The sequence below is a fragment of the Pseudonaja textilis genome, unplaced genomic scaffold (genome assembly GCF_049901715.1).
Source record: "Pseudonaja textilis isolate UNSWEBS1 unplaced genomic scaffold, rPseTex1.2 PTEXSCF56, whole genome shotgun sequence".
NCBI classification, from domain to species: Eukaryota; Metazoa; Chordata; class Lepidosauria; order Squamata; family Elapidae; genus Pseudonaja; species Pseudonaja textilis.
The window spans coordinates 1-67,515 of NW_028262949.1; the positions used below are offsets into that span (position 1 = coordinate 1).

General features: G+C 44.6%; 5 protein-coding genes and 1 long non-coding RNA gene across 12 annotated transcripts in view; 5 read left to right on the forward strand and 1 right to left on the reverse strand.

Moving 5' to 3' along the window:
- Positions 1–987: 987 nt before the first annotated feature.
- On the reverse strand, positions 988–17,489 carry LOC113453273 (uncharacterized). Of its 3 annotated transcripts, XM_087919214.1 has the most exons (5): positions 17,404–17,489; positions 13,218–13,347; positions 2,216–3,974; positions 1,628–2,047; positions 988–1,461 (listed from the first exon to the last, which is right to left on the reverse strand). In XM_087919214.1, the coding sequence occupies exons 1-5, from the start codon at positions 17,458–17,460 to the stop codon at positions 1,380–1,382; spliced, it is 2,448 nt and encodes an 815-aa protein (XP_087775340.1). In that variant the 5' UTR covers positions 17,461–17,489; the 3' UTR covers positions 988–1,379. The 3 variants fall into 3 exon arrangements, with proteins under 3 accessions (XP_087775340.1, XP_087775338.1, XP_087775339.1); XM_087919212.1 differs by having other exon boundaries at positions 1,628–3,974; XM_087919213.1 differs by having other exon boundaries at positions 988–3,974.
- A 5,695-nt stretch (positions 17,490–23,184) lies between these two features.
- LOC148123610 (zinc finger protein 69 homolog B-like) lies at positions 23,185–33,410 on the forward strand. Of its 5 annotated transcripts, XM_087919220.1 has the most exons (4): positions 27,952–28,361; positions 28,814–28,881; positions 30,972–31,101; positions 33,151–33,410. In XM_087919220.1, the coding sequence occupies exons 1-4, from the start codon at positions 28,163–28,165 to the stop codon at positions 33,192–33,194; spliced, it is 441 nt and encodes a 146-aa protein (XP_087775346.1). In that variant the 5' UTR covers positions 27,952–28,162; the 3' UTR covers positions 33,195–33,410. The 5 variants fall into 5 exon arrangements, 3 of the variants coding, with proteins under 3 accessions (XP_087775345.1, XP_087775346.1, XP_087775347.1); XM_087919219.1 differs by lacking the exons at positions 27,952–28,361; positions 28,814–28,881; positions 30,972–31,101; positions 33,151–33,410 and adding exons at positions 23,185–23,260; positions 23,608–24,260; positions 28,617–28,726; XM_087919221.1 differs by lacking the exon at positions 28,814–28,881 and having other exon boundaries at positions 27,958–28,361; positions 33,151–33,336.
- On the forward strand, positions 24,422–26,482 carry LOC113454171 (uncharacterized). The gene has a single exon (XM_087919215.1). The coding sequence runs from the start codon at positions 24,602–24,604 to the stop codon at positions 26,333–26,335; it is 1,734 nt and encodes a 577-aa protein (XP_087775341.1). The 5' UTR covers positions 24,422–24,601; the 3' UTR covers positions 26,336–26,482.
- Positions 33,411–39,729: 6,319 nt separating the features above from the next.
- On the forward strand, positions 39,730–42,198 carry LOC148123611 (uncharacterized). Its single transcript, XM_087919211.1, has 3 exons — positions 39,730–39,795; positions 40,999–41,389; positions 41,630–42,198. The coding sequence occupies exons 1-3, from the start codon at positions 39,730–39,732 to the stop codon at positions 42,196–42,198; spliced, it is 1,026 nt and encodes a 341-aa protein (XP_087775337.1).
- A 3,118-nt stretch (positions 42,199–45,316) lies between these two features.
- LOC148123612 (uncharacterized) lies at positions 45,317–52,642 on the forward strand. The gene is made up of 4 exons (XR_015740634.1): positions 45,317–45,424; positions 45,686–45,948; positions 48,051–48,180; positions 50,206–52,642. It is a non-coding gene; the product is annotated as an uncharacterized LOC148123612 (long non-coding RNA).
- A 4,573-nt stretch (positions 52,643–57,215) lies between these two features.
- LOC113452226 (H-2 class II histocompatibility antigen, E-S beta chain-like) overlaps positions 57,216–67,515 on the forward strand; it is a 23,151-nt gene continuing 12,851 nt past the window's right edge. The window contains exon 1 of the mRNA XM_087919217.1: positions 57,216–57,374. Within this exon, the coding sequence (XP_087775343.1) occupies positions 57,290–57,374 (85 nt within the window). The 5' untranslated portion in view covers positions 57,216–57,289. The remainder of the gene's footprint in view (positions 57,375–67,515) is intronic.

Here is a 67,515-nt window from a genome sequence, read left to right on the forward strand (position 1 = left end):
GGCAGTGGAAACCTAAGCGGACACCTAGTGCACCCCTCCATGCACATACAGGAAAGTGAAGCTGAGAATCGTGAAGAGAGCAAAGAAAATGGGCCCCCTTTGAGCTGCAGCCCCCCAAGACTGAAGGGATCCCCCCTCCCACTTTCAGTTTCGTTCTCTGTCCCCGAACGCCCTCCTCCCACTTCAGGTGAAGTCATAAAGGACTCTGCCCGGACACCGATGACGCTTCAACAAGGAGAATTCCCATTGGTGGTTCAGCTTGTTCTGGCTCTGCCCAGCTCATAAATGCAAGAAAAACCCTTCCTTCCCCCCGACACACATTCCTCCTCTGACACACACACACAAACGTGTTTATTCTGTGGGCACTTCCTGCTGTGAGAAGAGCTGCTGCACTAGATGACAAGGGAGGGAAGTCGGGGGTCACCCACAGACACCCCCCAAACGCTAAACCAGGGAGAGGCACCGCTTCGCTTCGTGGGGGGGCGGAGAAAAAGGAGATTCCCCACCCTTGAAACCCGCGTCTCCCTTGCTCGGAACGTCTGAACAAAGCGGCTCCTTCCGGTCTCCCGCCGCTCCAACCCTCCCCCCCTTTCCTTCCTTCTGGGGGTCAGAAGGACCTCCCCTTTTCCTCGCAAGGCAGCCTCGAACGGAGATCCCAGAGTAAAGTTTGGGCCGTTTCTCCGCTTCCCGCTCCTTTCCTCGGAGAATTTAGATGAGGTTGAACGAGATGACCTCTAGGGTCCCTCACAACTCTGTTAATCTGTAATCTTGCAACCATCTCAAGCCGTCTAAGAATCTATATACTTTTTTTTCAGATTGCTGGGGACAATAAGCTGACTTCGTAAATTGCTCAGAGAGTGTGGTAAAGCCCTGTGGAGTGGTATATAAGTCCAAGTGGAATTGCTACTGCTATATGCAGCAGTTTCTCCCGAGCGTGGATCCTTTTAGGAGAAATAAGATGACCATTCTGAGCAAAACACTTTCCACATTCCATGCATTTTATTTTATTTGAGTATATGTTTTGTTCATAAACATTTTGAATACAGTGTATTGTCAGGGCATGTCATTTACGAAAATGCAAAAGAAAAAACAAATAACATATATACCAGCAACAATAATGATAGTGTAACAAAATAATTTTAACTCACTTCTTGTATTTTAGCTTATTTATACTTTTTATGTTAATTATATCAAATATTTCTAATTGTCAAGCATCTTTGTATTTAATTAATTAATAACAATAATATTCCTTCACCTAATTTGAATGGGAAATAACATTTCATCTATGAGCAAAGGTCCTTCCAAATTTGATACATTTATATGGCTTCTTTCCTGTGGATCATCTTATGGGAAATAAGTTTATATCTATGAGCAAAGGACTATCCAGATTCTGTGCATTTAAATGGTTTCTCTCCTGTGTGGATCTTTTTGTGCCTTTTAAAATTACTGTCCTGAGCAAAGGTCTTTCTACACTCCAGGCATTTATATGGCTTCTACCCTGTGTGGATCATCTTATGGGAAGTAAGATAAGCTATTCGAGCAAAGGACTTTCCACATTCCATGCATTTAAATGGTTTCTCCCATGTGGATCTTGTTGTGGCTTCTAAGTCCACTGCTCCAAGGAAAGGTCTTTCCACACTCCATGCATTTATACGGTTTCTCCCCTGTGTGGAGCTTTTTATGGTCTCTTAGTCCACTGCCATGGGTAAATGTCTTTCCACACTCCAAGCATTTAAACGGCTTCTCCCCTGTGTGGATCATCTTATGGGAAGTAAGTTTATATCTATGAGCAAAGGTCTTTCCACACTCCATGCATTTAAATGGTTTCTCCCCTGTGTGGATCATCTTGTGGGAAGTAAGTTTATATCTATCAGCAAAGGTCTTTCCACACTCCATGCATTTATATGGTTTCTCCCCTGTGTGGATCATCTTATGGGAAGTAAGTTTATATCTATGAGCAAAGGACTTTCCACACTCCATGCATTTAAATGGTTTCTCTCCTGTGTGGATCTTTTTGTGGCTTTTAAGATTACTGTTCCGAGCAAAGGTCTTTCCACACTCCATGCATTTAAATGGCTTCTCCCCTGTGTGGATCATCTTATGGGAAATAAGATGACCGCTTTGAGCAAAGGTCTTTCCACACTCCATGCATTTATACGGCTTCTCCCCTGTGTGGATGATCTTATGGGAAGTAAGATGACTTCTTTGAGCAAAGGTCTTTCCACACTCCATGCATTTATATGGTTTCTCTCCTGAGTGGATCCTTTCATGGGAAATAAACTGATCTCTTCGAGCAAAGGTTTTTCCACACTCCATGCATTTAAATGGTTTCTCCCCTGTGTGGATCATCTTATGGGCAGTAAGTTTATGTCTATGAGCAAAGGACTTTCCACATTCCATGCATTTAAATAGCTTCTCTCCTGTGTGGAGCTTTTTGTGTCTTCTAAGTCCACTGCTATAAGTAAACGTCTTTCCACACTCCATGCATTTAAATGGTTTCTCCCCTGTGTGGATCATCTTATGGACAGTAAGTTTATGTCTATGAGCAAAGGACTTTCCACACTCCATGCATTTATACGGTTTCTCCCCTGTATGGATCATCTTATGGGAAGTAAGATGACATCTTTGAGCAAACGTCTTTCCACACTCCATGCATTTAAATGGTTTCTCCCCTGTGTGGATCATCTTATGGGCAGTAAGTTTATGTCTATGAGCAAAGGACTTTCCACACTCCATGCATTTAAATGGTTTCTCTCCTGAGTGGATCTTTTTGTGCCTTTTAAGATTCTTGTCGTGAGCAAAGGTCTTTCCACACGCCATGCATTTATACAGTTTCTCCCCTGTGTGGATCATCTTATGGGAAGAAAGTGTATGTCTATGAGCAAAGGACTTTCCACACTCCATGCATTTATACGGCTTCTCCCCTGTATGGATCATCTTATGGGAAGTAAGATGACATCTTCGAGCAAAGGTCTTTCCACACTCCATGCATTTAAATGGTTTCTCCCCTGTGTGGATCATCTTATGGACAGTAAGTTTATGTCTATGAACAAAGGACTTTCCACACTCCATGCATTTAAATGGTTTCTCTCCTGAGTGGATCTTTTTGTGTTTTTTAAGAATACTGTTCCGAGCAAAGGTCTTTCCACATTCCATGCATTTAAATGGTTTCTCCCCTGTGTGGATCTTGTTGTGGCTTCTAAGTCCACTACCATGAGTAAATGTCTTTCCACACTCCATGCATTTATACGGTTTCTCCCCTGTGTGGATCTTTTTGTGGCTTCTAAGATTACTGTTCCGAGCAAAGGTCTTTCCACACTCCATGCATTTATACGGCTTCTCCCCTGTATGGATCTTTTTGTGCTTTTTAAGATCATTGCCATGAGTAAATCTCTTTCCACACTCCATGCATTTATACGGTTTCTCCCCTGTGTGGATCTTTTTGTGGCTTCTAAGACTACTGCTCCAAGCAAAGGTCTTTCCACACTCCATGCATTTATACATCTTCTCCCCTGTGTGGATCCTTTCATGGAAAGTAAATTCCCTGCTTGTTCTAAAACATTTTCCACATTCCAAACATTTATAAGACTTCTCTTTTGTGTCAATCACTTTTTGAGATTTAAGGAAGTTATTTCCAAGAGAAAGAACAAATTTCCCATTGTAATTTTGTCCGTTGTTTCTTCTTATAGCATCTTCTCCTTTGTTTTGGGTTAAATAGTGTTCATTTAATTGTACTTCAGCTTTGATTAGCTTCACACTTTTTCCAGTATATTTTTTCCTTGTTTTCTCTTGTTGTGCAATAAAGTCTTGCATCGGAGCATCAGTGGAAGATGAGCTTTCCTGATTCCAATTCTTTGACTGGTTTCTCTCATGGCTTTCTAATTCCATTCGAATTCCTAACTTCTCAGTTCCATCTTTAGCACTGATCACTTGGAACAGTTCACAGTAATCTTGATTTTCCTGTCCATTATTACCTACAAGGAAATGAAAATGATACCAAGGTTAGAGAAAAAGATCAAAGTGTAGAAAGTCAAGTGAATTTCCTTCTGAATTTCTCCAAAATTCCATTACGTTGTATGTTTGCAAGCTTACAGTGGTGTGATATAGACATGATGATTTCTATATTCACGAGTCATGAAAGCTTTGAAAATATCTAAAAAACATCTCCTTTCTTATATTTATCTCTATACATGCAAATCTCACTCAGAGTCAGTTTTGAGTCAAGGAATAATCAGGGGAAACTTCCAAGGAGGAATTAGGAGAAAACATCAGTTTTATTAGGGTGGCTTAATTTCAGCAGAGACCTGTGAGAAATGAAACAATTTTGAAACAAGCTCCTTCCCCGATGTACCGTGGAGCAGCTGCTCCATGGCGTCTGTCTGGTGGGCAGGACCCCCACTCGGCCTATTCCTCAATCCCAGCGATGAGACTTTGGAGATAAATCCTTTGCTGGAACATCACATTGGCTTGTAAATGCTTTGTGCTGAAACTGGAAAGGTTGAGATGCTCCAAGAATGGCTATTTCATTGCCCCAAAGTCTCATCGGCTCGCAAGGGCTCTTTGGCCATATCTGGTACAGGCGTCGTTTCTCAGAGAATGGAGGCAAAAGTTACTTTAGTACGAGATCACATAAGATCAATAGTGCTGAGAAAGCAAGAACTGAGACTCCTTTTCAAGGACATTGAAGTTGTGATACCCCTCCTTACCAGCTTTACTGTATCTTTTTTAAAAAAATCTTTATTCTTGCAATAACTATTTGGGTTTTTGGCCTGGTTGGAGGGTTTTGGGTTTTTTTTTTTTTTTGAAGTCCAATCTTCACGTTTGCTTTTTATTTTAAAGGGAAAGCCTTAAAAGCCTTTTCTCCTTTTCTCTTTCTGGCATTTTTTGTTTTTTCATCCACCTTTTTGGTTCATTTTTATGCACTTTTTTCTATTTGAGACCTTTCAATTGGATTAAGGTGTTGAAGAACCTGAAGAATTTTTTCCCTTCTTTTGTTCTTTTTGAGTCTTTTTCTTTACTTAACTACTGATTGGATTAAGGTTTACAAGAACTTGAAGAAACTTTGTCTCCCCCCCCCTTTTTTATTACTATTGGGCTTTTATCTCTCTACCATTTTTACTTTTTACCTTGGATTATAATTGGCTACTTCACAATTGGATTAAGGTTTAGAAGAACCTGAAGATTTTGAATCATTTAAAATGAGTAGGAAATTTACAGCTTCCTCAACTTCTACTTCTGCCCTCCCCCACCATCTGGAAGACAACGTTCAATACAATGTTAAAACAAGTAAAAGAACAAGAAAAAGTGACTCTGCAGATGATTATGCAAGGAATCCAAGATATTAAAGCAAGATCAGAGACTATTGAAAAGAGAATAGAGAACATCGAACAAAGAACAGGGACAACCGATGAAAAAGTGAAGAACATCCAACAAATGATGTCGAAGTATGACGAGAGATTCCAAAAAATTGAAGAAGATAAACAAAGAGCTAGGAAGATTAGAGACATTGACAACAGATTAACTGTGGTTGAACAAGATAAAAGTGGTATGCTGAGATGGGAGATGGACAGATCAGAATTTTATCTTAGATTCCAAAACATGGAGGAAGAAAGATGACAAAATCTAGCTGAAATAATGATAGAAATATTGGCTGAAGCTTTGGAAATAACTGAAGAGAAGATGATGGATGGAATAGATGAGGTTTATCGAGTCTTTACAAGATATGTGATGAGAAATAGCTTACCAAGAGAAGTTCATATTAGATTTACAAAGAAAGCCATTAAAACGCAAATATTGCAAGTGGCAAGAGAGAAAACGTTGAAATACAAAGGCAAGGAGATTGTGCTCTTAAAACAAATACCCAGAAGAGTGAGAGAGATGAGAAGAGAATATCAATTCCTGACTAAAATGCTACTTAAAAAAGAGGTGAATTATAGATGGCTGATCCCAGAAGGGTTAATGTTCACATGGCAAGAACAGAGACACATAGAATTGACTCAATTGAGAAAGCGGAATTATTTTATACAGAATTTTTTGGAAGAAAAGAGGAAGAGACAGAAAAAAAGATCTCACTAATTGAATTTCAAGAGGACTGTCAAATGGGAACTGAAAAAGAAGAAGGCGCAGCAGGTGGAAAGGTCGAAGCCAAAGAACGTGAATCAAGATCTACGAGAGCTGCTAAACCCAACTATAAAACATAACCATGGAAGAGAAAAAATTGATTACAATTAATATAAATGGACTCAATTCAGCCGTTAAAAGAAGGAAAACTTTTCATAAATTAGAGAAATTAAAATTTGATATAATTTGTCTATAAGAAGTACATATTAAAAAACAATATGAACAATTGTTGGTACAGCCAAAATTAGGGAAAATATTTACTTCCTTGACCCAATGTAAGAAAAGAGGAGTGGTTTTATATATTAAAGAGACCACTACAGCAAAATTGATCTATACTGATGAAGATGGAAGAGTATTAATGGTGGAAATAAGGGACAATAATATGAAAACATTCCTGATTGCAATCTATGGTCCGAATGACAAACAAGAAGAATTTTACCAAAAATTACACATGAAAATAATTGAACTGGACTATGCCAATATAGTTATGATGGGAAATTTCAATGGAATTGTAGACAATAAACTGGACTAAACAGCAACAACAATAAAGCAAAACAGAAAGACTCTCCCAAAATCCTTTTTTAAAATGGTTGATGAATTAAATTTAAAAGATACATGGAGAGAAAGAAATGCTAAAACTAAACAATACACCTTCTATTCAAATAGACATTTATCATGGTCCAGAATAGATATGATATGGATGTCAACAGAACTAATATCTAATATTCAAGAAATAAATATTGAAACAAGTACTTGGGCAGACCACAATCCAATGACAATTAAATGGAAAGGACAAAAAAGGAGATCGAGATGGACGTTAAACAATACTATTTTAAAGGAAAAAGACTTTACACAGCAGATGGAGAAAGAATTGGCCTTTTTCTTTAGAGAAAATAAAAAAGAAGATACATCAATTCAGAATGTATGGCATTGAAGGCATTTGATAGAGGCTTGATAATAGATTATACAAGGAAAAGGAATACTAGGAAAAGACAAGCCACTAAGGCTCTAGAGGATGAGCATAAAAGACTTGAAAAAGAGCTACAGAAAATGTCACAGAAAAAGAACATTAAGCTAAAAATGGATATAATTGAATACAAAATGGGTCAAATAGAGAAAGAAGAATTAGCACAGAAAATTAGAGGTGCTAAACAGAACTACTTAGAAGATGCAAACAAACCAGGTAGATGGTTAGCATATAAATTGAGAAAGGAGAAAGAATCAAGGAAAATATTGCAGTTAATAGATGATCAAGGCCAAGTTTGCCATGGCAGTAAAGAGAAGAAGGAAATCATTCAAGATTTTTATGGGAAATTATATAAGCAAGAGAATATTGATGAGGAAAGAGTTAAGGAGTATTTACAGAATGCTAATTTACCTAAGATACCTGAAGAGACTGAAAAAATGTTAGAGAGCAATATAACTATGATGGAGTTAACTGAAGCACTTAAGAAGCAAAATAATGGAAAGGCACCAGGCCCAGGTGGACTCCGGGCAGAATTTTATAAAACATTACAAGAATTATTGAATCTTCCATTGCTAGAAGTTATGAATGAAGTTATGTTAAAGAAGAAGATACCCGAATCATGGTCAGAAGCCTATATCACACTTATTCCAAAAGAGGAGGCTGATCCATTGCAAATTAAGAACTATAGACCTATTTCTCTACTAAATGCAGATTACAAAATTTTTGCTTCAATATTGGCAGAAAGACTTAAAAAATATTTAAATAACTTTATTCATTCTGATCAAAATGGATTCCTGCCAAAGAGACAAATTAAATATAATATGAGAGTAATTTTGGATACCTTGGAATACTATGAGGCACATCCTGAAAAACAAATGGCTTTGATATTTCTAGATGCACAAAAGGCATTTGATAATGTGAATTGGCGATTCATGTTATTATTGTTGGAACAGAAGGGTTTTGCCAGAAAATTTATTCAAGCAATAGAAGCTATATACTACAAGCAAACGGCAAAGGTAATGATAGAGGGAGAACTGACAGACTCTATTAACATAAGAAAAGGAACAAGACAAGGGTGCCCACTATCACCTTTGCTGTTTGCATTAACTTTGGAAGTGTTAAACAGAAATATTAGAGATGAAAAGAGTATAAAAGGAATGAAAATTAAAAAGGAAGAATTTAAACTGCAAGCCTTTGCGGATGATTTGGTTTTTATCTTAGAAGACCCTTTAGAAACAGCACCAAAATTATTGGTAAAGATAGAGGGATATGGCAAGGTGGCTGGTTTGAAAATAAACAAAGATAAGACAAAGATTTTGACAAAGAATATGTTATCAAGACAAAAGGAAGCATTGGCAGATCTACTGAAAATTCAGGTCACAAATAAGATCAAGCATTTGGGGATACATTTGACAGCAAGATGTAATACATTAAAAGAGAATAATTATATTAAACTTAAACAGCAGATAGCGCTAGACTTGGCGAAATGGGAAAATTTACAACTGTCACTAATAGGGAGAATCTCAACAATCAAGATGAATATATTACCCAGAATTTTATATTTGTTTCAAACAATTCCAATTAGGCTTGGAAAAGACTGTTTTGAAGATTTAAATAAAATTGTCTTGAAATATATATGGCAAGGTAAGAAAGCAAGAATAAAGTTAAAACTTTTGCAAGATGCTAGAATTAGGGGAGGATTTGGTTTGCCTAATTGGGAGTTGTACTACCAAGCTACAAATTTGATGTGGGTCAAGGAATGGATAACATTAAGAAAAACTAGATTGTTGACATTAGAAGGACATGATTTGTTGTTGGGGTGGCATGCTTTTTTATGGTACAAGGGAACTAAAATACAGGGGTATTTTAGAAGACATCATATACGGGAATCTTTGTGGTCAAATTGGGAGATGATTAAAAGACAATGTTATTTGAAAATTCCAGTCTGGTTATCGACTATTGAAGCATTTTCCTATCCTATAATATACAAGAAGGAACAAACAGTTAGATATGGGGAAATACTGAATGAAAAGGGTGAACTTAAATCTATGCAAAAACTAGAGAAACAAGGTATAAAGATGAATTGGTTTTCATATGCGCAAATACATGCAAGGTATAAAGATTTTAAAACAGAAGATTTCTATGATAAATTGACTGATCTAGATAAGATTTTGACAGGTACTGATGAAAAGGTGATTAAAAAATTGTATGGATATTTATTAGAAACTAAATTAGAAGAACAAGAAGTTAAAGAAACAACACTTGCGGTTTGTCGGCTTCGGTGACAGCAGAGATTCGCTTTCTCTGCGATCCCTGCTGTGCTAGCCGCCTTGGTGCCTCCGATCCTGACGGATTTGGAGGCTAAGGCTGCCCTGTTGGAGCAGCTGAAGAAAGGGGGGATCCGGACAGGGGTTGAGGGGTATCGCAACCCCCCCCCAGCCGGCAATAACCCCCTTCTCTCAAGACGGTGGAGCGGCAGTCTTTATGGCCGCCATAAAGAAGCCGGCAACTGGATAAAGAATGTGCAGGAGGAAGAAGGAGTTTTAAAACAAAGGTTTTTCTTGGTCGAACTGGGACCTTAAGGACATATCTAACACCTGGGAAAGTATTGGCTTGGACGCTACAATGTTCCCGATTGATGTTTTCAGCTGCGAAGAAAAGTGACGAAAAGGGGAAGTTACTCTCCCTCCCTTATGGAATTAACAAATGGACAAGGGAAACCAGCCTTTTAATAGAAGGTAAAACCTAAACTCCTTTGTTATAAGTGGGAAGGAAGAGGCTTGGAAAAAAAAAATTTACTCTAAGACTTTGCTGGAGGAGATGCCGTGAAGATAAAGAGAATAGAAATTAATTCTAAAAAAGATTTAAAGCACAGACTGGACGTTTTTTCTTTCCCTAATTTGACTTCACCCCTAGAAGAAAAATTGTAAAAAGAAGTTTGTACTCTACCTGGACTGTTTGATGATTGCGGGATTTTGGGACTTTTGGGAACTGTTTTAAGTTTGGAAATAACTGATTGGCTTAATAATAAGAAGAGGATACAGAAAAAGAAGAAGAAACAGTTCAAAATGGCTCTATCTCTTGATGAACTAAAAAAACAATATTTAAAAATAAGGAAAGAAGGCAAAGATGTTATGGGAGAAGCCCTTTGTTTCCTAGATATGGCGCTTGTCATGTGTCAGCAAATTAAACAACAGCTGGAAGAAGCCGAGGAAGAAGCCATTTTTAATGAACTAAATGGTGTGACTAAGAAAGAAATGAGAAAGAGAGGAGCGAAAAGGAAGGACTTAAGAAATAAAAAAATATTTATGAAAGAGAAAAAGAAGATGCAAAAACAACAGACTGCTAGAAAGCAAAAGGAAAGAGGAATGCAACAGAAAGGGGAAACCAAGAAGGCAGAGGTTTGGAGAGGAGGGGGTAAAAAGTTTAGGCGGGCTAAGAAGGAAAGGGAAAAGGGGGAAAAAAGTTACAAAGGTGTAAAACAAGATGGAGAAATTTTTTTTTAGGGATAATGGGTAATGTATGGTTTTTTTTTAAAAAAAAAGGATTCTGCAAAGTACACATGAGTATTGTAATAGTGGTATTTGTATTATAAGTAGATAATCAGAACTTTTTAAGATCTAATAAAAGACTAAAATATTAAGGTATAACTTTAAAATGTTTAATAATGAATGATATTAAGTTTTAATAAAATACTAAAGGGAATGTTTAAAATATTAGTTTAAATATAGAGTTTAATGGATTAATGTGTTGACTGTTATGGATTTATTATTGTAGTATTGGTTTTTGAAATAGTAGAATGTACTAAGCAGAATCTGATTGGGATTTAGGTGTTATTTTAAATTTTAATTTAGGGGAATGATAGAAAGGCATCATACTCCGATTAGTGATTCCAGGGGAAACTATTCTTTTTTAAATTGGAAATGAGACAGATGTAAATAGAGAAATGGACAAAAGATATAAAAATATTTTTCTTTAAAGCAAGATTAAATATATAAAACAGAATTAAGATGAGGCAAAAGTGGAGAGTTATATAATAGATATAGAATGGTAAATAAGATAGGTAATGGTATATAAGAGCATGAATTCAATTGAAGTCCATACAAAAAGAGGTATTCTGGGGCCAAGTTACTTTCTAAAAGAAAGTTTTATGTTTTTATATTTATGTCTTGTGTGTGTGTGTTCAATTAAGAATTAAATAATAAAATCTCGGAGGAAGACTAGATGAGAATAATAATAAACAAGCCAGAGGAAAATATAAATGTGATGATTGAATAGCAGATAAATTAGAAAGGAAATATGATTGAATAATGATTAAAGAGAAACAATGTGGAATTTGGTAAAGGGAATTTACGTGTTTATATGGAAATGGGATAAATTATAAGTATGTGATATAAAACAATATGTTACCTGCCTTGTAAAGATTTACAGTGGAAAGAGGTTTTATGTTTTTAACGTTTAATGATGTTTTGTTTTGTTTGTTTGTAAAATCAATAAAACTTGTTTATTTAAAAAAAGAAGTTAAAGAAACTATGATTGCTTGGGGGAAGAACTTTGGATATGGGATTGATTTAGAGAAATGGCAAAAATTGTGGTCTCAAAATTATAAAATGACAATGTCAACAGCTTATAAAGAAAATTTGTATAAGTTGTTTTACAGGTGGCATTTCCCCCGACAAGAATAGCAAGAATGTTCAAGAATAAATCCGAAAAATGTTGGAAATGTCATCAGACACCTGGCTCATATTACCATATGTGGTGGACTTGTGCGGACGCTAGAAAATACTGGACTAAAATCCACATGTGGTTGGAAAATAATGACAAAAAAACATATAGATCTGAAACCAGAGATATTTTTATTGGGAATTCTACCTGATACATATAGCAAAGATTTGAAATACTTGATTGTAAATGTATTAACAGAGGCTAGGATTGTATTTGCTAAAAACTGGAAAAATGACAGAATACCATCGCAGGAGGAAATCATTAAGAAAATATTGGAATGTGCTAAAATGAGTAGACTGACATTTGAAATTAGAGAACAAGAGGATAAACAATTTCATAAAATTTGGGACCTTTTCTATCAATGGTTAGATAATAAAATACAGTAATGAAATATGTAGATTTTTAGAAAATAATAAATATATAAAGATGTACTTCTTTTTTATTATATCTACAAAATGCTTTTAGGATAGATTTGGGAGGATAATGTGAATTGTTATAAAATAAACTAAGTAAACTATGGTTATCTCGTAAAATATGAATGAATAAAACTATAGTCAAATGATTGATTAATGATACTAGGGTATTCAATTTTTGATTGATGATATGAGCTATTATGCAATGTAACTGTAACTGAAGATTACAAAATGGATGCACAAAATAATTTGTAAACCAACCGGCAGACTGCTTATATACTTATGGAAGAAAGTTTAATGTTTTTATGTTTTGTTTGTTTATGTTTCTTTTTAAAAACCAATACAACTTACCAAAAGAAAAAAGATCAATAGTGCAAGATCTCAGGCTACTAATCTGGTGTGATCTCGCACGGCAGTACTTTAGGCCTGTGTTCTTTTAAGAACTGAGGACTTCATGAGATCCAGGTAAAAAGTCTTTGAAAACAAAGAGGGGACTGGGTCTCAAATACTGGAGGAGGGCTGGTCATAACTTGGACAATCGCTAAGTGAACTGTCATAACTTGGGGATTACTTGTATCCTAGGATGCTCTGAGTCACACTGCATGAGGCCTTTGTTTTTGAATTGGATTGGGAGAATGTTCTTCCATGGGCTGACCGTGAAAGTTCTGTTCTCACACAATTTAGGGAAGTTCCATAAGACAAATGACAACACACTCCTTTCACACGACCTCCAGAGGACACATAAAAGCACACCTCGTTCTTTTCAGCCTCCACAGAGAAGTTCAAATAGAAATGGAAAAATACAGATAAGAAATGGCAGAGAAAGAATCCAAGCAAAGAGACATTGACTCTTTCCTTCCATGGAGCACAATAAAGCCAGATCCTTTCCTTCTCCCTCCCAGGAGACAATATCTGATTATTGGTTTTTTAATAAAAAACTAACTATAATCTCTCTTCTTGAACTCTTTGGTTAGGGACTAGAAAACTCTTACCCAGAGAGACCACGTTCCTATGGTTTTCAAGCATGACTTCTGAATGCAGCGCTTTCTGGTCAGGATCCAGCTGAGACCATTCCTCCTCAGAGAAATACACAGCCACCTCCTCGAAGGACACAAGACCCTCCTGGACATGGAAAAAAGAACACAACAGGAGGATTCGCAAGATCTGTTCATCTTCATCATTGATTTAGACAAGAGGATAGAAGGGGAACTCATCAAATTTGCAGACAAGACCAAGTTGACAGGAATACCAACACTGTCTAGAAGATAACCTCGAGATACAGAAGGATCGACAGATTGGGCCTGAGAAATATAAGGTTCTATATTTAGGAAAGAAAAAAACAAATGCACTTGCATAGGATAGGTGATACCTGGCTACACAATAGTCAGTGCAACATGGATCTTGGAGTCCTAGTGGACAACCACTGAAACATGAGTCAGCAATGTTTCAGTTGCCCCCCCAAAACCCAACACAATCATAGGCTGCATTAAGAGGGATAGAATCAAGATGACATGAAGTGTCAGCCTTCAAGATTTTCTCCCTTTACTTTGCATCTTTCAGCTGTCATAAGTAATGAGGAGGAGGAGGGGGGATTTGGTTTTGGGAAGTGAGCTGGAGGTGTTACAAAACAGAACTGTATTAGCTGGGGGGATAGATTCTTGCTTAGGCTTCCATCTTATGCTATGCGCAGCTGCAACTCTTTATCAAAATATGTCAAGGTCAACAGAGGCCTCATCACCACCTGGAGATGACCACATGATGATATAAACAACTTTTAATTGGATGGGAACGTTGCCATTACTTTGTATATGTGATTTACGCGCCCATTTTCTCAGATTCAGAATTCTTTTGTTGCTACCGCTTGATTTTCAGTAAAGATATATTTTATCTGATTAATGGAGTCTAAGTATTTCTTTCTTGGATTTTGAATGGAGCACCAGCTGACATGAAGTGTTAGTACAGTGTTTCTCACAAAATAAGGCCGGGCCTTTTTTTTTTTTTTTTGACCCCCCCAAAAGCAGCTAGGCCATCTTTTCGGGGGTGACTTAATACCCCCCTTGCCTCCTTGGGTGGGCGAGCGGCGACAGCTTGGACGATGACCTCGGCGTAGGTGGGCACTTTGTATCGGGAGACCTTCCGCCATCATTGCTTTCCCTTCTCCCTTGCTGCCGCAGCATTAGAGCAACGCCGCGGTGTTTGGGGCAGCCACGTATGGCCAGTCAGGGCACCTCCCTGCACCCAGAGCCCTGCGGAGACACTTGGCTTCAGGCGCTCCTGTCGCCACCTTCCCTTTGCCTTCGAAGGTAAAGCCAATTATTTTAAAAACAACACCCTACTACAACAAAGCCTCCCCCTGCCCGAGAGGGCAGCCCAACCCCATGTGGAGAGGCGAATCTCCTGGGGCTGCAGTGCAGGATTGGCCCACCTCGGGAGAAGTGCCCAGCCACCATACCTGCCTGGCGCCGGGCAGAGCGCGAAGAGCTTCACCTGGGGCGCCCAGCGCAGCTGACAGGCGGGCCCTCCTTCCCGGCAGCAGAGCTCTCACCAAGGCAGCAAGTGCCTTCCCGCTGGACTGTCCGCTCATCCTGCCAGGGCCACGCCAGAGCCATGCGGGCTGGGCAGAGCCAGGAAAGTGAGCCGCGGGTGCACGCCCGCCTGCCAAGAAAAAGAGCCGGGCCGACCTGAGCTTGGCTTCCTTCCCAAGTCCCTCCAGCGCAAACCCGAAGGTGCCACCGGGAGAGGCTGCCCGAGGCAGTGATAGCACCCACCCGTCCGTGGACAGGGAGGCGAGGTGATGGCAGCGCTGCTTCCCTGGCCGGTGAAGAGAGCCCCAACCCCCGTCCTTTCCACTCCTCGCCCAACCCGCCCCCGTCCTCACGCATCTCCAAATGCGCCGGCAGCTCCAAACACTGCAGTGGAACGGGCATCAGGCAGAGGCGCTCACTCGACGGACCTCAGCTCAGAGGACGCGGCACAGGCCGTCGCCTTGCCTCCCTGTCCACGGATGGGTGGGCGCTATCACTACCTCGGGAAGGCGGTGAACAGGAGCGCCTGAAGCCAAGTGTCTCCGCAGGGCTCCGGTTGCAGGGAGGAGCCCTGGCTGGCTGCGCATGGGTGCGCCAAACACCACGGCGTTGCTCTAAACGCTGAGGCAACAAGGAAGAAGGGAAAGCAACGGTGGCGGAAGGTCTCCCGATATGAAGTGCCCCACCAACGCAGGCAGCACCATATCCGGACAGGCAACAAAAGTACTTCCTAATGGCAAGCTCTCCCACTGTCATTCCCCCCCCCCCATTTCGCATGTTTAATATGGGCCTTAATTTGGGGGGAGGGGCTTAATTTGATTTTATGCCAATAAAACATGGTGGGGCTTCCTATTGGTGGAGGCCAAATTGTTGGAGAAACACGGTACCACTTGATAATGCCTTGGTAAGGCCACACTTGGAATATTACATCCTGTTTTGGTTGTCAGGTGTAAAAGAGATCTTGAGACTCTAGAAAGAGTGCAGAGAAGAGCAAGAAAAATTATTAGTTGAACCAGAGGCTAAAACACATAAAGAACGGTTGCTGGAATTCGGTATGTCTAGTTTCATGCAAAGAAGGACTAGGGGAGACATGATAGCAGAGTTCCAAGAAGCAATGGATGGAAACTATTCAAGGAGAGAACCAACCTGCAACTAAAGAAATATTTCCAGACAGTGAGAACAATTAATCAGTGGAATGACTTCCCTCCAGGAATTGTGGGTGCTCCAACACTGGAGGTGTTTATGAAGAAACTGGACAGCCATTTATCTGAAATGTTATAGAGCTTCCTGTCTGAGCAGGCGGTTGACTAAGACTTCTAAGATCCCTACCAACTCTGTTATTCTATTCCATTGTTCCCAAAGCAAAGATGTGCACTAAATTAAATGGCTGTGGGTCACACAAGTCCTAGTTTTAGGTGAGAAAATAGGGAAATCTGAAAATTGCTTTCACTGAAGAAATATTTGAGGAAGTTTTATCAAATTGATTGATTCTGCAAAACCTTCAGTGCTTTTCAGTAAAATAATTTTGATACCATCGACCAAGGGATTCTCCTGGGGTGGCTTCAGGGGATGGGAATGGGAGGCTTTGTGCTATCCTGGTTCACTTCCTTCCTCTGTGGCTGCTCTCAGTCACTGTTGATAGGAGGGGAGAGATCCAGCCCTCACCCACTACTTTATGGGGTTCCGCAGGGTTTGGTATTCTCTCTGCTCCTGTTCAACATTTATATGAAGCCGCTGGATGAGATCATCCGTCACCATGGACTGAGGTATCACCAATATGCTGATGATACTCAGCAGTATTTCTCGGGCCGTGGTAAGTTAAGGGATGCCATGTCCTCCCTTTTGCAGTGCCTGGAGGCTGTTAGGGGCTGGATGGGGAGCAACTGGTTGAAACTAAACACTTGCAAGACCAAGTGACTCTGGGTTTGGGGTTCGTTGGCTCAGGTAGAATTGTCACCTTTAGTCTTGGATGGGGTGACACTACCCTAAACAGACCCTGTATGTAATCTAGGGGTTTTCTTGGACTCACAACTCCTGCTCAAAGAGCAGGTGGTGGAAGTGGTCAGGAGGGCCCCTGCACAACTTCAGGTTGCGTGCCAGTTACGTCCTTTCCTGGACCAACGGTCTTTCCTCAGAGTCACTCATGCCCTAGTCACTTCCTGTCTTGACGATTGCAATGCGCTCCACATGGGGCTGCCCTTGAAGAGCATCTGGAGGTACCAGTTTGTGCAAAATGCAGCAGCCCGTATGCTTTTGTGCAGACCCTGGTTTTTAAGGTTTTTAAAAATGGTAATGTGGCAATCTATTTATTTATTTTTCATCAGCGTTGCACAATTGCGAGTCAAAGAATTACAAAAAAAAAAAAAAAAAAAAAATGGGTCTCTAGCAGTTCCTGCCACTGTTTATTCCTATTTTTTAAAAACTGCTTCTAGCAAACTACAAGACGGAGGAGAACCTAGCAGAAGAAGATAACCAGAGAAAGCTATGCTGGCCGACAGCAACTTGAACATGCTATTCTGCTTTCCATGTAGTGGAAGAACACAAAAATAATCCAGGCCAAGCAAGGGGGGAAAACAGAAGAACAGAGCACTCTGCACACCTGCTTCATTTCCTAAAGGGAGAATAGAAATTTAATATCTTTTCCCTTTCTTACTTGATTTGGAGGTTCAACTGCTGTTTGCTCTCCGTCATAAAAACCAGAAGGTTTCATTCTTTGTTTCCCTGTAAGGAATAATGCATAATTAACAAAATAAAAGGAGGTATTCTAAAGGGGAGAAGAGAGAGGGAAGACAAATGGGTAATCAGAGGATTTTCAATTACCTCCTGAAGTGTCCTGACTTGGATCTTCCCAAGGGATCTTCCTGAAAAATAGCGCCTGAGGGGCATTTGGTGGGTTCTTTTTTCCCTCAGGATCTTTGATCTCCACAGAGTAGCACTTCATATAGGAGGAAGGAAAAAAGAAGCAAAATTAACATGACATAAAGTGGATTCTTATATTCGGAACACAACCTCAAAGTCCCCAATATCCATCAATGTGGCTGAGTGAGAAAACAATGGAATAATATTCTACAACAACTAGAGAATTGCCACATATTATGAATGTGGGAGAAGTTTGGAAAGGAGGAGTGAAGCATTCAAGTTACTCTCTATATTTATTCCCTTCCAAGCTCCCTGAAGTCTCCCACCTGCCTCTGGAGCTGCTCTTTCTGCTCCTCCGCCTGGCTCAGGAGGAAGCCTTCCGCCAGGGCCACTGCCTGGGAGCTGCTCTCTGCTCCACACTCCTGCACCCAACCCTCCATCTCTGGGGACAGGAGAGCCAGGAACCGCTCCAGAACCACCAGGTCCAGCATCTGGGCTTTGCTGTGCTTTCCTGGCCTCAGCCATCGCCTGCACAAGTCATGGAGTCGGCTGCAAAGTCCTCGGGGACCCTCAGCCTCCCGGTATCGGATGGAGGTCCAGGGTGGAACTTCTGAAGGCAGGATGATTCCCTCCTGCAGGACCTTCTGCCCGGTTGTGGTCCAGCTCTCCCCACAGCTGCCAGGCTGAAGAGTCATGAGGCCTTTTCCGCTCCCCTCCTTGGCCAAAGTGGGTGTGTCCATCCTTCCTCTCTCCGGCAGAGCAACTCCAAAGGGCTCCAGGGATTCTGGGGGGGATCTCCGGGGGCCTCTTCCTTCACGGGACCATTTCTGGGACCGCAGGACGGATCCTTGCTGGTCCTTCCTTCCTTCCTTCCCCCTCCGAGGAAATTCTGGATTGCAAAGGCTGCCGAGGGCTTTGAGGTTCCAGATCTGGGAGTGAGAGAAAAACCAATGCCCAGGATTAGACAGGGGGATTCAGCCCCTGGACCCCGTTACCCAACCTGCCCGCAGCCCCAAGCGGCATGTCCCAGCACAGGGCCCAGACCCCCCCAAGCAGGGCTGGGAAGGAGGCAGCTGGAGAGGGCCCCATGCTTCTCTCCCCCTTCAGAGACAGGATAGTGCCCTCGGGGAGCCCGGTGCGAAACCTGCCTCCTCCTCACCCGGCTTCTCTCCTCTCCAGCTGGGCCTCTGCCAGGCTCCCCCTCCCCTGGGCAGAAGGCGGCTGGGGAGCCCCCTCCCTCACCCATGGCTCGTCTGGATGTCCCCTCACCAGACTCTCCCGCATCCTCACCGCCTCCCTTTGGGTCTCCAGGTGTTCAGGAGAGCGAGTGCGGTGTCCTAGAGAATGAAGGCTCAGTGGTGTCACTTCCTTTCCCACCTCCTCTGAGAAGACAGCCTTGACATTCGGCCTCCAGTGGCCCAATGGGGAAGCGCCTGGAGTTCCCTTCCCTTGGCAGAGGGCGCCCCCCCTGGTGAACTTGGGGCAAAGGGCCAGAGGGTAAAATGGGCGGGAAAAGGGAGCGCATGGGAGGGAGAAGGGAAGGGGAGGGGATGATAGCTTGGAAGTAGGAGGAAAGGCCCCTCTCTATGGCTCCCTGTCAAGGAATTAGGAGGCGGCTCTTTCTCTGCCTTCCTCTCCTTTCTGTCCGGGAACTGTTGGTGGAGACAGAGGGAAAAAGCCTCTCGGGTGGATCTGAACTCACCTCCCTCAGGAACCGCCTCCCTGAGGGCTGCGCAGAGAGTGGAGGCCTTGCAAGGCTCCGGAGTCCCCTCAGAAATGGCCGGGCTGTGGGAAGACAAGGACCGGGAGCCTCGGTTGGACGCCCAGCTCATGTCCCTCCTTCCACCGCCTCCCTCCCGCTCCCTCCGCACAGCCGCCCTGCTTGGGCTCTCCCTCCCTCGGCCTCCCAGAGGAAGGGCAGGGACCCCGGCCTTTGAAGAGGAGCCCCCGGAGAGGCTCCATGGGGGAAGGAGGGAGGGAGGCCAGGAGGCTCCAGCGCGGAGGAGGGGAAGGGGGCGAGGAAGCCGAGGGAGGAGGAGGAGGAGATTCTGGGCCTTTTGCCTCAGGGAGACTCGCAGGGCTGTGACTCCCAGGACGGAGCCACCACTTCTCTGTGCCCACCGCCCGAGGTAGGAGGAGCCCTTGGGCCGCCATGGAGAAACGGGGAGTCCGACTGCCTCCCTGGATGTCCCTCCAGGCTGGATCCCCTCGGAGGTTTCGCCGGATGGTCTCTTTTTCCCTCCCAGGGGGACCGACTGGGGCCCCTTTCTCGAAACCGCTGGGAGGCGGAGAGGACTATATATGTGTGTGTGTGTGTATATATAATATATATTTAAATATATTATATAAGAAGATTTTAATAAAGTTTTCAATTTTAACTTCTAAGCTGCCCAGAGCCCCCTTGTAGGGGAGACATCATAGAACAGAACGACGGAAAGGACCATGGAGGTCATCTAGTCCAACCTCCTCCTAAGACAGGAATCTCTTCAGACCATTTCAGCCAAGATGGGCTCCATGAAAAATGTAACATACATAAAGACAAGTATCTTATGCGTCCATCACTCTCTCTTCTTTTGGGAGGTGAGATGGGGAAGGGGAACAATGGGGACATCCAAACAGATCCTTCTGGGGTCTCCCATCCCCTCCCGTCCCTCAACCCCCATTTTCTCTGGTTACCCTCAACTTTTCCCCTCTCCCTAATCTTCGGCCCTTCTAGGATTTGGGGCTCCCTATTCTCCCCCCCAAAACAGCTCCCCAAAGACCACCTCAAAGGGAGGGTCTCCAGCCCTTCACAATAGGGGTAGATCTGGGGGGGGCAATTGAAGGGGGAAACTCAGAAGTCCCCCCATTCATCAGTTCCCCTGCCCCGGTGGCTCCCCCTCCCAGGTCCTGATCGGAGATTATGGGGAGGGGGAGTCCTCTCTCCTCCCAAAAATCAGAAGGGACCGAGGCTAAAATCCTGCCTGACTGTCAAGGCCTGGGTGGGGGGAGGTAGTTTGTGAAGCTGTAAAAATTCTATTTTTCTTCTACTTTTGGTGGCGTTTGTGGCTTCAGGAGTGAACCTGCCTCAGTTTCCCTCTTTCGCTTTCCACCTCCTTCCTCTTTCCAGGCAACCAGCTTTGGGGGCTCTGGATCTGGGTCTAAGGCGGAAGGTCCCACCTCAGTCACCGGTGTGAGGAGTGATGGGGGTCCGACTGCCTCTTATCTCATTCGGCCACCTTCCCATGACTCCCCCTCCCCTCCACGGTCACAGGGAAAGCAGCGGTCTGTCTTCCTCCCCCTGGGCGAAATGAGGTGAGGGAAGGAGCAGAGACCACACAGGGATCGAGGCTTCTGAGGCTCCTGTCCCTCTGGCCCTTGACCCCATTCCCGGGTCTCTCAGCCCTTTTTCCCCCAGGAGCCTTGACGGCCCCTCCCAGCTCCCCCCTCCTTACCAAAGGTCTGGATTGTGGGGAGGGGGAGAATGTTTTCCTGGAACGTCCAGAAAGAGCAGGAGGACCAATGAGAATCCTCCCTTCTGAAGCGTTATCGTTCTCCGGGAGGAGTCTCCACCCGATGGAGGAGATCGTTCCAAGCACAGAGAGAAGCAGAGAAAGGGGAGGGGGATATTTCCCATGCAAGCCCTGGAGGGGAGTGTGGGCTTCCTTTTGCCCTCCCTCACACAATCCGTTGTGGAATGGGCTGCAGTGGATGAGAAGGGGAGGCGCAGCCTCACAGCCAACACACACAAACACACCCGGTGCGAGTGCCCCTCCCCAATCACGTGGGGACCACACTGCCCTCCCAGCCCACCTCCCCCAGAATCTTCTGCCATTGGCTCCCTTCCTGGCAAAGGGGCTGACCTAGGGCTGGTTTCATCCCCAGCGCTGTGGGGTTTTCTGATCCACCGCAATTGGAAGGTCGGTTCAAGAAGGGCTGTTGTTGATCTAATGGCGGGAAAGGAAGAGGGAGGCCTATCTCCAAAACTCCAGAAGGCAAGGAAACTGACCAAAGAAAGATTCCCTTCCTGACCGGGAGAGTTTGGGGACCTGAACGGACCTCAAGTCCACCCCTCCATGCACACAGAGGAAAGTCTAGCTGAGAATCGTGAACAGAGGAAAGAAAGGGGAGGGTCCCCTCAGGCCTGCCCTTAACCCCCCTTGAGCTGCAGCTCCCCCCAAGACTGAAAGGGTCCCCCTCCCATTTTCGCTCCCTGCGCCGAACTCTCCCTCCTCCTTCAGCTGAAGTCACAAAGGACTCTGCCCGGAGACCGCTGACGCTCAAGCAGGGAGAATTCCCCATTGGTGCTGCCGCTCGTTCTGGCCCCTTCCATCTCCAAAGTCAAACAAAAACGCTACCCCCCCACCCCAGACGTTTTCCCTCTGACATACGCAAATACCTGTTCATTAAATGTGAAGATTGTGCCGTGGGAAGAGCTGCCGCGCTGGATGATAAGGGGGGAAGGGGCAGCCCCGCAGCCGGTGAGGAGAAGTTGGGGGTCACCCACAGACACACCCTCAAATCCAAAGGGAAGCCCCGGAAACCCCTCAGCTAAATCAGGGAAAGGCGCCGCTTTGCTTCGGAGAAGAAAAAGGCGATTCGCTTCCTTGAAAGGCGCGTCAGGAACACCCTGAGGTAAATCTCCAGCAGCCCAGAGAAGAAAAAGGCGCGGAAAAAGGGAAACACCCCCTTTCCACCCGCAGCAACCAATCAGAGTGCAGATCCCCTCCGGCGGGAGCCCGCCCCTCACTCGGCCACAATGGGGTGTCTCCAGCCATTAAATGGGATGTTTTCACATTTAAAATGCTCAAAAGAAAAAGACCCCAAATGACTTCGCTTTTGTCCATTAGATTGAATTGTTAGGCTGGCATGGTTTTTTTTTTTTTAATCTTGCACTGGGCTAAAAAGAAGTCAACATCATTTTCCCCCTTTTGTACCTCAGAATTTCTTTTCCCCTCTTTCTCCTTCCCTTAATTTCCTATTTCTATTGTGTTTTGCATAATAAAGAAATAAGGTCTTGAGACTCTAGAAAGAGTGCAGAGAAGAGCAACTAAGATGGAAGCTAAAAGATATTTTAAAAAACGGTTGCTGGAATTGGGTGTTTCTGGTCTGAGGAAAAGAAGGAAGAGGGGAGACATGGGTGTATCTTCCAATATCTCAGGCATTTCTGCAAGGAAAATTTATCTCCTCTAAATAAAGATAGAAGCGGACCTAATGAAAGAGGCGGAGGTGGAGTTGCACTTTCTAGATAAGAAATAACCAAAACCTCTAAAACGCTTCAGAAGAAAGACGAAAACCTCCTTCAAGACATTTGGGTTCACATAAAAGGGGAAAAACAAGCAGAGACGTTGAAGCCTTTGTCTGACAGGGAGCCATGGAGAGGGCCTTTCCCCCTACTCCCAAGCCCACCATCCCTTCCCCCTCCCACGCGCTCCTCTTTCTCGTCCTTTCTACCATCCTGGCACTTTGCTCCAGATCCACTAGGGGGCTCCCTCCGCCGAGGGAAGGGAACTCCAAGAGCTTCCCCATTGGGCCACTGGAGGGCAGAGGCGGCAGAGAAGGAAGTGACATCACGGAGCCTTACCTCTCTAGGACGTAGCTCTCTTTCTCCTTAACCCCTAGAGCCCATTAGGAGAGGCTGCGGGAGAGTCTGGAGGCGGGACATTCCTCGGGTGAATGGTGGGGGGCGCTCTTCGCGGGTCCCATGCTCCCCAGCCGTCCTCTCCTTACGAGGGGATGGCGGGCCTGGCGCAGGCCCAGCAGGAGAGGAGAATAGCCGGCCGATGAGGAGGAGGAAGAGGAGGCAGGATTCGCACCGGACGATCCTGTCTCCGGAAAGGAAGAGAAACGGGGTGGGGGTGCCGGCCTCTCCAGCTGCCTCCTTCCCGGCCCTGCTCGGGGGACCCTGAACCCTGTGCTGGGAGGAGCCGCTTGAGGCTGCGGGCAGATTGGGGGAAGGGGATCCAGGGGCTGAATTCTCCTTTCTGATCCTGGGCGTCGGTTTTGCTCTCCCTCCCAGATTCGGAACCTCGAAGCCCTCGGAAGCCTTTGCAAGCCAGGATTTTCTCTGCGGGGGAAGGAAGGAAAGAAGAAAAAAAAAGATTTCCTAGACAGGGAAAGGAAGGAAGAAAGGACTGGGAGGGATCCGTCTTGTGGCCCCAGAAATGGTCCCGTGAAGGAAGAGGCCCCTGGAGACACACAAACACACCCCGAGTCTCTGGAGCCCTTTGGAGTTGCTCTGCTGGAGAGAGGAACGATGGAGACACCCCCTCTTTTGGCCAAGGAAGAGAGCAGAAAAGGACCCGCGGCTCTTCAGCCTGGGAGCTGTGGGGAGAGCTGGACCAGAAACAGGCAGAAGGTCCTGCAGGGGGGAACCCTCCTCCCTTCAGAAGTTCAGCCCTGGACTTCCATCCGATGCTGGGAGGCTCAGGGTCCCCGAGGACTTTGCAGCCGACTCCATAACTTGTGCAGGCGATGGCTGAGACCAGGAAAGCACAGCAAAGCCCAGATGCTGGACCTGGTGGTTCTGGAGCGGCTCCTGGCTCTCCTGCCCCCAGAGATGGAGGGCTGGGTGCGGGAGTGTGGAGCAGAGACCAGCTCCCAGGCGGTGGCCCTGGCGGAAGGCTTCCTCCTGAGCCAGGCAGAGGAGCAGAGGAACAGCTCCAGTGGCAGGTGGGAAACTTTAGGGAGTTTGGAGGGGAATAAATAGAGTGCTTGAATGCTTCACTCTCCTTCCCAAACTTCTCCCACGTTCATAATACGTGGTAATTCTCCAGTTCTGGTAGGACATCACACCACTGTAGGCATGCAAAAACATACAACCTAATGGAATTTCTGAGAAATTCAGAAGGAAATTTACTTGACTTTCTACACTTTAATCTTTTTCTCTAACCTTGTTATCATTTTCATTTCCCTTTTGCTTTGAAGGTAATAATGGGCAGGAAAATCAAGATTCCTGTGAACTGTTCCAAGTGATCAATGCTAAAGATGGAACGGAGAAGTTTGGAATTCGAATGGAATTTGAAAGCCACGAGAGAAACCAGTCAAAGAATTGGAATCAGGAAGGCTCATCTTCCAGTGATGCTCCGATGCAAGACTTTCTTGCCCAAGAAGGGAAAATAAGGAAAAAATATACTGGAAAAAGTATGAAGCTAATCAAAGCGGAAGTACAAGTAAATGAACACTATTTAACCCAAAACAAAAGAGAAGATGCTATAAGAAGACACAACAGACAAAATTACAATGGGACATTCATTCTTCCTCTTGGGAATAACTTTCTTATATCTCAAAAAGCGATTGACACAAAAGAGAAGCCTTATAAATGTTTGGAATGTGGAAAATATTTTACAACAAGCATTCAACTTACTATCCATAAAAGGATCCACACAAAGAAGAAACCATATAAATGCATGGAGTGTGGAATGACGTTTACTGATGGCAGTGGACTTACTATCCATAAAAGGGTCCACAGAGGAGAGAAACCATTTAAATGCACGGAGTGTGGAAAGACCTTTGCTCGAAGAGCTTATCTTATTTCCCATAAGATGATCCACACAGGGGAGAAGCCGTTTAAATGCATGGAGTGTGGAAAAACCTATGCTCAAAGGGGTAATCTTGCTTCCCATAAGATGACCCACTCAGAGGAGAAGCCTTTTAAATGCTTAGAGTGTGGAAAGACCTTTGCTCGAAGAGCTTATCTTATTTCCCATAAGATTATCCACACAGGCGAGAAGCCATTTAAATGCTTGGAATGTGGAAAGACATTTACCCATGGCAGTGGACTTAGAGACCATAAAAAGCTCCACACAGGAGAGGAACCATATAAATGCATGGAGTGTGGAAAGAGATTTTCTCGTCGCAGTGGACTTAGAAGCCACAGAAAGCTCCACACAGGGGAGAAGCCATATAAATGCATGGAGTGTGGAAAGACCTTTGCTCATAGCACTACACTTACTTCCCATAACATGATCCACACAGGGGAGAAACCATTTAAATGCATGGAGTGTGGAAAAACCTTTGCTCGAAGAGATCAGTTTATTTCCCATGAAAGGATCCACTCAGGAGAGAAACCATATAAATGCATGGAGTGTGGAAAGACCTTTGCTCAAAGAGGTAATCTTATTTCCCATAAAAGGATCCACACGGGGGAGAAGCCATTTAAATGCTTGGAGTGTGGAAAGACCTTTGCTTGGAGCAGGAGCCTTAGAATCCATAAAATGATCCACACAGGGAAGAAACCATATAAATGCATGGAGTGTGGAAAGACCTTTGCTCGAATAGCTTATCTTATTTCCCATAAGATGATCCACACAGGGGAGAAGCCGTATAAATGCATGGAGTGTGGAAAGACCTTTGCTCGAAGAGCTTATCTTATTTCCCATAAGAGGATCCACACAGGGGAGAAGCCATTTAAATGCTTGGAATGTGGAAAGACATTTACCCATGGCAGTGGACTTACAGACCATAAAAAGCTCCACACAGGAGAGGAACCATTTAAATGCATGGAGTGTGGAAAGACCTTTGTTCATAGTAGTGGCCTTAGAAGCCACAAAAAGCTCCACTCAGGAGAGAAACCATATAAATGCATGGAGTGTGAAAAGACGTTTACGCGTGGCAGTGATCTTAAAAGGCATAAAAAGATCCACGCAGGAGAGAAACCATTTAAATGTACGGACTATGGAAATTCCTTTGATCGTAGATATACACTTATTTCCCATACGATGATCCACATGAAAGAAGCCATATAAATGTACGGAATGTGGAAAGACATTTGCTCATAGATAAAATGTTATTTCCCATTAGAAATTAGGTGAAGGAATATTATTGTTATGTAGGAATTAAATACAAAGAGGGTTAAAAATTAGAAACATGTTGTAAAGGCAGAATTAATCTGGTTGGATCCCGAAGGAAGAATTCTGGTTATACAAGTTTGGATAAACCACATCACATTTTTACTTGTAGCAATCTATGCCCCAAATGATGACCAGAGGAATATAAGAGGAATATAAACTACAGGCGTTTGCAGACGATATGGTTTTTTTCCTAGAGGAACCCATGGAAAAAGGACATAACCTAATAAAAACTAGAACAATATGGCTCAGTAGCAGGATTAAAGATTAACAGAAACAAGACGAAATTCCTGACTAAAAATCTAACAGAGAACCAGAGGAAAGAATTAGAAAAAACCATGGGGATACAGGCAACAAAAAAGGTCAAATATTTAGGCATATGGTTAACACCACATAGTAAATCGCTCAAAGAGAATAATTATGATAAACTGTTATAGCAAATTAAGAAAGATCTAGAATCTTGGAATAAGTTGCAGCTTTCTCTACTGGGCAGGATTGCCACGATCAAAATGAACATCTTACCAAAACTCCTTTACTTATTCCAGACAATCCCAATAAAATTACGAAAAAATTTTTTTGAAGATATAAATAAGGTAACTCTTAAATTTATTTGGCAAGGGAAAAAAGCTAGAATCAGTATTAAGGCCTTACAAGATGCAAAAAGTAGAGGTGGGCTAGCGCTTCCAATCTGGGAATTATATTATTGGGCAGCCAACTTATGGTTAAAAGACTGGGTCAATTTACTGAATAAAAGAACTTTAGTCTTGGAAGGGCACGACCTTCAGAGAGGATGGCACGCATTTCTATGGGATGTGGGAAAACTAAACAGTCGTATTTTCATAGACATCTTATTAGAGATTCACTATTAACTAATTGGAAAAAAATATGCAAAAAACATTATTTAAAAATTCTGATTTGGCTTTCAACAATGGAGGCAATGGTTCATCCCAACAATTTGGATATAACAAAAATGACTAAATATAAAGATTTATTAGACCCTTTAGGAAAATTAAGAACTCGACAGGACTTACAGGAACAGGGATTTAAAATTGACCAGTGGTTATATATACAAATCCATAGCAGATACAAACAAGATATCAATCCAAATATCAAAGTCCAGTATTAAAAACAGTTCAGCAACAGACTTACATCAAACCCCCAAATAACGATGATCAGTAACAGTCAATAAGGAGCAGCAACATTCTCAGCAACAGGACAGGAACAACCCAGGTTTCTGGCTCCATCTTATGGCCATTTGAGGAACCACGCCCAATTACAATTTTAGCATTTCCTTAAAGAGACAGTATTAAAATGTCTATCCTGGTTTATATATTTTTCCAACCCAACTGTTAGGTGACTTACATTCCTAACATGGAGGAAGGAAGGAAGAGAGCGGGAGAACCGACAGGGATCCATCCTGCAACCCCAGAAATTGTACCGGAAAGGATGAAGCCCCTCGAGAGCCCCCTGGAGCCCTTTGGAGCTGCTCTGCCAGAGAGGAAGGATGGAGACACACACACACCTTTTGGACAAGCAGGGGAGCAGAAAAGGCCTCACGACTCTTCAGCCTGGGAGCTGTGGGGAGAGCTGGACCAGAAACAGGCAGAAGGTCCTGCAGGAGGGAACCATCCTCCCTTCAGAAGTTCCGCCCTGGACCTCCATCAGATACCAGGAGGCTGAGGGTCCCCAAGGACTTTGCAGCTGACTCCATGACTTGTGCAGGTGATGGCTGAGCCCAGGAAAGCACAGCAAAGCCCAGATGCTGGACCTGGTGGTTCTGGAGCGGCTCCTGGCTCTCCTGCCCCCAGAGATGGAGGGCTGGGTACGGGAGTGTGGAGCAGAGACCAGCTCCCAGGCGGTGGCCCTGGCGGAAGGCTTCCTCCTGAGCCAGGCGGAGGAGCAGAAGGAGCAACTCCAGCAGCAGGTGGGAGACTTTAGGGAGCTCGTTAAGGGAATAACTAGAGAGAGTGTTTGAATGCTTCACCCCTCCTTCCCAAACTTCTCCCACGTTCATAATATGTGGCGGTTCTCCAATTCTTGTAGGACATCGTTCCATTGTTTTCTCACTCAGCCACACTGATGGATATTGGAGGCTTTGAGGTTGTGTTCTGAATACAAGAATCTACTTTGTGTCGTGTGAGGTACATTATTTCTGCTTCTTTCTTCCTCCTATTTGAAGGGCTGTACTGTGGAGATCAGAGATCCTGAGGGAAAGAAGGACCCACCAAATCCCCCTCCGGAGCTATTTTTCAGGGGGATCCCCTGGGAAGATCCTCTGATTCCCCATCCGTCTTCCCTTTGCTCTGTCTTCTCTCCTATAGAATACCTCTTCCTATTTTGTTAATTATTCATTTGGAAATGATTTATTCCTTTCAGAGATACAAAGAATGAAGCTTTCTGGTTTTTATGGCGGAGATCAAACAGCAGTTGAACCTTCAGATCAAGTAAGAAAGGGAAAACATATTAGATTTGTATTCTCCCTTCAGGAAGTGATGCGGGTGTACAGAGGGCTTCCCCCCGCCCCCGTTTTGCCTGGATTATTTTTGGGTTCTTCCACAACATGCAGAGCAGAATAGCAGGTTCAAGTTGCTGTCAGCCAGCATTGCTTCCTCTGGTTATCTTGTTCTGCTAAGTTCTCCTCCAACTTTCAATTTACAAGAACCAATTTTTAAAGGTCCTTCAAGAAATCGGAATAAATGTATCACAGTGGTAGGAACTGCTAGAGACCCTTTTTTGGGGGTGGTGGTAATTCTTTGACTCAGAATTGTGCAAGGCTAATGAAAAAAGAAAAACTCACATTGCCACATTACCATTTCTAAAAAGCCTTATATATAACCCGTAGTTCAAAAATAAATAAATTGTATTAGAAAGCAAAGCAGACTATTAAAATCCAAAGGGAGTGGCCGTGTTGAGAATGTAATTATGATACTTTTCGCTACAAAATAATTTCCAATCAATGGTGGTATTTGACCGGTTCTGCCCGATTCTGGAGAACCAGTAGCGACAATGAGCAGTGAAGACCAAACCGTTTCACTTCGCTGCTCTGTGGTTGGCCCACCTAGCCACCCCGGCTCCCATACTCATTTTTATGGCCAGAATTCAAAGCGCAGCTGCTTTGCGCAGCACAGAATAGTCCTGCACGGCAGCTGCAGCTATCACCATCGTGCAGGCTTGCAGGAGGGAAGTTAGAACGCCTCTGCACCTGCGCAAAGTGCATTTTTGGCATGTGCATGCATGCAAAGTGTGTGCATGCATGCAAAGTGCGGCCACCAAGCCACGCCCACCAAACTGGTGGCAACTTTATTTGAATACCACCACTGTTTCCAATCCTCTGATTTGCTCCGCAGTTAGGAGATCAAACATTCCTGTTTGGCAAAGGCTGAGAAATGACTTTCCCAGTGAATTTTCTCTTCTTTCTTTTTTTCCTTTCAGCCAATGGTTCAGACTACTAGATGAATCAATGAGAGACAGAGCAATAGATCAGTTGATCCAGAAGTGGGATTACTTTACTGAATGGCATTGATCGTTTTGCAGAATCAATGAACTTGATAAAACTTCCCCAAATATTTCTTCAGTGAAAGCAATTTTCAGATTTGCCATTTTCTCACCTAAAATTAGGACTTGTTTGACACGCAGCCATTTAACAGTGCATATCCCTGCTTTGGGAATTTGGGAACAATGTAACAGAATAACATTAGGGATCTTGGAGGTCTTCTAGTCCAGCCCCTTGCTCAGACAGAAAGCCCTGTAACATTTCAGATAAATGGCTGTCCAGTTTCTTCATAAACACCTCCAGTGTTGGAGCAACCACAATTTTTGGAGGCAAGTCATTCCACTGATTAATTGTTCTCAATGTCTGGAAATTTCTCTTTACTTGTAGGTTGGTTCTCTCCTTGAAGAGTTTCCATCCATTGCTTCTTGGAACACTGCTATCATGTCTCCCCTAGTCCTTCTTTTCATGAAACTAGAGATACCCAATTCCAGCAACCGTTCTTTATACGCTTTACCCTCCAGTCCACTAATAACTTTTATTGCTCTTCTATGCACACTTTCCAGAGTCTCAAGATCTTTTTTACATCTGGCAACCAAAATGAGGCAATGTTCCAAGTGTGGTCTTACCAAGGCCTTATAAAATGTTACTAACACTTCATGTCATCTTGATGCTATTCCTCTTAATGCATCCTATGATTCTGTTGGGGTTTTTTGGGGGGCATCTGTAGCATAGTGCTGACTCAGGTTTAAGTGGTTGTCTACTAGGTCTACTAGCCAGGTATCACCTATTCTATGCCATTGCATTTGGTTTTTCTTTCCTAAATGTAGAACATTTCTCATTGTTTATTTCGTTTTATTAGATGGGGTGCAATCTGTCGATCCTTCTATATCTCGAGCTTATCTTCTGGTGTGTTGGCATTCCTGTCAACTTGGTCTTGTCTGCAAATTTGATGAGTTCCCCTTCTACCCTCTTGTCTAAATCAATGATGAACATTAAAAGATCTTGTGAATCCTCCTGTTCTCTTCTTTTTTCCGTGTCCAGGAGGGTCTGGTGTCCTTCGAGGAGGTGGCTGTGTATTTCTCTGAGGAGGAATGGTCTCAGCTGGATCCTGACCAGAAAGCGCTGCATTCGGAAGTCATGCTTGAAAACCATAGGAACGTGGTCTCTCTGGGTAAGAGTTTCCTAGTCCCCAATCAAGAAGAGAGATTATAGTTAGTCTTTTTTTGTTGTTGTTAAAATGTCTCTTTGCTTAGATGCTTTCTGTGCCATTTCTTATCTGTATTTTTCTATTTCTATTTGAACTTATCTGTGGAGGCTGAAAAGAATGAGTTGTATTTTTATGTGTTCTCTGGAGGTCCTGTGAGAGGATTGTGTTGTCATTTGTCCTCTGAAATCTCCCCAAATTGTGTGAGAACAGAACTTTCATGCTCAGCCCATGGAAGATCACTCTCCCAAGCCAGTTCAAGAACAAAGGCCTCATGCAATATGACTCAGAGCATCCTAGGGGACAGGTAATCCTCAAGTTACTACAGTTCACTTACCAACTGTTCCAAGTTACAACCATTTCTCCCCTAAGTATTGAGACCCAGTCCCGAAATTATGAGTGTTGCAGCACCACAGTTGTCATTCATACTTTCGAATGACAGCAGAGGTGCCACAATATTCGCTCTACCTATTCCCCCAGCCCATCTCACAGAGACTTACCATATTTTTCTATACTATACTTTTACTATAAAATGCATTTTCTCCTCCAAGAAAGCGGGTGGAAGGGTCTGTTCATCTTATAGAGGGAATATGAGCCTGTTTTTGGCCTCCCAAACCCTCAGTACATCCCATTATTGCCCGCCTTGGCATCCAGAAGTACACTACAGGGCAAAAACAGGTCCACTTTTGGTCTCCAGAGGCCTCAGTGTGTCCCATTTTTGCCCTTCCCGGCATCAGGGAGGCTGAGAAGGGGACACACAGAGAGTTTGAGAAGCCAGATATGGGCCTGTTTTTGGCATGGAGAGTGCTTCTGGATGCCGGGGAGGGCAAAAATGAGATACGCGGAGGCCAAAAACTTCTATTTTCTTGTTTTGCTTCTCTAAAGCTAGGTGTGTCTTATAGGCTGAAAAATATGGTACCTTGCGACAATGTAATGAGCCATCAGTTCCCTTACCTACTTCAGTGCATTTTCAGAAAGAAGAGTAGTGAGAGATACACGTGATCAGTAGTGGGAAATCTAGCACTATTGATCTCACGTGATCTCGCACTTCAGTGCTTTAGGCCTCTGTTCACTGCTAAACAAGGCCTACAGCAGATCCAGGGCAAAAGAGAGGAAAGGCCTCTTTGTTTTCAAAGACTTTTGCCCTGGATCTGGTGCAGTCCTCAGTTCTTAAAAGAACATAGGCCTAAAATACTGCAATGGCCCAATAAATCTTAAGTTTTCTCCTAATTCCTCCGTGGATGTTTCCCCTGATTATTATGAAATTCAATGGTAAAAAAATAAGGTTCTACATTTATGCCCCCCAAAATGCACAGGTACATTATATGTGGTACCTTGCTCAACAGTAGTAACTGTAAGAGGGATCTTGGAGTCCTAATGGACAACCTTTTAATTATGAGCCAGCCATGTGCAGCAGCTGCCAAAAAAGTCGACACATTTCTACGTTGCATAAAAAGAGGGATAGAATCAAGATCACGTGAAGCGTTAATATCTCTTGATAGTGCCTTAGTAAGGCCACACTTGGAACACTGCATCCAGTTTTGGTTGCCACGATTGTAAAAAAGATGTTGAGACTCTAGAAAGAGAAGATCAACAAAGATGATTAAGGGACTAGAGACTAAAACCTATAGGGAATGGTTGCTGGAATTGGGTATGTCTAGTTTAATGAAAAGAAGGACTGGGGAGACATGATAACAGTTTTCCATTATCTCTGGGGCTGCCACAAAGAAGAGGGAATCAAGCAATTCTGTTCCTTAACTCAAAACTGATTCTGAGTGAGAATTGCATATACTGTATATACATAATTGTAAAGAAAGAGATGTTTTCTAGATATTTTCAAAGCTTTCATGACTCATGAATATAGAAACCATAATGTCGATATCACACCACTGTGGGCATGCAAACATACAGCCCAAAGGAATTTCAGAGAAATTCAGAAGGAAATTCACTTGACTTTCTACACTTTGATCTTTTCTCTAACCTTGTTATCATTTTCATTTCCCTTTTGCTTTGAAGGTAATAATGGGCAGGAAAATCAAGATTCCTGTGAACTGTTCTAAGTGATCAATGCTAAAGATGGAACGGAGAAGTTTGGAATTCGAATGGAATTTGAAAGCCACTAGAGAAACCAGTCAAAGAATTGGAATCAGGAAAGCTCATCTTCCAGTGATGCTCTGATGCAAGACTTTCTTGCCCAAGAAGGAAAATAAGGAAAAATATACTGGAAAATGTTTGAACCTATTCAAAAGTAAAGTACAAGTAAATGAACACTATTTAACCCAAAACAAAAAGAAGATGCTATAAGAAAACAAAATGGACAAAGTTCCAATGGGAGATTAATTCTTTCTCTTGGGAATAACTTCCTTACATCTAAAAAATGATTGACACAAAGAGAAGCCTTATAAATGTTTGGAATGTGGAAAATGTTTTAGAAGAATCATGGAACTTACTTTCCATGAAAGGATCACACAGGGGAGAAGCCATATAAATGCATGGAGTGTGGAAAGACGTTTACTCAGAGGAGTGAACTTAGAAACCACAAAAGCTCCACACAGGAGAGAAGCTGTATAAATGCATGGAATGTGGAAAGACTTTTGCTTGGAGCAGTGGTCTTAGAAGCCACAAAAATATCCACACAGGAGAAAGATCTTTGCTTATTTCGCATAAGATGATCCACATGGGAGAAGCCATATAAATGCATGGAATGTGGAAGAGTTTTTGATGGGTTTCAAAGACCAATCATTGTGCAGGGTGCCAAGATATCTGACTGCCTGGGCAGTGATTATTCTTTTATACCATTTTTATAAGCAAGGAAGAGTGGCATAGATACAGCATTTGGATTGGAGAATAGATTCCACATGGGTGAAACCCCCAACCACATTGGTTCAACCTCCCAACCAATCCTTAATATTAGTGGTGATGTTAATAAAATGAGAGCATCTATAAGTCTGGAAAGTCCGGGATTTTCCAACCCAAGATAGAGAAGGAGATCATGCAAAGAGGCCCCTGTGTTAGACACTGCAGTTTGCTGCTAGCATCTAGCACCTTCTATAGGATCGGAGCTGCTACATTTCACTCTTTTTTATTTTGTTTAGACAATGAATATTCATAAGAGAGGTTGGTAAGGGACTTATAATAATCAGTAGAAGAGCACACTTTGCAGTTGTTCATACAGGGCATATACTTGACCCTGAGGCAATATAGGAGAGGTTTTAGGGTGAAAAGCTGTGATACATATGTTGCAAAGAAAAGAGAAACATTGAACAAAGCAGCACCCACTAATAAAGTACAAATAATGACTACATAGTGTAAAAATTTTCCCATTAAGCCTCTGGGCAATCAAGCCCAAAAGCTTTCCCACCAAGATCCTAAATTATCCATTTTTCAAATCTGAGGCCAAATTGTGTAAAATATTAAGCTGGTGCTGGATGGTTCATGACCCATCAAACAAATTAAAACAATATAGATTTTGTAGAATAACCTTGCATCTCATGGCTGATTGTTGAGATAGATGAAGAAGTAACATTGTTTTTGCTAAATTACATACAACAAAGTTAATATTAAGGTGAGTGCGAGCAGCAATTGCTGGCACACCCATATAGACAAAGCACTACATATTCTGCTTTATTAAGTAAGATTGTTTCAGAGTAACGGAGGTGCAATCTAGCGTGATCTCCGTTACATTGAGACCAATTCAAGTGATGAATTTGTTGTTTTGAAAGTAAAACAGAAATCAAGCCAGCTGAAGCACTGCATTGTGCTTCCACTAAAATTAATAGGAATATAATTTCAAAAGTTTCTTGAACACATGTAAAAACACATCCTTGCCACTGGTAGCCAAACATGAGCAAAGTGAAAAGAAGTGTCTTCCAAAGCTGAGCAGTTCAGAGTAGTTAAACTTTTTCAGAGACCCTTTCCCTCCTTTTTGCCATTTATTTGTGGAGACAGGCCTTAAAATGACTTCGATGAGCATTGATGAACTTGTTATTCCAGGCTGTACAAAATTGCAAAAAAAGCAGAGAATATCAATGTTGTAAAAAGAGGGCATTGCCCTGAGTGGTGCATATCCATTTGTCAAAGTTGATGAAAGGAAACAATCTGTTTGTTTGATCAAATGGAATATGAAAACAAAAAGCAGGTTAAACATCTTCGGTCTTGTAGTGGCTATTGCAAAGTTAAAAAGTAAGGCCATAAGATTAGGGGACAATCCTGGGTGCACATATAAATACTGGAAGGTAAAAGAAGTTAACACACATAATGCAAGAGAGATTAAATCAAAAGCTGTTGAGAAAAAGTGTTGAAAGTTGAGCTAGCAGAAGTATCATCATGACGATCCTTGTAAGGACAGGAAAGGAAGAAGTCATTAGCAAACAAGCCAAGGATCTTTTACAATAAACAATACACAGTTTAGACAGGCCAAAGGACATTGAAGAGATAAATTATTCTGAAAATAAAATTAAAACTTAGATTTACACATCTCTACCATTTACACTTTACTGTATTTATCAAAAATTAGAAGAAAAGTTATTTGCAAAGTCCATTGTATACCTTTTTGATTTTACTTTGTTGGGCTGGTAATAGTTATGCATTTTCACGCTCTTGTTGTAAACCCTCCTGATTGGGGTCAAATTTAGTAATAATTTCTGCTTTAATCAAATATGGATTAAGAGCATACAGAATGCATCTAATTTGAATTTTGATTCTTTGTTGAAATTGGAACCGAGCCATCTTCAAAGAAAATTGTTCTAGTAAACTGCCAACCTGGGAACTGAACCACCCTTAAAGATAATGTTCCAGGCAAATTGCCAAGCTCAGCCTAGCTGATTCAAAGCCCTTGTATTTCTCCAGCAATGACTACATGTTTGCATGTAACTCATAAAAATTACTTTCCAGCCCTGCCTTACCCAAAGCAGAGAAAGAAAAGAAAAAAATCATCTGCAAATTCTGATAAGTTCCCCTTCGATTCCCTCACTCTAAGTTGTTAATGAAGGATATTGAAGAGTACTGGGCCCAAGACGGAAACCTTGTGGCAACCCTGCGCACTGCTTACTTCCTCCAAATAAGACCCAATATGGGCAGACCACTATGAGCAATACGTTTGCCCACAAAGTCAGTTGCAGTCCATCTTAGTGGTGGTGCTATCTATTCCACGTTTTCTTTTCTTCTTTTTCTCTTAGCTTAATAAGAAGTACGCTGTGGTCTACTTTATGGAATGCCTTGCTGAAATCTAAATATGTTATGTCCATGTTTTGCTGATCTACTAATTTAGTCACTGTGTTGAAGAAATGAAATGAGACGCCTGGTGTCATCAATTTCCACCTCATGTTCTCAGTTGGTCAGTTTCTTTTTCCCACAAGAAGGAAAATTACTTTAGCTCAAACAACCACTATCTCCACTCCTCCCACTCTTAGGAATGTGGCAAGCCTGACCCCCACCCCAGCAAAGAGAAAGAAAAAAGGAATATGATAGTGTTGTGATTCCATTGGAATCTGTTCTGTTGACAGATGTGAGTTTCGAGCAAAGAGGATCTGGCAGGAACGGAGCCTGCATTGCTGAGGATTCTGAGGGGAGCTAGATGAAGTGGACTTAGCTATGAGACGAACTCGATTTATTGAGGTGACCTCCTCGAATCTCCTCTCTGATTATACAGCAGCCGGAAACAAATAATCAGGAAAATGTGTGAGAGGTCACATGGAGAGAGCCGGTTGAGGGATCCTGGCTTGACATGAGAATAGACAGAGATTGAGATATCAACTTTCAATTGGGAAAGAAGCACTGCTTCAAGATTAATGAGACTAACATGCCTCTTTAGGGATAAAGAAAATGATTATTTTGAGAAATTTCCAGAAGCAAAGGTTCGTTAGAATGAGTCTTGGGAAGATTCTCTCAGGGCATTGTGATTTATAGTACTTGAGGTTTGCCACAACAGATAACGGAATACTGCTGAGGACTGGAAAACTTCGTGCAGTTATCTTGTTGGGTTGTTTCTGGTTGGCTTATTTTTGGAACTTCAGACTAGGATTGCTCACACCTGTGGTTACAGGTGAGGCATAACAGGATAGGGCTAAATAAAATGGCTACATATGTCAATTGGGCTTGATAGATCAGTCTCTCATTTGAAAAGAAACCCCCAATGACATAGAATACACAAAGATTGAAAGTAGGTTAACACAATAATACAATACAGCGATGAATCCTCCACCGCAGGATTCATGGTGGATGCGTGTGATTTTTCTCATGGAATTTTTTCCACCAGTTCACACTATCCAGCTATTTACCCAAGGTTGTGAAATAGATAGCTTCCAATAAATTAGATATTGTACCTCTGAAACTAAGAGTCCCAAGATTTTCTTAACCTCATAATGTCTAAGTGCCTTAATGAGCAAGGCTTCGGAGCTGCACTCCTCTGCTGACCTCAGTGAGGAAGTAAAGGGCTTTTAACAAACTACTACAACTACTTCAGAAAACCAGTTCAAAGAGGAGAATTTGGGTTCTTAGAGTGACATTTGTCCAACCTCCATCAGTTTGTTTTCTGCCTCCAAGGTCTCCTCGGGGTCGGAAAGGGCCCTTCAGGCCACTTCCAGTGGGTCAGAGGAACAAGGGCCCTGACTTGAGACCTCAGCCATGGGGCAGAGGAGAGGTCCCTGAGCTGCCCTGTGAGAATCCAGGTTTGTTGCCTGCTGGATCCTGGCTAGTTCCTCGTCCGCCCTGAGGAGCCCAAACTCAGGCTGGGGGAAGCAGGTCCAAAGCGCCCTTTGGCTGATGGGGGACAGGAAGAAGGTTGCTCTCTCTCTCTCTCTCTGTGTGTGTGTGTGTGTGTGAAGGGATGGGAGGCAGAAAGAACTCTTGAAGGAAAATCACAGCAATATTTGGGGGGAAGGGAAGCATGAAAGGAGCCTGGTTCTGCCTCTGGGCCAGGCGAGAGCTGACACCCGACAGAGGCTGCTCGATCTGGGCTGACTTTTGTGTGAGACCAACCGATAGACAGTCCAGACACAACTGTGGGCAGATGTGACTTGCCACCCTTCAGCTGCAGGGGGGGACCTGCCTGGCCTGGCTGAGGCAGATGGGCCAGGGGAGTTTGACCTCCACCCCCCCAGTTGCCTGCTGGATCCTGGCCAGTTCCTCAGTGCTGCTCAGAGGAGCCCAGTAGTGGAACCCAAGGGCCTCTGTAGCTGTTGGGGGTTGGAGGAAGAAACTAGGGATGGGAGTGGCAGAGAGAACTCAGAGAAAATCACAATATTTGGCAGAAGGGAAGCAGGAAAGCAGCCCAGAGGTTCTGCTTGGGTCAGGCTGGACGCCCCACAGAGGCTGCCTGGATTTGGGCCTGACTGTGTGACCAGCTGTGTCCAGATACACAACTGGGGGGCAGATGTGGACTCTGCCGCCTCCTTCAGCTGCAGGGGAGATCTGGCTCTGATCTGCTGAGGCTGGTGCTGGGCCAGGGGAGGAGTCTGACCCCTCCAGCCCCCCATCCCTGGAAAGGATCCAGGCCACTTCTGGACCCCCAAAGCTTTTCAAACAATCTGGAATTTAGGATCAGTTTAACCTGCCTTTGCTTAACTCACCGGAACACTAATCTCTCCCAAAGACTGGAAAAAAATGTTTTCAATTGATTTAGTGAAACATGAGTACAAGAAACAGAATCTCTGGATTTTGGATAGTTTGGGGAGGGGGAGAGATTTCCAGACTGTAATGGTTAAAAGGCTGTGAGGGTTTATGGGATTACTGAAGTCCCCAGAATTTGTAATAAAAGTCCAGCTCTCCCCACAGCTAACAGGCTGAAGAGGCGCCTTTTCCACTACCTTCCTTGGTCAAAGGGGGTGTCTCCATCCTTCGTCTCTCTGGTAGAGCAACTCCAAAGGGCTCCATGGACTCTGGGGGGTCTCCAGGGGCCTCTTCCTTCTTGGGACCATTTCTGGGGCCGCAGGATGGATCCCCGCCAGTCCTTCCACTCTCTTTCTTCATTCCTTCCTTCTTTTCCCTGCAGAGGAAATCCTGGCTTGCAAAGGCTGCCAAGGGCTCCGAGTTTCCAGATCGGGGTGGGAGAGAATAACCGACGCCCAGGATCAGAAAGGTTGATTCAGCTCCTGGACCCCCTTCTCCCAACCTGCCCGCAGGGCCCAGCCCCCTCCCAGCAGAGACAGGATGGGGCCCTGGGGAGTCCGACTTCTCTCCTGCTGAGCCTCCGCCAGGCCGATCCTCCCCTTTCTCCCACTTCGCATGGAGAAGGTGGCTGGGGAGCATGGGTTCCACTTCTTCCCCTCTTACTTTCCCGCCATTCAGATCAACAACAGCCCTTCTTGAACCAAAAATCGACCATCCATTTGCGGTGGGTCAGAAAGCCCCACAGTGCCGGGGGCGAAACCGGCCCTCCAGCAACCCTTTTGCTGGGAGGGCAGTGACCCCACATGATTGGGGGAGGGGCACTCCCACATGTGTATGTGTTGACCCAGGATTGGGTGGGGGAGGGGAAAAGGAAGCCCTCATTCCCCTCCAGGGCTTGCATGGGAAATATCCCCCTCCCCCTTTCTCTGCTTCTCTCTGTGCTCGAAACGAACTCCTCCATCGGGTGGAGACTCTGCCCGGAGACCGATGACGCTGCAGAAGGGAGGATTCTCATTGGTCCGCCTGGTCTTTCTGGACACTCCCAATTCCGAAGTTAGAGGAAAACTTTCCCCCACACCCCACAATCCAGACCCCCAGTAAGGAGGGGGCTGGGCGGGGAGGAGAGGGGCTGGGAGGGGCCGTCAAGGCTCCTGGGGGAAAAAGGGGGCTGAGAGACCCCCATAATGGGGAAAGGGGTCGAGGGCAAGAGGGGCAGGAGCCTCAAGACTCCATCTCCCCGTGGTCTCCGCTCCCTCCCCTCATTTCGCCGAGAAGACGGATAGCTGTCTTCCCTTCCTTGTATTTCCCTTCTTTGTGACCGTGGAGGGGAGGGGGCCTTGGGAAGGGTGCTGAACTGAGATGAGATGCAATCGTCCTCCCCCACCGGTGACTGGGTGGGAGTGGGACCTTCCGGGCCCCGCATTAAACCCGGATCCGGAGCCCCCAAAGTCGGTTGCCTGGAAAGAGGAAGGAGGTGGAAAGCGAAAGAGGGAAACAGGATTGTTCAGAACTGAATCCACAAACGCCACCAAAAGTAGAAGAAAAATAGAATTTTTGCAGCTTCAGAAACTTCCGTTTTCCCCCCTGAGGCTGTGAAGGTCAGCCAGGATTTGAGGATCGATCCCTTCTGGGGGGGGGAGGCTAAATTTGGGGAGGAGACCAGGACTCCCCCTCCCCATAATCCCCCGTGCCCCATCAGCACCTGAGAGGGGGAGCCACAGGGGGGAACTGATTGAGGGGAGTCCTGAGTTGCCCTCAATTGCTCCCCCAGATCTACCCCTCTTGTGAACGGGGAGGAGACCCTTTGAGGTAGTCTTTGTGGGGTTGTTTTTTGGGGGGGAGAAAGCCCCGATTCTACCCCAAATCCTATAAGGGCTGAAGATTAGGGGGGGGGGCGAGAAATTGGGGATAACCAGAGAAAATGGGGGTTGAGGGGTAAGAGGGGCTGTGTGACCCCAGAAGGATCCGTATGGATGTCCCCATTGTTGCCTGTCCCCATATCGCCCCCCAAAAGGAAGAGAGAGAGACGGAAGCATAAGATATTTGTCTTGATGTCTGCTACTTTTTTATGAGGCCCATCTGATCTGAAACGGTCTGAAGGATTCCTGCCTGAGGGGGATGGACCAGATGACCTCCAACCTCCCTTCCCTTCTTCTGTTCTATATCTCCCCTACAAGGGGAGTCTGGGCGGCTTACAGGTTAGGATTGGAAACGAAATATATTGAAATCTCCTGATATATTTAAGTGTATATATAGTCTCTCCACCCCCCTCCCTCCCTCCCTCCTTCCCCCTCCCATGCGCTCTTCTTTCCCGCCCTTTCTACCTTCCGGGCCTTTTACCCCAGATCCACCAGGGGGCGCCCTCCGCCAAGGGAAGGGAACTCCAGGCGCTTCCCCATTGGGCCACTGGAGGGCGAACGTCACGGCGGCCTTTCCACGCCACTCAGCTTTGCCTCTCTAGGATGCCGCACTCGCTCTCCTCAAACCCTGGGGTGCAGCAGGAGTCGGAGAGACTTGGGGAGAGTCGGGGGGCGGGGGGAATCCAGAGGTGCCACGGGTGAGGGGGGCTCTTCCTGCATCCCATGCTCCCCAGCCACCCTCCATGCGAAGTGGGGGAGGGGAGGGGTGCCTGGCGGAGGCCCAGCAGGTAAGGAAGAAAGCAGGCCAGGAGGAGAAGGCAGGATTCGCACCGGCCTCTCTGAGGACCCCGTCCTATTTCCGGAGGGGAGAGAGGGGGAGCCTCTGCAGCTGCTTCCTTCCCAGCCCTACTGGGACGGGCGTGGCCCTACCTGGGAGGAGCTGCTTGGGGCTACGGGCAGGGGGGAAGGGGTCCAGGGGCTGAATCCCCCTTTCTGATCCTGGGTCTCCGTTTTTCTCTCCCTCCCAGATCCGGAACCTCGGAGCCCTCGGCAGCCTTTGCAAGGCAGGATTTCCTCTGCGGGGAAAGGAAGGAAGCGGAAGGACCGGCAGGGATCTGTCCTGCAGCTCCAGAAATGCTCCCATGAAGGAAGAGGCCCCTGGAGACCCCCAGAGTCCCTGGAGCCCTTTGGAGCTGCTCTGCCGGAGAGAGGAAGGATGGAGACAACCCCTTTGGCCAAGGACGGGAGCGGAAAAGGCCCCATGGTACTTCAGCCTGGGAGCTGTAGGGAGAGCTGGACCAGAACCAGGCAGAAGGTCCTGCAGGAGGGAACCCTCCTCCCTTCAGAAGTTCAGCCCTGGACCTCCATCCGATACCGGGAGGCTGAGGGTCCCCGAGGACTTTGCAGCCGACTCCATGACTTGTGCAGGCGATGGCTGAGCCCAGGAAAGCACAGCAAAGCCCAGATGCTGGACCTGGTGGTTCTGGAGCGGCTCCTGGCTCTCCTGCCCCCAGAGATGGAGGGCCTGGGTGCGGGAGTGTGGAGCAGAGAGCAGCTCCCAGGCGGTCAAGAGCTTATCTTATTTCCCATAAGATGATCCACACAGTGGGAGAAGCCGTTTAAAATGCATGGGTGTGGAAAACCCATGCTCAAGGGGTAATCTTAAGCTCCTCCTAAGATGACCCACTCAGAGGAGAAACGTTTCGGGGTCGCTGAGGTGAAAGACCTGCTACGAAGAGCTTATCTTATTTCCCATAGATTATCCACACAGCGGGAGTCACTTAAATACTTGAATGAGGAAAGGACATTTACCCATGGCGTGGGACTTAGAATATAAAAAAAAGCTCCACACAGGAGAGGAACCATATAAATGCATGGAGTGTGGAAAGAGATTTTCTCGTCGCAGTGGACTTAGAAGCCACAGAAAGCTCCACACAGGGGAGAAGCCACATAAATGCATGGAGTGTGGAAAGACCTTGCTCATAGCACTGCCACTTACTTCCCATAACATGATCCACACAGGGAGAAACCATTTCAATGCATGGAGTGTGGAAAACCTGCTGCTCGAAGAGACTGCCTATTTCCCATGAAAGGATCCACCTAGGAGAGAAACCACTATAAATGCATGGAGTGTGGGAAAGACCTTTGCTCAAAGAGGTAATCTATTTCCCATAAGAGGATCCACACCGGGGAGAAGCCATTTAAAATGCTTGGAGTGTGGAAAGACCTTTTGCTTTGAGCAGGAGCCTTAGAATCCACAAAATGATCCACAGGGAAGAAACCATATAAATGCATGGAGTGTGGAAAGACCTTGCTCCGAAGAGCTTATCTTATTTCCCATAAGATGATCCACCTAGGGGAGTAGCCGTTTAAATGCATGGAGTGTGGAAAGACCTTGCTCTAAGAGCTTTATCTTATTTCCATATAAGAGGATCCACACAGGGGAGAAGCCATTTAAATGCTTGGAATGTGGAAAGACATTTGCCCCATGGCAGTGGACTTACAGACCATAAAAGCTCCACACAGGAGAGGAACCATTTAAATGCATGGATGTGGAAAGACCTTCTTGTTCATAGGGTAGTGGCCTTAGGAAGCCACAAAGCTCCACTCAGAGAGAAACCATATAAATGCATGAGTGTGAAAAGACGTTTACGCGTGGCAGTGAGATCTTAAAGGTATAAAAAGATCCACGTGAGAGAAACCATTTAAAAATGTACGGACTATGGAAATTCCTTTGATCGTAGATATACACTTGCTTCCCATACAATGATCCACACATGAAAGAAGCCATATAAATGTACTGGAATGTGGAAAGACATTTGGCTCATAGATAAAATGTTATTTCCATTAGAAATTAGGGGTGGAATATTATTGTTATGTAGGAATTAAATACAAAGAGGGTTAAAAATTAGAAACATGTTGTAAAGGCAGAATTAATCTGGTTGGATCCCAAGGAAGAATTCTGGTTATACAAGTTTGGATAAACTTACATCACATTTTTTACTTGTAGCAATCTATGCCCCAAATGATGACCAGAGTGGAATATAAGAGGAATATAAACCATAGGCGCTTGCAGACGATATGGTTTTTTTCCTAGAGGAACCCATGGAAAAAGGACAGGTCCTAATTTAAAACTAGAACAATATGGCTCAGTAGCAGGATTAAAGATTAACAGAAACAAGACTAAATTCCTGACTAAAAATCTAACAGAGAACCAGAGGAAAGAATTAGAAAAACCATGGGGATAACAGGCAACAAAAAAGGTCAAATATTTAGGCATATGGTTAACACCCACATAGTAAATCAACTCAAAGCAGAATAATTATGATAAACTGTTATAGCAAATTAAGAAAGATCTAAGAATCTTGGAATAAGTTGCAGCTTTCTACTGGGCAGGATTGCCAATGATCAAAATGAACATCTTACCAAAACTCCTTACTTATTCCAGACAATCCTCCAATAAAATTAATAAAAATTTTTTGAAGATATAAATATAAATAATTCTTAAATTTATTTGGCAAGGGAAAAAAAGCTATAATCAGTATTAAGGCCTTACAAGATGCAAAAAGTAGAGGTGGGCTACGCCTTCCAATCTGGGAATATATTATTGGGCAGCCAACTTATGTATAGCTTAAAAGACTGGGTCAATTTACTGAATAAAAGAACTTTTAGTCTTGGAAGCGGCACGACCTTCAGAGAGGATGGCACGCATTTCTATGGGATGTGGGGAAAACTAAAAACAGTCGTATTTTCAGTTGTACATCTATTAGAGATTCACTATTAACTAATTGGAAAAAAATATGCAAAAACATTATTTAAAATTCTGATTTGGTCAGCCAATGGAGGCAATGGTTCGTCCCAACAATTTGCATATAACAAAAATGACTAAATATAAAGATTTATTAGACCCTTTAGGAAAATTAAGAACTCGACAGGATCTTTACAGGAACAGGGATTTAAAATTGACCAGTGGTTATATATACAAACCATAGCAGATACAAACAAGATATCAATCCAAATATCAGTCCAGTATTAAAAACAGTTCAGCAACAGATTCTACATCAAAACCCCCAAATAACGATGATCAGTAACAGTCAATAAGGAGCAGCAACATTCTCAGCAACAGGACAGGAACAACCCAGGTTTCTGGCTCCATCTTATAGCCATTTAAGCGAACCACGCCCAATTACAATTTTAGCATTCCTTAAAGAGACAGTATTAAAATGTCTATCCTGGTTTATATTTTTCCAACCCAACTGTTAGGTGACTTGGCATTCCTAACATGGAGGAAGGAAGGAAGAGCGGGAGAACTGACAGGGATCCATCCTGCAACCCCAGAAATTGTACCGAAAGGATGAAGCCCTCGAGAGCCCCTGGAGCCCTTTGGAGCTGCTCTGCCAGAGAGGAAGGATGGAGACACACACACCTTTTGACAAGCAGGGGAGCAGAAAAGGCCTCACCACTCTTCAGCCTGGGAGCTGTGGGAGAGCTGGACCAGAAACAGGCAGAAGGTCCTGCAGGAGGGAACCATCCTCCTTCAGAAGTTCGCCCTGGACCTCCATCAGATACCAGGAGGCTGAGGGTCCCCAAGGACTTTGCAGCTGACTCCATGACTTGTGCAGGTGATGGCTGAGCCCAGGAAAGCACAGCAAAGCCCAGATGCTGGACCTCAGTGGTTCTGGAGCGGCTCCTGGCTCTCCTGCCCCAGAGATGGAGGCTGGGTGCGGGAGTGTGGAGCAGAGACCAGCTCCCAGGCGGTGGCCCTGGCGGAAGGCTTCCTCCTGAGCCAGGCGGAGGAGCAGAAGGAGCAACTCCAGCAGCAGGTGGGAGACTTTAGGGAGCTCGTTAATGGCGGGAATAACTAGAGAGAGTGTTTGAATGCTTCACCCTCCTTCCCAAACTTCTCCCACGTTCATAATATGTGGCGGTTCTCCAATTCTTGTAGGACATCGCCTCCATTGTTTTCTCACTCAGCCACACTGATGGATATTGGAGGCTTTGAGGTTGTGTTCTGAATACAAGAATCTACTTTGTGTCGTGTGAGGTGTACATTATTTCTGCTTCTTTCTTCCTCCTATTTGAAGGGCTGTACTGTGGAGATCAGAGATCCTGAGGGAAAGAAGGACCCACCAAATCCCCTCGGAGCTATTTTTCAGGGGGATCCCCTGGGAAGATCCTCTGATTCCCCATCCGTCTTCCCTTTGCTCTGTCTTCTCTCCTATAGAATACCCTTCCTATTTTGTTAATTATTCATTTGGAAATGATTTATTCCTTTCAGAGATACAAAGAATGAAGCTTTCTGGTTTTATATGGCGGAGATCAAACAGCAGTTGAACCTTCAAATCAAGTAAGAAAGGGAAAACATATTAGATTTGTATTCTCCCTTCAGGAAGTGATGCGGGTGTGTACAGAGGGCTTCCCCGCCCCGCTTTGCCTGGATTATTTTGTGGTTCTTCCACAACATGCAGAGCAGAATAGCAGGTTCAAGTTGCTGTCAGCCAGCATTGCTTCCTCTGGTTATCTTGTTCTGCTAAGTTCTCCTCCAACTTTCAATTTACAAGAACCAATTTTTAAAGGTTCTTCAAGAAATAGGGAATAAATGTATCACAGTGGTAGGAACTGCTAGAGACCCTTTTTGGGGTGGTGGTAATTCTTTGACTCAGAATTGTGCAAGGCTAATGAAAAAGAAAAACTCACATTGCCCATTACCATTTCTAAAAAGCCTTATATATAACCCGTAGTTCAAAAATAAATAAATTGTATTAGAAAGCAAAGCAGACTATTAAAATCCAAAGGGTGGCCGTGGTTGAGAATATGTAATTATGATACTTTTCGCTACAAAATAATTTCCAATCAATGGTGGTATTCGACCAGTTCTGCCCGATTCTGGAGAACCAGTAGCGACAATGAGCAGTGGAGACCAAACCGTTTTTCTTCACTGCTCTGTGGTTGGCTCCCACCCAGCCACCCGGCCCCATACTCATTTTTATGGCCAGAATTCAAAGCGCAGCTGCTTTTGGCGCAGCACAGAATAGTCCTGCACGGCAGCTGCAGCTATCACCATCGTGCAGGCTTGCAGGAGGGAAGTTAGAACGCCTGCACCTGGGCGCAAAGTGCATTTTTGGCATGTGCATGCATGCAAAGTGTGTGCATGCACGCAAAGTGCGGCCACCAAGCCATGCCCACCAAACCGGTGGCAACTTTTATTTAAATACCACCACTGTTTCCAATCCTCTGATTTGCTCTGCAGTTAAGAGATCAAACATTCCTGTTTGGCAAAGGCTGAGAAATGACTTTCCCAGTGAATTTTCTCTCTTCTTTTTTCCTTTCAGCCAATGGTTCAGAACTACTAGATCAATCAATGAGAGACAGAGCAATAGATCAGTTGATCCAGAAGTGGGATTACTTTTACTGAATGGCATTGATTGTTTTGCAGAATCAATGAACTTGATAAAACTTCCCAAATATTTCTTCAGTGAAAGCAATTTTCAGATTTGCCATTTTCTCACCTAAAATTAGGACTTGTTTGACACGTAGCCATTTAACAGTGCATATCCCTGCTTTGGGAATTTGGGAACAATGTAACAGAATAACATTAGGGATCTTGGAGGTCTTCTAGTCCAGCCCCATGCTCAGACAGAAAGCCCTGTAACATTTCAGATAAATGGCTGTCCAGTTTCTTCATAAACACTCCAGTGTTGGAGCAACCACAATTTTTGGAGGCAAGTCATTCCACTGATTAATTGTTCTCAATGTCTGGAAATTTCTCTTTACTTGTAGGTTGGTTCTCTCCTTGAAGAGTTTCCATCCGTTGCTTCTTGGAACACTGCTATCACGTCTCCCCTAGTCCTTATTTTCATGATACTAGAGATACCCAATTCCAGCAAACTCGCTTCTTTATACGCTTTACCCTCCAGTCCACTAATAACTTTTATTGCTCTTCTATGCACACTTTCCAGAGTCTCAAGATCTTTTTTACATCTGACAACCAAAATGAGGCAATATTCCAAGTGTGGTCTTACTAAGGCATTATAAAGTGTTACTAACACTTCATGTCATCTTGATGCTATTCCCTCTTAATGCAGCCTTATGATTCTGTTGGGTTTTTTTTTTTTTTGGGGGCAACTGTAGCATAGTGCTGACTCAGGTTTAAGTGGTTGTCTACTAGGTCTACTCAGCCAGGTATCACCTATTCTAGTGCCATTGCATTTGGTTTTTCTTTCCTAAATGTAGAACATTTCTCACTGTTGATTTTGTTTTATTAGATGGGCGCAATCTCCCTTTCCATCCTTCTATATCTCGAGCTTATCTTCTGGTGTGTTGGCATTCCTGTCAACTTGGTCTTGTCTAAAATTTGATGAGTTCCCCTTCCCCCCTCTTGTCTAAATCAATGATGAAGATGAACAGATCTTGCGAATCCTCCTGTTCTCTTCTTTTTTCCATGTCCAGGAGGGTCTGGTGTCCTTCGAGGAGGTGGCTGTGTATTTCTTTGAGGAGGAATGGTCTCAGCTGGATCCTGACCAGAAAGCGCTGCATTCGGAAGTCATGCTTGAAAACCATAGGTACGTGGTCTCTCTGGGTAAGAGTTTTCTAGTCCCCAGTCAAGAAGAGAGATTATAATTAGGTTTTTTTGTTAAAATGTCTCTTTGCTTAGATGCTTTCTGTGCCATTTCTTATCTGTATTTTTCTATTTCTATTTGAACTTATCTGTGGAGGCTGAAAAGAAGGAGGTTTTCTTTTATGTGTTCTCTGGAGGTCCTGTGAGAGGAGTGTGTTGTCATTTGTCCTCTGAAATCTCCCCAAATTGTGTGAGAACAGAACTTTCACTCTCAGCCCATGGAAGAGCATTCTCCCAATCCAGTTCAAGAACAAAAGCCTCATGCAATATGACTCAGAGCATCCTAGGGGACAGGTAATCCTCAAGTTACGACAGTTCACTTAGCAACCATTCCAAGTTACAACCATTTCTTCCCCAAGTATTGAGACCCAGTCCCGAAATTATGAGTGGTGCAGCACCACAGTTGTCATTCATACTTCTGAATGACAGTAGAGGTGCCACAATATTCGCTCTACCTATTCCCCCAGCCCATCTCGCAGTGACTTACCATATTTTTCTATACTATACTTTTACTATAAAGTGCATTTTCTCCTCCAAGAAAGTGGGTGGAAGGGTCTGTTCATTTTATAGAGGGAATACGAGCCTGTTTTTGGCCTCCCAAACCCTCAGTGCATCCCGTTATTGCCCGCCTTGGTGTCCAGAAGTACACTACAGGGCAAAAACAGGTCCACTTTTGGTCTCCAGAGGCCTCAGTGTGTCCCATTTTTTCTCTTCCCGGCATCAGGGAGGCTGAGAACGGGACACGCAAAGAGTTTGAGAAGCCAGATATGGGCCTGTTTTTGGCATGGAGAGTGCTTCTGGATGCCGGGGAGGGCAAAAATGAGATACGCGGAGGCCAAAAACTTTTATTTTCTTGTTTTGCTTCTCTAAAGCTAGGTGTGTCTTATAGTCTGAAAAATACGGTACCTTGCAACAATGTAGTGAGCCGTCAGTTCCCTGACCTACTTCAGTGCATTTTCAGAAAGAAGAGTAGTGAGAGATACACGTGATCAGTAGTGGGAAATCTAGCACTATTGATCTCACGTGATCTCGTACTTCAGTGCTTTAGGCCTCTGTTCACTGCTAAACAAGGCCTACAGCAGATCCAGGGCAAAAGAGAGGAAAGGCCTCTTTGTTTTCAAAGACTTTTTCCCTGGATCAGGTCTTGAAAAAACACATGCCTAAAATACTGCAGTGGCCCAATAAATGTTAAGTTTTCTCCTAATTCCTCCCAGGATGTTTCCCCTGATTATTATGAAATTCAGTGGTAAAAAAATAAGGTTCTACATTTATGCCCCCCAAAATGCACAGGTACATTATATGTGGTACCTTGCTCAACAGTAGTAACTGTAAGAGGGATCTTGGAGTCCTAATGGACAACCATTTAAATTTGAGCCAGCCATGTGCAGCAGCTGCCAAAAAAATCAACACATTTCTACGTTGCATAAAAAGAGGGATAGAATCAACATCACGTGAAGCGTTAATACCTTTTGATAATGCCTTAGTAATGCCACACTTGGAATACTGCATCCAGTTTTGGTTGCCACGATTGTAAAACAGATGTTGACACTCTAGAAAGAGAAGATCAACAAAGATGATTAAGGGACTAGAGACTAAAACCTATAAGGAATGGTTGCTGGAATTGGGTATGTCTAGTTTAATGAAAAGAAGGACTGGGGAGACATGATAGCAGTTTTCCATTATCTCAGGGGCTGCCACAAAGAGTAAGGAATCAAGCTATTCTATTCCTTAACTGAAAATTGATTGTGAGTGAGATTTGCATACATACAGATAATTGTAAAGAAAGAGATGTTTTCTAGATATTTTCAAAGCTTTCATGACTCATGAATATAGAAACCATCATGTCTATATCACACCACTGTGGGCATGCAAACATACAGCCCAAAGGAATTTCAGAGAAATTCAGAAGGAAATTCACTTGACTTTCTACACTTTGATCTTTTTCTCTAACCTTGTTATCATTTTCATTTCCCTTTTGCTTTGAAGGTAATAATGGGCAGGAAAATCAAGATTCCTGTGAACTGTTCTAAGTGATCAATGCTAAAGATGGAACGGAGAAGTTTGGAATTCGAATGGAATTTGAAAGCCACTAGAGAAACCAGTCAAAGAATTGGAATCAGGAAAGCTCATCTTCCAGTGATGCTCTGATGCAAGACTTTCTTGCCCAAGAAGGGAAAATAAGGAAAAATATACTGGAAAATGTTTGAACCTATTCAAAAGTAAAGTACAAGTAAATGAACACTATTTAACCCAAAACAAAAGAGAAGATGCTATAAGAAAACAAAATGGACAAAGTTCCAATGGGAGATTAATTCTTTCTCTTGGGAATAACTTCCTTACATCTAAAAAAATGATTGACACAAAAGAGAAGCCTTATAAATGTTTGGAATGTGGAAAATGTTTTAGAAGAATCACGGAACTTACTTTCCATGAAAGGATCCACACAGGGGAGAAGCCATATAAATGCATGGAGTGTGGAAAGACGTTTACTCAGAGGAGTGAACTTAGAAACCACAAAAAGCTCCACACAGGAGAGAAGCTGTATAAATGCATGGAATGTGGAAAGACTTTTGCTTGGAGCAGTGGTCTTAGAAGCCACAAAAATATCCACACAGGAGAGAAAGATCTTTGCTTATTTCGCATAAGATGATCCACATGGGAGAAGCCATATAAATGCATGGAATGTGGAGAGAGTTTTTGATGGGTTTCAAAGACCAATCATTGTGCAGGGTGCCAAGATATCTGACTGCCTGGGCAGTGATTATTCTTTTATACCATTTTTATAAGCAAGGAAGAGTGGCATAGATACAGCATTTGGATTGGAGAATAGATTCCACATGGGTGAAACCCCCCAACCACATTGGTACAACCTCCCAACCAATCCTTAATATTAGTGGTGATGTTAATAAAATGAGAGCATCTATAAGTCTGGAAAGTCCGGGATTTTCCAACCCAAGATAGAGAAGGAGATCATGCAAAGAGGCCCCTGTGTTAGACACTGCAGTTTGCTGCTAGCATCTAGCACCTTCTATAGGATCGGAGCTGCTACATTTCACTCTTTTTTATTTTGTTTAGACAATGAATATTCATAAGAGAGGTTGGTAAGGGACTTATAATAATCAGTAGAAGAGCACACTTGCAGTTGTTCATACAGGGCATATACTTGACCCTGAGGCAATATAGGAGAGGTTTTAGGGTGAAAAGCTGTGATACATATGTTGCAAAGAAAAGAGAAACATTGAACAAAGCAGCACCCACTAATTAAAGTACAAATAATGACTACATAGTGTAAAAATTTTCCCATTAAGCCTCTGGGCAATCAAGCCCAAAAGCTTTCCCACCAAGATCCTAAATTATCCATTTTCAAATCTGAGGCCAAATTGTGTAAAATATTAAGCTGGTGCTGGATGGTTCATGACCCATCAAACAAATTAAAACAATATAGATTTTGTAGAATAACCTTGCATCTCATGGCTGATTGTTGAGATAGATGAAGAAGTAACATTGTTTTTGCTAAATTACATGCAACAAAGTTAATATTAAGGTGAGTGCGATCAGCAATTGCTGGCACACCCACTATAGACAAAGCACTACATATTCTGCTTTATTAAGTAAGATTGTTTCAGAGTAACAGGTGCAATCTAGCGTGACCCCACATTGAGACCAATTCAAGTGATGAATTTGTTGTTTAGAAAGTAAAACAGAAATCAGCCAGCTGAAGCAGCATTGTGCTTCACTAAAATTAGCAGGAATATAATTAAAAGTTTCTTGAACACATGTAAAAACACATCCTTGCCATAGCCAAACATGAGCAAAGTGAAAAGAAGTGTCTTCCAAAGCTGTGCAGTTCAGAGTAGTTAAACTTTTTTCAGAGACCCTTTCCCTCCTTTTTTATTTATTTGTGGAGACAGGCCTTAAATGACCGATGAGCATTGATGAACTTGTTATTCCAGGCTGTACAAAATTGCAAAAAAGCAGAATATCATGTTGTAAAAAAGAGGGCTTGCCTAGTGGGTAACATCCATTTGTCAAAGTTGATGAGGAAACAATCTGTTTGTTTGATCAAGTGGAATATGAAAACAAAGCAGGTTAAACATCTTCGGTCTTGTAGTAGCTGTTGCAAAGTTAAAAATAAGGCCATAAGATTAGGGACAATCCTGGGTGCAATATAAATACCTGGAAGATTAAAAGAAGTTAACACACATAATGAGAGAGATTAAATCAAAAGCTGTTGAGAAAAAGTGTTGAAAGTTAAAATAGCAAGTATCATCATGACGATCCTTGTAAGGACAGGAAAGGAAGAAGTCATTAAGCAAGCAAGCCAAGGATCTTTACGTAAACAATACAGTTTAGACAGGCAAAGGACATTGAAGAGATAAATTATTCTGAAAATAAAATTAAAACTTAGATTTACACATCTCTACCATTTACACCTTTACTGTATTTATCAAAAATTAGAAGAAAAAGTTATTTGCAAAGTCCATTGTATACCTTTTGTGATTTTACTTGTTGGGCTGGTAATAGTTATGCATTCTTCACGTTCTTGTTGTAAACCCTCCTGATTGGGGTCAAATTTTAGTGTCAATTCTCTGCTTTAATCAAAATATGGATTAAGAGCATATACAGAATGCATCTAATTTGAATTTTGATTCCCCTTGTTGAAATTGGAAACTGAGCCATCTTCAAAGAAAATTGTTCTAGGCAAACTGCCAACCTGGGAACTGAACCACCTTTAAAGATAATGTTCCAGGCAAATTGCCAAGCTCAGCCTAGCTATCTAAAGCTCCTTTGTATTTCTCCAGCAATGACTACATGTTTGTATGTAACCTTTATAAAAAAATTACTTTCCAGCCCTGCCTTACCCAAAGCAGAGAGAAAAGAAAAAAAATCATCTGCAAATTTGATAAGTTCCCCTTCGATTCCCTCATCTAAGTTGTTAATGAAGATATTGAAGAGTACTGGGCCTAAGACGGAACCTTGTGGCACCCCACTGCTTACTTCCCTCCATTAAGACCCATTAAGGACTACTTGTTGAGTACGGTTTGCCAGTCAGTTGCGAGTCCATCTAGTGGTGGTGCTATCTATTCCACGTTTTTCTAGCTTACTCAGAAGTACGTTGTGGTCTACTTTATGGAATGCCTTGCTGAAATCTAAATATGTTATGTCCACAGTATTTTGCTGATCTACTAATTTAGTCACTGTGTTGAAGAATGAAATGAGATTGCCTGGTGTCATCAATTTCCACCTCAAGGCCTCAGCTGGGTCAGTTTCTTTTCCCACAAGAAGGAAAATCACTTAGCCTAAACAATCTTCACTATCTCCACGCCTCCCACCTTAGGAATGTGGCAAGCCTGACCCCCCACCTCCCCCAGCAAAGAGAAAGAAAAAAAAGGAATATGGGATAGTGTTGTGATTCCGGGATTGGAATCTGTTCTGTTGACAGATGTGAGCTCGAGCAAAGAGGATCTGGCAGTGAAATTTGACCCTGCATTGCTGAGTGATTCTGAGGGGAGCCAGGATGCGGAAGTGGACTTAGCTATGAGAGACGAACCTGATTTATTGGAGGTGACCTCCCCCGAATCTCCCTCTCTGATTATACAGCAGCCGGAAACAAATAATCAGGAAAATGTGTGAGAGGTTTCAAGTGCGGAGGAGGAGCGGTTTGAGGTATCCTGGCTTGACATGAGAAATAGACGGAGATTGAGATATCAACCTCAATTGGGAAAGAAGCATCAAGCCAGTGATTAATGAGACTAACACGCCCCCTTTAGGGGATAAAAGGAAACTGATTGGCTTGAGAAATTTTCCAGAAGCAAAGTGTCTTGTTAGAGTGAAAGTCTTGTGAAGATTCTCTCAGGCATTGTGATTTATAGGCACTTGAGGTTTGCCAAACAGATAACGGAATTACTGCTGAGGACTGGAAAAACTTCAGCAGTTATCTTGGTTGGGGGTTGTTTCTGGTTGCTTATATTTTTGGAACTTCAGAATTGTGATTGCTCACCTGTGGTTACAGGTGAGGCATAACAGGATAGGGCTAAATAAAATGGCTATGGCTATGTCAATTTTGGGCTTGACAGGCTGCCCCCCCCCTCATTTGAAAAGAAACCCCTGCAATGACATAGAATACACAAAGATTGAAAGTAGGTTAAACACAATAATACAATACAGCGATTTAACTTCCTCTCCCACCGCAGGATTCGGCGTGTGGATGCGTGTGGATTTTTCTCATGGAATTTTTCCACCAGTCTACACTATCCAGCTATTTACCCAAGTTGCTTGTGAAATAGGATAGCCTTTCCAATAAATTAGATATTGTAACTTCCCTCTGAAAATCCAGAGTCCCAAGATTTTCTTAACCTCATAATGTTCATGCCCCGCAATGAGCAAAGGCTTCGGAGCTGCACTTTCTGCTGACCTCAGTGAGGAAGTTACAAAGGGCTTTAACAAACTACTACAAACTACTATGAAAAACCAGTTCTGAAGAGGGAGAATTTGGGTCTTTTGAGTGACATTTGTCCAACCCTCCATCAGTTTGTTTTCTGGGCAATCCAAGGTCTCCTCGGGAGTCGTAAAGGGCCCCTTCAGCCACTTCCAGTGGGTCAGAGGAACAAGGGGCTGCCCCACCTGGAGACTCAGCCATGGGGCAGAGGAGGACAGTCCCTGAGCTGCCCTGGTGAAGAATCCAGGTTTGTTGCCTGCTGGATCCTGGCCAGTTCCTCAGTTCCGCTTCGGAGGAGCCCAAAACTTCAGGCTGGGGAAGCGGAACCCAAGCGCCTCTTTGGCTGATGGGGGTTGGAGGAAGAAGTGCTGCTCTCTCTCTCTCTCTCTCTCTCTGTGTGTGTGTGTGTGTGTGTGTGTGTGTGTGTGTGTGTGAAGGGATGGGAGTGGCAGAGAGAACTCAGAGAAAATCACAATATTTGGGGGAAGGGAAGCATGAAAGGAGCCCGGAGGTTCTGCCTGGGTCAGGCGAGAGCTGGACACCCCACAGAGGCTGCCTGGATCTCGGCTGACTTTGTGCGACCGACCGGTTGTGTCCAGATACACAACTGGGGGGCAGATGTGGACTCTGCCGCCTCCTTCAGCTGCAGGGGGGACCCGGCTCTGGCCTGCTGAGGCTGGTGCTGGGCCAGGGGGGAGTTTGAGCCCTCCAGCCCCCCATCCCTGGAAAGGATCCAGGCCTCCTCTGGACCCCCAAAGCTTTTCACACAGAATCCGGGATTCAGGATCTGTTTAACCCGCCTTTGCTCAACTCACCGGAACCCGAATCTCCCCCAAAGACTAGAAAAAAATGTTTTCTATGGATGTAGTGAAAGATGAACACAAGGAACAGAATCTCTGCTTTTTTGGATTATTGGGGGAAAGAGATTTCCAGACTGTAATGGTTAAAAGGCAGTAATCCTTTAGTGGGGGAAATGGGATTACTGAAGTCCACAAAATTTCTATTAAAATTCCAGGTTATTTTATAAATTATAAATTTATTCCTTGGTTTAATATACTCTTCATCCATCCATCCTTCCTCCCTTCTTAAATAATATTGAAATCTTTTGCCAGGAAGAAATTCCGCTCAGATCCTCTTACAAATATCTGTGGAAATGGATTTTTTCTTCTTTGGGCAAAATATTTCCCCTCCAGGAGAAGGAAGTTCACCTCAGAGGCTGGATTCTTAGGACGGAGTCCCAGGGTTGATTTCTCTCCCCGTGAATAAAATCTCCTTCCTCCCACGATCCTCCCACTCAAAGATTCAAGTTCTCTGGCAGGAACGGAGAATCTGGATCTTTCATAACATAAAATGTTTGTGAGGTTTATTGAGCTTCTCTCCTATTCTATATTCTATTCTTATTCTATTCTATTCCCCCACCTCGTGACTCAGCCATGGGGCGGAGGAAGACAATCCCTAAAGAATAGAGGCTTGTTGCCTGCTGGATCCTGGCTAGTTCCTCAGTTCCGCTTCGGAGGAGCCCAAAACTTCAGGCTGGGGAAGCGGAACCGAAGCGCCACTGCAGCTGATGAGGGTTGGAAGAAGAAGATGTGTGTGGAGCGCGCGCGTGTGTGTGTGTGTGTGTGAGAGAGAGAGAGAGAAGAGAGAGAGAGAGAGAGAAAGAGAGAGATTTATTTCGGGGGAGCCTGCGGGGAGAGTCCTTTGTCCTCCGGCTGAGAATTGGGGAGAGGACCGAGGAAGAGCCGCTGCTCAGATGGGGAACCTGCCTGAATTCTGGGCTTGGGCCGGAAGAGAAGCGGGGATCGGGGGTCTTGGGTGGGCTCTGGGTGGGGGGAAACTCCACTTGTGACCCTTCCTGGAGGGGAAGAGCGACCGGAGTCCCCCTCCTGCCCTGGGGATCTTCTCCCTCGCTCACCTGGGATCCCAGAAGCAGATCCCGGAGTGGGGCAGCGTCTCCAAGGATCGCCCCTCAGCTCACAGAAGCCCGGAGAAGATGAATCCCCCTGGGAGGGGAAATGGGATCGTCCGAAGCCTCCGAGGGGGATCCGACCTGGAAGGGATCAGAGGGGATTTCCTGGACGGGAGAACCGATGGATCAATGGAGCAGCCCCTTCCCCACCTGGAATTAGGGGGCTCCGTCCCTGGAGGTTTTCCAGAAGAGGCTGGACGGCCGTTTGTCCGGGGTGGAATAAGGGCTCCTGCCTCGGCCGGGGGGGGCACACTAAAAGATCTCTAAGGTCTCTTTGAGCCTCCCTCTCCCCGTCGGCCCTCCCCCACAGAAGCCCTCTGCCCCCCCCCAGCCCCTCCTCCATGGAGCCGGCAGGAAAGACCCCCTAGATTAATGCAGCCCCCCAAGTCTGCAAGGATCCCCCTCCCACTTTCTCCGCTTCTCTCTCTGTGCCGGACTATCTCCTGCATCGGCTGAAGTCAAGGGAGACTCTGCCCGGAGACCGATGACGCTGCAAGAAGGGAGGATTCTCATTGGTACTCCTGCTCTTTCTGTACCTCCCAGGTCCAAAGTGAGGAGAAAACTCCGCCTTCTCCAGTTCAGACCCTCCGATTCCTTCTTGTGGAACAGGAGCCTCCGCGTCCTTCTCGCCTGTCTTTGCGGGCGCTTGTGGGGCGGCATCCATGGCTTTGGCTGGGCTCTCGCTGGTGCTGCTGGTGGGAGCGCTGGGCCGGATCCCCGGAAGCGAAGGGGGGAAGGAGACCCCTGGTAAGGAGGGGGCTGGGCGAGGGAGTAGCGGGTGGGAAGGACCCGGAGTGGGAAGGAAGCTGGTGGGTCTCCAGAGCCTCCAACATTCGATCTCTGCGTGGTCTCTGTTCTATAGCTCTAACAAAGCAGACTTGAGACCGGAGTTGAGTTCAGCTCTTTATTCAATAACCAAGTAACTTTAACTAAAGTCGAGCCGCGGCAGCCCTTTCATAGCTGCTCGTGTCTCGCAACCAATGGCATTTATTTAAACTTCCCGCCATTTAGGCAGCCAATCAGGTTTGTTGTTTTTGACCAATTGCCCAGAGATGGTATCTGTCCAATAGGAATGCAGTATTACAAGTCTGTAAAATAAGTACACTACACCTCTCCCTTTTTGGTTTGATCTAACGTTACGTGACGTAGTTGCGTAAATAGGCGGGGCTTCTGTGTGTCCTAGTTGACCTGCGCAGTTCAGTCTCTGCGTTTTCCTCGGCCAGTTCGGTCAGGCCCGCCGTCTTCCCCGTTCTTCTCTTTGGAACCTCCTGGAAGGATGACCCAGCCATGCCACTCCTTGGGTTTGTTGGATTGGTGCTGTTGATCTTTTCGGATGTGTGCGGGTTGGTTGAGTCAGCTTGGCTGCTCCTTTCCTGGATTTTCTTCAGCTCTCTTCTTTGGACATCGTCTGTTGGTAAGTAGTTTTTATTTCTTTGTGGGTTTTCCATTTCTGGTTGGTGGTTTGTTAAAGGGGAGTTTTCCTTTCCTTTATTATTTAAAGGTCCCCCCCCCTATTTTTGTAATTATTGTTAGTTTGTTCTTGTGGGTATGCCTTTTCTATGCTTTGGGGTGTGTCGGTGTTTCGTTCGATGTATCTAGACCGTAATTGATCAATGTGTCGCTTCCACGATCTGCCGTCTGATGTTTCTAGCCAATATCATCGTGGGCCCGTAATTTGTGTAATTGTAGCCGGTAGCCAAAACAGTTCTCTGGTAAGATTTTTTGCGTATACCAGGTCGCCTGGTATAAATGTGCGGTGCTTACTTGAGGAATCTGGTGGTTTTTCGGGGTTGTAAGTTGGTTGTAGTCTGTCCAAAAATGAGCGCAATTTTCTGCCCATTAACAGTTCAGCTGGGCTCTTGTTTGTTGATGTGCATGGCATTATATGTTGGATGGTTAGCATGGTGTTGATTTTGTCTTGCATGTTGCCTCCCTCGATTTTTTCTAATGCTTCTTTCGTGTAATGAACCATGCGTTCTGCCATTCCGTTCGCCGCTGGATGAGCTGGCGCTGTCAGAGCATGTCGTATTTCTTGCTCTGCAAGGAATTGTTTGAAAGCTAAAGCTGTAAACTGTGGCCCATTGTCCGATACTACAGTGGCCCCCAACCTTTTTTGTACCACGGCCCGGTACCAGCATCACAAAATGATCTGCGGCCCGGTACAGGCATCAGCATGCATAACAAGGCAAGGCAAGCTGAGCGACTGGCCAGCCAGCCGTCCCTCGTTTCTCCCCGCCACCTTCAACTCCTCCTTTGTACCTTTTTGTGCTTTCTTAATCTCCTCCACCATTGGGATGGCTCTTCGTTCGAAGCCGCCCCCCCCTTCAATGAAACTAAGGCGCGAGGATTCCTTTAGGACCCAAACACCGCTTTCCAACCGGAAAAGCTCACCTGGAAGCACTTTCTCATCGAAACAAGATGGCCGTGCCCAGCAAACTGGCGGCCTGGTAGAAAATGATCTACGGACCGGTACTGGTCCAGGGCCCAGTGGTTGGGCACCCCTGCGATACTACTACATCTGGTAGACCGTGGGTGGTGAAAAGTTTTCTTAGTTGTTTGGTGACAGCTTCAGTCGTTGTTGAACTCATGATGCAGACTTCTAACCAGTTCAAGTATGCATCAACTATGATTAAATACGTATACCCCTTTGTAGGTCCGGTGAAGTCTATGTGGATCCTTGACCAGGGGCCTCTGGGTGTCTCCCAGTCAAGGATCGGTGCTAAAGTGGGGGTAGGTCTGGACGACTGACACATGTGGCAGGTTCTTACCCAATTTTCGATGTTCTTGTCAATTCCTGGCCACCAGACGTAGCTTCTGGCCAAGGACTTCATTTTCACCATGCCAGGGTGTCCCTCATGTAGCATATTCAGTACATCTTCTTTTAATTTTTGTGGAACAACTACTCTATCCCCCCACAAAATGCATCCTTTTTCAATTGACAGTTCAGTTTGGCAGTTTTTTAACGGTTTAAAAGTCTAATTTTTTTCGTTTTCTGGCCAACCCCTCCCTACCCAGTTCAGGAGTCAGGCCAATTGTGCATCTTTAGTGGTTTCTCTTGTGATGTCCGATACAGTGAGTGGTAGGTTCGATATCGTTTCAATTTGCAGGGTGTTTGTCGGTGCCGGGTCATCATCATGTAATGCGTCGGCGTGGGTTATGGCTTTTCCTGGCCGATAGATGAGTTTGTAATTGTAGGCTGCCAGGAATTCTGACCACCCTGTCATTCTTGGAGACAAGATGTTTGGAGTGGCCCTGTCTCCCGCCAGGATTCCAAGCAGTGGCTTGTGGTCTGTAATTAAAGAAAATGTTCTTCCATAAAGGTATTCGTGAAAGCGTTTTACCCCCGAGATGGCAGCCAAAGCTTCTCTATCCAGTTGACTGTAGTTTCTTTCGGCTTTGGATAGTGTTTTGGAATAAAAAGTGATCAGTGCTTCTCTGCCATCAGGGAGTGTGTGACTCAGTATTGCGCCTACACGGAACGGTGAAGCATCGCAAGTGACAGTTAGTGGAAGCGTGTTGCTATATTGGATCAATACTGATTTAGATGTAATTAAGTCTTTAATTCTTTGGAACACAGCCTCTTCTTGTTGACCCCATTTCCAAACAGCCTTTTTATCGAGTAGTCTATGCAGTGGTTCCGCAATCATTGCCTTCTGCGGCAAAAAAACATTATAAAAATTAATGAGTCCTAAGAATGCCTGTAAATCCATTTTGTTTTTGAGTCTGGGTGCTTCTTTAATTGCTCATTTTTTTATTTTTTTTTTGGTGTGGGGTGGATTCCTGATTCATCAATAAGATAGCCCAGGAATTCCACCTGATTCATGGTGAGTTGGCATTTTTCTTTTTTAACTTTTAATCCTGTTTCTCTAAACTTTTGCAAAACTGCCCGCAGCCGGTCCTTTAGTTGTTTTTTATTTCTGGCTGATATTAATACATCATCAGAATAGGGAACTACTCCTTTTAGTCCCTGAAGGAGGCATTCCATCAGGCTTTGGAACACACCGGGGGCTACACTGACACCGAATTGTAATCTGTTGCATTTAAAAGCCCCCCTGTGCATTATGATAATCTGTGCCTCTGCTGTCTCAGAATCAACTGGCAATTGTTGACATGCCTGTGTGAGATCGAGTTTTGCAAAGATTTTTCCTCCCCCCAACGAATGCAAAAGATGTTGGACTATGGGGATGGGGTATGCACTCTGCTGTAATGCGTGGTTCAGGGTGGCCTTATAGCCACCGCAGATGCGCACGGACCCATCTGGTTTCATGGGAGTCACAATCGGGGTTTCCCATCTGGCATGGTCGACTGGCTCTGACACCCCTTGCACAATGAGTTTGTTCAATTGCTCATCAATCTTTGGCTTTAACGCAAAAGGAACGCGTCTGGCTTTTAATCTGATGGGGGCTATTTTCAGGTTTAGGCTAAATGAAATAGGGGTCCCACAGTACTTGCCTAAAATTTCATCAAGAACGTCTCAGAATTCCTCCATCAGATCTTTTTCCCAGTCTGTTTCAGCAATGCTGTTGATCCCTGTCACTTCGATTCCCAATGGCACGAACCATTCTAAACCGAGCAGGCTTGGGCGGTCTTGGTCAACGATGGTCAGTGGCAGAATTTCAGTGTGTTTCTTGAAATTTACCTTGAAGTGTCCCAATCCGACTACCGGAATTCTATTTCCTTGGTAATCTTTTAACATTAGACTTTGCTCTTCGAGTTCTTTTCATCGTATGTTTGGTATCAAGTTTTTTATTGTGTTCCATGATACCATTGACAAATACGAACCGGAGTCCACTTCCATTTCGCAGGGGTTCCCTTCTATCTTGACATTTACTTGAACCTTTTTAGCAGCTGTTGCTCTGGCGTTCCCGATAATAAGCGTTTGGTGTGTTTCTTCCTTCTCATGGAGTCGCTGGCTTCTATTTTCTTTGTTCCATCGACTTCTGGTTTGCTTCTCCTTAGTTCTGCGGGGGGTACTGCCTCTCCTCTTTGGACTATAGTTCTTTTTGTTTCGGCAGACCCTTGCAATGTGCCCCCATTTTTCACAATGCCTAAAGATGGCATCTAAGAAATGGCACTCCGATAGTGAGTGATTTCCTCCGCATCCTGCACATTGGAAATCAGGTTTCCTACTTCTCCTTTCTCGTTGGTTTCGCTCTGATTGGAGTCTGTTTACCTCCTCATCGTCTTCCTCAGAGTTGGTTGATGACTCGATGTCTTCATGGTGGGTAGTTGCGGTGGTGTGTTTCTGGGTACCTTCTGCCTTCCTTTCTTTACTCTGGGTTGGGCTGTTGGCTGTATTCATCTGTTTCATTTTTGCCGTGGATTTTTTTGCTGCTTCAGCTGTGGTTGCTTCAGCGACGGCTTCTTTTATGGTAATATTGGGTCGGTTTAGTAGTTTGCTCTGCAGGGTGGCATCTCTCAATCCAAGGACTATACGATCCCTCATGGCTTCATCCATGTTGAGGAACTCGCATGCCCCCACAATGTCTCTTAGTGCTGCTACAAAATCACCAATACTCTCGCCTTCTTATTGATCCCGTTTGTAAAACTCGTGTCTTCAAATGAGGTTGGACACAACAGGCACATAATGGTTTCTCAGCATTCGGTTCAGGTCTGGCCATGCCATTTGTTTGACGTTGTGCGGTTTCGCTAATGCCTTAGCCATCTTAAAAATGGTCGGGCCACAATGTGTCAGGAATACGGCTCTCTTCCTCTGGTCAGTGATTCCTTGTAGTTCATTGCTTTCCAGGAACATCAGGAATCTGTCAATATAAGATTCCCAGTCTTCTTCGGCTGGGTTGAATAGTGTGGGTGGCGAATTTTTGCCGGCCCTCTCATTGGTTTTTCGGCTTCTTTGTCATGTGCTACGGTCTTTGTTCCTTCGATCCCACCTTCGTCACCAGTGTTCTATCACTTGAACAAAGCAGACTTGAGACCGGAGTTGAGTTCAGCTCTTTATTCAATAACCAAGTAACTTCAACTAAAGTTGACCCATGGCAGCCCTTTTTATAGCAGCTGCTCGCGGTTCGCAACCAATGATGTTTATTTAAACTTCCCGCCGCTTAGGTGGCCAATCAGGTTTGTTGTTATCGACAAATCACCCAGCAATGGTATCTGTCCAATAGGAATGCAGTATTACAAGTCTGTAAAACAAGTACACTACAGTCTCCTTAACCTTCCCTAACCGTATTGCCCCCCAGGAAGAGGGAGAGGGGCCCCTCCCTTGTTCTCCAATTGTAACCAAGGTGGAGGTTGCAGCTGGGCCCCTCTGTAAACCCGCCCCCCGATTGTCTGGGTCAGAGCGGGCTGCCTGGAAAGAGGCAGGGAAGGAAAAGCGAAAGCGAAAGAGGGAAACTGAGGCATTTTCAACCGTGAAGCCCCAGAAGGAAAAAGAGCCAAAAAAATTTGGCTTCTGCAGAATATTTGCTTTTTCTTCTGAATTTCAGATTTGAGGCTTTGAGGGTCAGGCAAGAGGGGAGCGTTGGTCCCTTCTGAGGAAGGCTCTGAATTTGGGGAGGGGACCAAGAACCCCCCCACCCCTATCATCCCTCACTGTCTCTATCGGGACCTGGAGGGGGAGGGGGAAATGGAGGGAGGGGGGCTCTGAGTTGCTCCTCTGAAAGTGGCTCCCCCTTTAGTGAGTGGGGGCTAGAGACCCTCCCTTTGAGAGGCTGTTGGGGGGGCTGCAGGGGGTCTTTTGGGGGAGGGGGAAAGGAAACAGGTGGGGATCCCCGACAGTCACCCAAAGGGAGATGCATGGGCTGAAGATTTGGGGAAGAAGAAGATTTGGGCAAGAAGAAGAAGAAGATTTGGGGTGGAATCCCAGGAATGGGGGGTTAAGGGCTGGGAGAGTTCAGAAGTGGGAGGCTAGATGTCTTCCTGGTGTTCCCTCCCCTCATTCCCCGCCTCCCCCAAAGGAAGAGAGAGCAGGAGGCATGGATATTACCTTCCCTCCAGCCTTCTCCCCACCGTTCCTCCCCCTGGAGATTCAATGTTCCCTGCAGAGAGAAGATCTGCTCGACCAGTGGACCTTCTGACTGCTCTCCTCCCCGCTCAGAAGGGATGGGGGAGTCCCTTAAGGAAGCTCCTCGCCTCCCCCTTTCTTTCCTCCCTGCCCAGTCTGCCTCCCCCTGAGAGTGAGAGAGTCCCCCCTCCCTCCTCCAGGGGTGTCTCCCATCAGTCTCTCAAAGGAAGGTCCCCCCTGTAGACATTTGCATACTCGTAATACTATGTTCCGATTGGACAATCACTACCGCCTAGCGATTGGTTAGCAACATATTACGATTGGCCGCATAAACAGCAGGAGGTTTAAAATGATGCCATTGGATGTGAGCCACGAGCAGCCGCTATAAAAGAGGCTGCCGCAGCTCGAATTTAGTTGAATTTAGTTGAAGTTACTGACAGTTAAATAAAGAGCTGAACTCAACTCCGGTCTTGAGTCTATCTTGTTCTGGCAATAGAACACTGGTGATGAAGGTGGGATTGAGAGGACAAAGACTGTAAGCACGTGGCAAAGAGAGCCAAGAAGTCAAAGAGATGGCCGGAAATAATTCACCACCCGCATCATTCAACCCAGCCAAAGAGGACTGGGAATCATATATCGACAGGTTCCTGATGTTCCTAGAGAGTAACGAACTACAAGGAATCACGGACCAAAGGAAGAGAGCCGTATTCCTGATGCATTGCGGACCTACCATTTGTAAAATGGCCAAAGCATTGGCAAAACCGCGTGATGTCAAACAGATGGCATGGCCGGACCTGAACCGGATGCTGAGAGCCCATTACGTGCCTGTTGTTTCCAATCTTATTCGAAGACATGAATTTTATGAACAGGATCAACGAGAAGGCGAAAGTATCAGGGATTTCGTAGCAGCACTAAGGGACATTGGAGGAGCATGTGAATTTCTCAACATGGACGAAGCCATGAGAGACCGTGTGGTCCTTGGATTAAGAGACGCTACCCTCCAGAGCAAACTACTAAATTGACCCAACATCACCATAAATGAAGCCATCGCTGAGGCAACCGCAGCTGAAGCAGCAAAAAAATCTGTGGCTAAAATGAAACAAATGAATACGTCCAACAGCCCAAGCCAGAGCAGAGAAAAGAAAGCAGAAGGTACCCAGAAACACACTACCGCAACCACCCACCATGAAGACATTGAGTCATCAACCGACTCTGAGGACGAAGACGAAGAGGTACATAGGCTCCAGTCAGAATGGAACCAGCGAGAAAAAGAGGAACGAAACCTGATTTTCAGTGTGCTGGATGCGGAAGAAATCACCTGCGTTCTGAGTGCCGCTTTCTGGACGCCATCTGCAGACACTGCGAAAAACGGGCGCACCTTGCAAAGGTCTGCCGAAACAAAAAGAGCTATAGTCCAAAAAGATGAGGCAGCACCCCTGTTTTCCTATTGGAGCCAGGAAAATAGAAGTCAGTGATTCAACGAGAAGGAAGAAACACATCAGACGATTATTATTGGGAATGCCAGAGCAACTGATGCAAAGAAGGTTCAAATAAACGTCAAAATAGAGGGAGAGCCATGTGAAATGGAAGTGGACTCCAGCTCGTATCTGTCAATGGTATCATGGAACACAATAAAAAGCTTGATACCAGACATACGACGAAAAGAACTCGAAGAGCAAAGCCTGACGTTAAAAGACTACCAAGGAAACAAGATTCTGGTAGCTGGACTGGAACATTTCAAGATAAAATTCAAGAAGCACACTGAAGTTCTTCCACTGACCATCATCGACCGAGACCGCCCCAGCCTGCTTGGTTTAGAATGGTTCGTGCCTTTGGGGATCGAAGTGACAGGAATTAACAGCGTCACTGAGACAGACTGGGAAGCAAGCCTGATGAAGGAGTTCCAGGACGTATTCGATGGGACGCAAGGCAGGTACCGTGGGACCCCTATCTCATTTAGCCTAAACCTGAACATAGCCCCCATCTGGCTAAAGGCCAGATACGTCCCCTTTGCATTAAAGCCAAAAATCAATGAGCAGCTGAACAAACTCATCGCACAAGGGGTGCTAGAGCCAATCAACCATGCAAGATGGGAAACCCAGATTCTGACTCCTGTGAAACCAGATGGGTCTGTGCACATCTGTGGTGGCTATAAGGCCACCCTGAACCACGCACTACAGCAGAGAGCATACCCCGTTCCAGTAGTCCAGCACCTCTTGCACTTGTTGGGGGGAGGAAAAGTTTTTGCAAAGCTCAATCTCGTGCAGGCATATCAACAATTGCCGGTTGATTCCGAGACAGCAGAGCGGGGAGGAGAGCAGTCAGAAGGTCCACTGGTTGAGCAGATCTTCTCTCTGCAGGGAACATTGAATCTCCAGGGGGAGGAATGGTGGGGAGAGGGCTGGAGGGAAGGTTATATCCACACCTCCTGCTCTCTCTTCCTTTTGGGGGGGGCGGGGAATGAGGGGAGGGAACACCAGGAAGACATCTAGCCTCCCACTTCTGAAGTCTCCCAGCCCTTAACCCCGCCTCCTCCAAGGACTAAAAGGGGTGGTTCCCTATTTTGATGATGTATTGGTATCCGCCGGAAATAAAAAACAACTAAAGGATCGACTAAGGACAGTCTTGCAAAGGTTTAGAGAAGCAGGACTAAAGGTCAAAAAAGAAAAATGCCAACTTGCCACAAATCAGGTCGAGTTTTTAAGGTACCTTATTGATGAAGCAGGAATCCACCCCACTGAAAAAAAGATATGAGCAATAAAAGAGGCACCCAGACCCAAAAACAAAATGTATTTGCAGGCATTCTTGGGACTCATTAATTTTTACAATGTCTTTTTGCCACAGAAGGCAACAATAACGGAACCACTGCACAGACTACTCGATAAAAAAGCCATCTGGGCATGGGGCCGACAAGAAGAAGCTGCATTCCAAAGAATTAAGGACTTAATAACATCCAAATCTGTATTAATCCAATATAGCGACACGCTACCACTGACTGTCACCTGTGATGCTTCACCATTCGGCGTAGGCGCAATACTTAGCCACGTACTACCTGATGGCAGAGAGGCACCGATCGCCTTTTATTCCAAAACTCTGTCAAAAGCCGAAAGAAACCACAGCCAACTGGACAGAGAAGCCTTGGCCACTATCTCAGGGGTAAAACACTTTCACGAATACCTTTATGGTAGGACATTTTCCTTAATTACCGACCACAAGCCACTGTTAGGAATTCTGGCAGGAGACAGAGCCACCCCTAACATCCTGTCTCCAAGGATGACAAGATGGTCAGAATTTCTTGCAGACTAAAACTACAAGCTCGTCTATCGACCAGGAAAAGCCATACCCCATGCTGATACACTGAGCTGCTCACCTTTACCAGACCATGACAATTACCTAGCTCCCACCACACGCACCCTGCAAATTGAAACAATATCGAACCTGCTCATCACCGCATTGGACATTGAAAGGGAAACTGCAAAAGACGCACTACTCTTGAACTGGGTGGGATGGGGCTGGCTGGAAAATGACAAAAATGAGACTTTTAAACCATTCAGAACCCGGCAAACTGAGCTGTCAATTGAAAAGGGATGTATATTGTGGGGGGATAGGGTTGTTGTTCCAAGAAAATTACAGGAACACGTGCTGAACATATTACATGAAGGACACCCGGGCATGGTAAAAATGAAGTCCCTGGCCAGAAGCTACGTCTGGTGGCCAGGAATAGACAAAGATATTGAAACATGGGTAAAAACATGTAATAAATGCCAGATGTCCAGACCTACCCCCCCCCCCTTTAGCACGGGTCCTTGACTGGGAGACACCCAGAGGCCCCGGGTGAAGGATCCACATAGACTTCACCGGACCCACAAAGGGATATACATTTTCAATCATCGTCGATGCCTACTCAAACTAGTTGGAGGTCAG

Excerpts from the sequence above, each read along its gene's own strand:
- LOC113453273 (XM_087919212.1), bottom strand. The coding sequence starts at position 17,460 with ATGAAACCTTCTGGTTTTTATGACGGAGAGCAAACAGCAGTTGAACCT. Across the intron at positions 3,975-13,217 it reads TAGGAACGTGGTCTCTCTGG|GTAATAATGGACAGGAAAAT; the intron begins GTAAGAGTTTTC and ends ATTTCCTTGTAG. Across the intron at positions 1,462-1,627 it reads TGCATGGAGTGTGGAAAGAC|CTTTGCTCAGGACAGTAATT; the intron begins CTTTCCTTGGAG and ends GTGTAGAAAGAC.
- LOC148123610 (XM_087919219.1), top strand. The coding sequence starts at position 23,845 with ATGGAGACACCCCCTCTTTTGGCCAAGGAAGAGAGCAGAAAAGGACCC. Across the intron at positions 24,261-28,616 it reads AGGAACAGCTCCAGTGGCAG|GGCTGTACTGTGGAGATCAG; the intron begins GTGGGAAACTTT and ends TCCTATTTGAAG.
- LOC113454171 (XM_087919215.1), top strand. The coding sequence starts at position 24,602 with ATGGAATTTGAAAGCCACGAGAGAAACCAGTCAAAGAATTGGAATCAG.
- LOC148123611 (XM_087919211.1), top strand. The coding sequence starts at position 39,730 with ATGACGCTGCAGAAGGGAGGATTCTCATTGGTCCGCCTGGTCTTTCTG. Across the intron at positions 39,796-40,998 it reads TGGACACTCCCAATTCCGAA|TCTCTCCACCCCCCTCCCTC; the intron begins GTTAGAGGAAAA and ends GTGTATATATAG. Across the intron at positions 41,390-41,629 it reads GCCTGGCGGAGGCCCAGCAG|ATCCGGAACCTCGGAGCCCT; the intron begins GTAAGGAAGAAA and ends TCTCCCTCCCAG.